This window comes from Schistocerca gregaria, unplaced genomic scaffold (genome assembly GCF_023897955.1).
Source record: "Schistocerca gregaria isolate iqSchGreg1 unplaced genomic scaffold, iqSchGreg1.2 ptg000387l, whole genome shotgun sequence".
Lineage (NCBI taxonomy): Eukaryota > Metazoa > Arthropoda > Insecta > Orthoptera > Acrididae > Schistocerca > Schistocerca gregaria.
In genome coordinates this window covers 5,551,871-5,623,959 of record NW_026061829.1, presented here as the reverse complement: position 1 = coordinate 5,623,959, position 72,089 = coordinate 5,551,871, and positions in this window count along the sequence as shown.

Sequence of the window (72,089 nt, the reverse complement as noted above, 5' to 3'; positions counted from 1 at the left end):
CCATGGTGCGGTTAATTTCTCCGCATACCGCAGCACGCGACACAGCTTTGCAGACGATAAATGTAACCGTCTCAGAGAGAAGAGCGGCCAATGTAACGTTCTGGCTTTAAGTCGATTCGATAATAAATGAAGAAAACGGACGGATTTCTCAGTTTTTTACTACATATGAACACTTTTCTCATTCTCCCGTTCAATGCAGCGGCTAGTCCTCCTCTGGTGCAAAATCTTAAGGTCCTAGCTCATGTCCAAGGCACTAAAGAAGGGTAAAAAGTCAATAATCAATAACTAAATCTTGGATTGTACTGCTTCTAACTGGCTATTCCATCAAGTTAGAAGCTTCTTCTGTGTTCTACCATGGTGCGGTTAGTATCTCCGCATACCGCAGCACGCGACATAGCTTTGCAGACGATAAATGTAACCGTCTCAGAGAGAAGAGCGGCCAATGTAACGATATGGCTTTTAGTCGATTCGGTAATAAATGAAGAAAACGGGCGGATTTCTCAGTTTTTTACTACATATGAACACTTTTCTCATTCTCCCGTTCAATGCAGCTGCTAGTCCTCCTCTGGTGCAAAATCTTAAGGTCCTAGCTCATGTCCAAGGCACTAAAGAAGGGTAAAAAGTCAATAATCGATAACTAAATCTTGGATTGTACTGCTTCTAACTGGCTATTACATCAAGTTAGAAGCTTCTTCTGTGTTCTACCATGGTTCGGTTAATTTCTCCGCATACCGCAGCACGCGACACAGCTTTGCAGACGATAAATGTAACCGTCTCAGAGAGAAGAGCGGCCAATGTAACGATATGGCTTTAAGTCGATTCGATAATAAATGAAGAAAACGGACGGATTTCTCAGTTTTTTACTACATATGAACACTTTTCACATTCTCCCGTTCAACGCAGCTGCTAGTCCTCCTCTGGTGCAAAATCTTAAGGTCCTAGCTCATGTCCAAGGCACTAAAGAAGGGTAGAAAGTCAATAATCGATAACTAAATCTTGGATTGTACTGCTTCTAACTGGCTATTCCATCAAGTTAGAAGCTTCTTCTGTGTTCTACCATGGTGCGGTTAGTTTCTCCGCATACCGCAGCACGCGACATAGCTTTGCAGACGATAAATGTAACCGTCTCAGAGAAAAGAGCGGCCAATGTAACGATATGGCTTTAAGTCGATTCGATAATAAATGAAGAAAACGGACGGATTTCTCAGTTTTTTACTACATATGAACACTTTTCTCATTCTCCCGTTCAATGCAGCTGCTAGTCCTCCTCTGGTGCAAAATCTTAAGGTCCTAGCTCATGTCCAAGGCACTAAAGAAGGGTAAAAAGTCAATAATCGATAACTAAATCTTGGATTGTACTGCTTCTAACTGGCTATTACATCAAGTTAGAGCTTCTTCTGTGTTCTACCATTGTGCGGTTAATTTCTCCGCATACCGCAGCACGCGACACAGCTTTGCAGACGATAAATGTAACCGTCTCAGAGAGAAGAGCGGCCAATGTAACGTTCTGGCTTTAAGTCGATTCGATAATAAATGAAGAAAACGGACGGATTTCTCAGTTTTTTACTACATATGAACACTTTTCACATTCTCCCGTTCAACGCAGCTGCTAGGCCTCCTCTGGTGCAAAATCTTAAGGTCCTAGCTCATGTCCAAGGCACTAAAGAAGGGTAAAAAGTCAATAATCGATAACTAAATCTTGGATTGTACTGCTTCTAACTGGCTATTACATCAAGTTAGAAGCTTCTTCTGTGTTCTACCATGGTGCGGTTAATTTCTCCGCATACCGCAGCACGCGACACAGCTTTGCAGACGATAAATGTAACCGTCTCAGAGAGAAGAGCGGCCAATGTAACGTTCTGGCTTTAAGTCGATTCGATAATAAATGAAGAAAACGGACGGATTTCTCAGTTTTTTACTACATATGAACACTTTTCTCATTCTCCCGTTCAATGCAGCTGCTAGTCCTCCTCTGGTGCAAAATCTTAAGGTCCTAGCTCATGTCCAAGGCACTAAAGAAGGGTAAAAAGTCAATAATCGATAACTAAATCTTGGATTGTACTGCTTCTAACTGGCTATTACATCAAGTTAGAAGCTTCTTCTGTGTTCTACCATGGTGCGGTTAATTTCTCCGCATACCGCAGCACGCGACACAGCTTTGCAGACGATAAATGTAACCGTCCCAGAGAGAAGAGCGGCCAATGTAACGTTCTGGCTTTAAGTCGCTTCGATAATAAATGAAGAAAACGGACGGATTTCTCAGTTTTTTACTACATATGAACACTTTTCACATTCTCCCGTTCAACGCAGCTGCTAGGCCTCCTCTGGTGCAAAATCTTAAGGTCCTAGCTCATGTCCAAGGCACTAAAGAAGGGTAAAAAGTCAATAATCGATAACTAAATCTTGGATTGTACTGCTTCTAACTGGCTATTCCATCAAGTTAGAAGCTTCTTCTGTGTTCTACCATGGTGCGGTTAGTTTCTCCGCATACCGCAGCACGCGACATAGCTTTGCAGACGATAAATGTAACCGTCTCAGAGAGAAGAGCGGCCAATGTAACGATATGGCTTTAAGTCGATTCGATAATAAATGAAGAAAACGGACGGATTTCTCAGTTTTTTTTACTACATATGATCACTTTTCTCATTCTCCCGTTCAATGCAGCTGCTAGTCCTCCTCTGGTGCAAAATCTTAAGGTCCTAGCTCATGTCCAAGGCACTAAAGAAGGGTAAAAAGTCAATAATCGATAACTAAATCTTGGATTGTACTGCTTCTAACTGGCTATTACAGCAAGTTAGAAGCTTCTTCTGTGTTCTACCATGGTGCGGTTAGTTTCTCCGCATACCGCAGCACGCGACACAGCTTTGCAGACGATAAATGTAACCGTCTCAGAGAGAAGAGCGGCCAATGTAACGATATGGCTTTAAGTCGATTCGATAATAAATGAAGAAAACGGACGGATTTCTTAGTTTTTTACTACATATGAACACTTTTCACATTCTCCCGTTCAACGCAGCTGCTAGGCCTCCTCTGGTGCAAAATCTTAAGGTCCTAGCTCATGTCCAAGGCACTAAAGAAGGGTAAAAAGTCAATAATCGATAACTAAATCTTGGATTGTACTGCTTCTAACTGGATATTACATCAAGTTAGAAGCTTCTTCTGTGTTCTACCATGGTGCGGTTAATTTCTCCGCATACCGCAGCACGCGACACAGCTGTGCAGACGATAAATGTAACCGTCTCAGAGAGAAGAGCGGCCAATGTAACGTTCTGGCTTTAAGTCGATTCGATAATAAATGAAGAAAACGGACGGATTTCTCAGGTTTTTACTACATATGAACACTTTTCTCATTCTCCCGTTCAACGCAGCTGCTAGTCCTCCTCTGGTGCAAAATCTTAAGGTCCTAGCTCATGTCCAAGGCACTAAAGAAGGGTAAAAAGTCAATAATCGATAACTAAATCTTGGATTGTACTGCTTCTAACTGGCTATTACATCAAGTTAGAAGCTTCTTCTGTGTTCTACCATGGTGCGGTTAATTTCTCCGCATACCGCAGCACGCGACACAGCTTTGCAGACGATAAATGTAACCGTCTCAGAGAGAAGAGCGGCCAATGCAACGATATGGCTTTAAGTCGATTCGGTAATAAATGAAGAAAACGGACGGATTTCTCAGTTTTTTACTACATATGAACACTTTTCACATTCTCCCGTTCAACGCAGCTGCTAGGTCTCCTCTGATGCAAAATCTTAAGGTCCTAGCTCATGTCCAAGGCACTAAAGAAGGGTAAAAAGTCAATAATCGATAACTAAATCTAGGATTGTACTACTTCTAACTGGCTATTACATCAAGTTAGAAGCTTCTTCTGTGTTCTACCATGGTGCGGTTAATTTCTCCGCATACCGCAGCACGCGACACAGCTTTGCAGACGATAAATGTAACCGTCTCAGAGAGAAGAGCGGCCAATGTAACGTTCTGGCTTTAAGTCGATTCGATAATAAATGAAGAAAACGGACGGATTTCTCAGTTTTTTACTACATATGAACCCTTTTCTCATTCTCCCGTTCAATGCAGCTGCTAGTCCTCCTCTGGTGCAAAATCTTAAGGTCCTAGCTCATGTCCAAGGCACTAAAGAAGGGTAAAAAGTCAATAATCGATAACTAAATCTTGGATTGTACTGCTTCTAACTGGCTATTACATCAAGTTAGAAGCTTCTTCTGTGTTCTACCATGGTGCGGTTAATTTCTCCGCATACCGCAGCACGCGACACAGCTTTGCAGACGATAAATGTAACCGTCTCAGAGAGAAGAGCGGCCAATGTAACGATATGGCTTTAAGTCGATTCGATAATAAATGAAGAAAACGGACGGATTTCTCAGTTTTTTACTACATATGAACACTTTTCACATTCTCCCGTTCAACGCAGCTGCTAGGCCTCCTCTGGTGCAAAATCTTAAGGTCCTAGCTCATGTCCAAGGCACTAAAGAAGGGTAAAAAGTCAATAATCGATAACTAAATCTTGGATTGTACTGCTTCTAACTGGCTATTACATCAAGTTAGAAGCTTCTTCTGTGTTCTACCATGGTGCGGTTAATTTCTCCGCATACCGCAGCACGCGACACAGCTTTGCAGACGATAAATGTAACCGTCTCAGAGAGAAGAGCGGCCAATGTAACGTTCTGGCTTTAAGTCGATTCGATAATAAATGAAGAAAACGGACGGATTTCTCAGTTTTTTACTACATATGAACACTTTACTCATTCTCCCGTTCAATGCAGCTGCTAGTCCTCCTCTGGTGCAAAATCTTAAGGTCCTAGCTCATGTCCAAGGCACTAAAGAAGGGTAGAAAGTCAATAATCGATAACTAAATCTTGGATTGTACTGCTTCTAACTGGCTATTCCATCAAGTTAGAAGCTTCTTCTGTGTTCTACCATGGTGCGGTTAGTTTCTCCGCATACCGCAGCACGCAACATAGCTTTGCAGACGATAAATGTAACCGTCTCAGAGAGAAGAGCGGCCAATGTAACGTTCTGGCTTTAAGTCGATTCGATAATAAATGAAGAAAACGGACGGATTTCTCAGTTTTTTACTACATATGAACACTTTTCTCATTCTCCCGTTCAATGCAGCTGCTAGTCCTCCTCTGGTGCAAAATCTTAAGGTCCTAGCTCATGTCCAAGGCACTAAAGAAGGGTAAAAAGTCAATAATCGATAACTAAATCTTGGATTGTACTGCTTCTAACTGGCTATTACATCAAGTTAGAAGCTTCTTCTGTGTTCTACCATGGTGCGGTTAATTTCTCCGCATACCGCAGCACGCGACACAGCTTTGCAGACGATAAATGTAACCGTCTCAGAGAGAAGAGCGGCCAATGTAACGTTCTGGCTTTAAGTCGATTCGATAATAAATGAAGAAAACGGACGGATTTCTCAGGTTTTTACCACATATGAACACTTTTCTCATTCTCCCGTTCAATGCAGCTGCTAGTCCTCCTCTGGTGCAAAATCTTAAGGTCCTAGCTCATGTCCAAGGCACTAAAGAAGGGTAAAAAGTCAATAATCGATAACTAAGTCTTGGATTGTACTGCTTCTAACTGGCTATTACATCAAGTTAGAAGCTTCTTCTGTGTTCTACCATGGTGCGGTTAATTTCTCCGCATACCGCAGCACGCGACACAGCTTTGCAGACGATAAATGTAACCGTCTCAGAGAGAAGAGCGGCCAATGTAACGTTCTGGCTTTAAGTCGATTCGATAATAAATGAAGAAAACGGACGAATTTCTCAGTTTTTTACTACATATGAACACTTTTCTCATTCTCCCGTTCAATGCAGCTGTTAGTCCTCCTCTGGTGCAAAATCTTAAGGTCCTAGCTCATGTCCAAGGCACTAAAGAAGGGTAAAAAGTCAATAATCGATAACTAAATCTTGGATTGTACTGCTTCTAACTGGCTATTACATCAAGTTAGAAGCTTCTTCTGTGTTCTACCATGGTGCGGTTAATTTCTCCGCATACCGCAGCACGCGACACAGCTTTGCAGACGATAAATGTAACCGTCTCAGAGAGAAGAGCGGCCAATGTAACGATATGGCTTTAAGTCGATTCGATAATAAATGAAGAAAACGGACGGATTTCTCAGTTTTTTACTACATATGAACACTTTTCACATTCTCCCGTTCATCGCAGCTGCTAGTCCTCCTCTGGTGCAAAATCTTAAGGTCCTAGCTCATGTCCAAGGCACTAAAGAAGGGTAGAAAGTCAATAATCGATAACTAAATCTTGGATTGTACTGCTTCTAACTGGCTATTCCATCAAGTTAGAAGCTTCCTCTGTGTTCTACCATGGTGCGGTTAGTGTCTCCGCATACCGCAGCACGCGACATAGCTTTGCAGACGATAAATGTAACCGTCTCACAGAGAAGAGCGGCCAATGTAACGATATGGCTTTAAGTCGATTCGATAATAAATGAAGAAAACGGACGGATTTCTCAGTTTTTTACTACATATGAACACTTTTCTCATTCTCCCGTTCAATGCAGCTGCTAGTCCTCCTCTGGTGCAAAATCTTAAGGTCCTAGCTCATGTCCAAGGCACTAAAGAAGGGTAAAAAGTCAATAATCGATAACTAAATCTTGGATTGTACTGCTTCTAACTGGCTATTACATCAAGTTAGAAGCTTCTTCTGTGTTCTACCATGGTTCGGTTAATTTCTCCGCATACCGCAGCACGCGACACAGCTTTGCAGACGATAAATGTAACCGTCTCAGAGAGAAGAGCGGCCAATGTAACGATATGGCTTTAAGTCGATTCGATAATAAATGAAGAAAACGGACGGATTTCTCAGTTTTTTACTACATATGAACACTTTTCACATTCTCCCGTTCAACGCAGCTGCTAGTCCTCCTCTGGTGCAAAATCTTAAGGTCCTAGCTCATGTCCAAGGCACTAAAGAAGGGTAGAAAGTCAATAATCGATAACTAAATCTTGGATTGTACTGCTTCTAACTGGCTATTCCATCAAGTTAGAAGCTTCTTCTGTGTTCTACCATGGTGCGGTTAGTTTCTCCGCATACCGCAGCACGCGACATAGCTTTGCAGACGATAAATGTAACCGTCTCAGAGAAAAGAGCGGCCAATGTAACGATATGGCTTTAAGTCGATTCGATAATAAATGAAGAAAACGGACGGATTTCTCAGTTTTTTACTACATATGAACACTTTTCTCATTCTCCCGTTCAATGCAGCTGCTAGTCCTCCTCTGGTGCAAAATCTTAAGGTCCTAGCTCATGTCCAAGGCACTAAAGAAGGGTAAAAAGTCAATAATCGATAACTAAATCTTGGATTGTACTGCTTCTAACTGGCTATTACATCAAGTTAGAGCTTCTTCTGTGTTCTACCATTGTGCGGTTAATTTCTCCGCATACCGCAGCACGCGACACAGCTTTGCAGACGATAAATGTAACCGTCTCAGAGAGAAGAGCGGCCAATGTAACGTTCTGGCTTTAAGTCGATTCGATAATAAATGAAGAAAACGGACGGATTTCTCAGTTTTTTACTACATATGAACACTTTTCACATTCTCCCGTTCAACGCAGCTGCTAGGCCTCCTCTGGTGCAAAATCTTAAGGTCCTAGCTCATGTCCAAGGCACTAAAGAAGGGTAAAAAGTCAATAATCGATAACTAAATCTTGGATTGTACTGCTTCTAACTGGATATTACATCAAGTTAGAAGCTTCTTCTGTGTTCTACCATGGTGCGGTTAATTTCTCCGCATACCGCAGCACGCGACACAGCTGTGCAGACGATAAATGTAACCGTCTCAGAGAGAAGAGCGGCCAATGTAACGTTCTGGCTTTAAGTCGATTCGATAATAAATGAAGAAAACGGACGGATTTCTCAGGTTTTTACTACATATGAACACTTTTCTCATTCTCCCGTTCAACGCAGCTGCTAGTCCTCCTCTGGTGCAAAATCTTAAGGTCCTAGCTCATGTCCAAGGCACTAAAGAAGGGTAAAAAGTCAATAATCGATAACTAAATCTTGGATTGTACTGCTTCTAACTGGCTATTACATCAAGTTAGAAGCTTCTTCTGTGTTCTACCATGGTGCGGTTAATTTCTCCGCATACCGCAGCACGCGACACAGCTTTGCAGACGATAAATGTAACCGTCTCAGAGAGAAGAGCGGCCAATGCAACGATATGGCTTTAAGTCGATTCGGTAATAAATGAAGAAAACGGACGGATTTCTCAGTTTTTTACTACATATGAACACTTTTCACATTCTCCCGTTCAACGCAGCTGCTAGGTCTCCTCTGATGCAAAATCTTAAGGTCCTAGCTCATGTCCAAGGCACTAAAGAAGGGTAAAAAGTCAATAATCGATAACTAAATCTAGGATTGTACTACTTCTAACTGGCTATTACATCAAGTTAGAAGCTTCTTCTGTGTTCTACCATGGTGCGGTTAATTTCTCCGCATACCGCAGCACGCGACACAGCTTTGCAGACGATAAATGTAACCGTCTCAGAGAGAAGAGCGGCCAATGTAACGTTCTGGCTTTAAGTCGATTCGATAATAAATGAAGAAAACGGACGGATTTCTCAGTTTTTTACTACATATGAACCCTTTTCTCATTCTCCCGTTCAATGCAGCTGCTAGTCCTCCTCTGGTGCAAAATCTTAAGGTCCTAGCTCATGTCCAAGGCACTAAAGAAGGGTAAAAAGTCAATAATCGATAACTAAATCTTGGATTGTACTGCTTCTAACTGGCTATTACATCAAGTTAGAAGCTTCTTCTGTGTTCTACCATGGTGCGGTTAATTTCTCCGCATACCGCAGCACGCGACACAGCTTTGCAGACGATAAATGTAACCGTCTCATAAAGAAGAGCGGCCAATGTAACGATATGGCTTTAAGTCGATTCGATAATAAATGAAGAAAACGGACGGATTTCTCAGTTTTTTACTACATATGAACACTTTTCACATTCTCCCGTTCAACGCAGCTGCTAGGCCTCCTCTGGTGCAAAATCTTAAGGTCCTAGCTCATGTCCAAGGCACTAAAGAAGGGTAAAAAGTCAATAATCGATAACTAAATCTTGAATTGTACTGCTTCTAACTGGCTATTACATCAAGTTAGAAGCTTCTTCTGTGTTCTACCATGGTGCGGTTAATTTCTCCGCATACCGCAGCACGCGACACAGCTTTGCAGACGATAAATGTAACCGTCTCAGAGAGAAGAGCGGCCAATGTAACGTTCTGGCTTTAAGTCGATTCGATAATAAATGAAGAAAACGGACGGATTTCTCAGGTTTTTACTACATATGAACACTTTACTCATTCTCCCGTTCAATGCAGCTGCTAGTCCTCCTCTGGTGCAAAATCTTAAGGTCCTAGCTCATGTCCAAGGCACTAAAGAAGGGTAGAAAGTCAATAATCGATAACTAAATCTTGGATTGTACTGCTTCTAACTGGCTATTCCATCAAGTTAGAAGCTTCTTCTGTGTTCTACCATGGTGCGGTTAGTTTCTCCGCATACCGCAGCACGCAACATAGCTTTGCAGACGATAAATGTAACCGTCTCAGAGAGAAGAGCGGCCAATGTAACGTTCTGGCTTTAAGTCGATTCGATAATAAATGAAGAAAACGGACGGATTTCTCAGTTTTTTACTACATATGAACACTTTTCTCATTCTCCCGTTCAATGCAGCTGCTAGTCCTCTTCTGGTGCAAAATCTTAAGGTCCTAGCTCATGTCCAAGGCACTAAAGAAGGGTAAAAAGTCAATAATCGATAACTAAATCTTGGATTGTACTGCTTCTAACTGGCTATTACATCAAGTTAGAAGCTTCTTCTGTGTTCTACCATGGTGCGGTTAATTTCTCCGCATACCGCAGCACGCGACACAGCTTTGCAGACGATAAATGTAACCGTCTCAGAGAGAAGAGCGGCCAATGTAACGTTCTGGCTTTAAGTCGATTCGATAATAAATGAAGAAAACGGACGGATTTCTCAGGTTTTTACCACATATGAACACTTTTCTCATTCTCCCGTTCAATGCAGCTGCTAGTCCTCCTCTGGTGCAAAATCTTAAGGTCCTAGCTCATGTCCAAGGCACTAAAGAAGGGTAAAAAGTCAATAATCGATAACTAAGTCTTGGATTGTACTGCTTCTAACTGGCTATTACATCAAGTTAGAAGCTTCTTCTGTGTTCTACCATGGTGCGGTTAATTTCTCCGCATACCGCAGCACGCGACACAGCTTTGCAGACGATAAATGTAACCGTCTCAGAGAGAAGAGCGGCCAATGTAACGTTCTGGCTTTAAGTCGATTCGATAATAAATGAAGAAAACGGACGAATTTCTCAGTTTTTTACTACATATGAACACTTTTCTCATTCTCCCGTTCAATGCAGCTGTTAGTCCTCCTCTGGTGCAAAATCTTAAGGTCCTAGCTCATGTCCAAGGCACTAAAGAAGGGTAAAAAGTCAATAATCGATAACTAAATCTTGGATTGTACTGCTTCTAACTGGCTATTACATCAAGTTAGAAGCTTCTTCTGTGTTCTACCATGGTGCGGTTAATTTCTCCGCATACCGCAGCACGCGACACAGCTTTGCAGACGATAAATGTAACCGTCTCAGAGAGAAGAGCGGCCAATGTAACGATATGGCTTTAAGTCGATTCGATAATAAATGAAGAAAACGGACGGATTTCTCAGTTTTTTACTACATATGAACACTTTTCACATTCTCCCGTTCATCGCAGCTGCTAGTCCTCCTCTGGTGCAAAATCTTAAGGTCCTAGCTCATGTCCAAGGCACTAAAGAAGGGTAGAAAGTCAATAATCGATAACTAAATCTTGGATTGTACTGCTTCTAACTGGCTATTCCATCAAGTTAGAAGCTTCTTCTGTGTTCTACCATGGTGCGGTTAGTGTCTCCGCATACCGCAGCACGCGACATAGCTTTGCAGACGATAAATGTAACCGTCTCAGAGAGAAGAGCGGCCAATGTAACGATATGGCTTTAAGTCGATTCGATAATAAATGAAGAAAACGGACGGATTTCTCAGTTTTTTACTACATATGAACACTTTTCTCATTCTCCCGTTCAATGCAGCTGCTAGTCCTCCTCTGGTGCAAAATCTTAAGGTCCTAGCTCATGTCCAAGGCACTAAAGAAGGGTAGAAAGTCAATAATCGATAACTAAATCTTGGATTGTACAGCTTCTAACTGGCTATTCCATCAAGTTAGAAGCTTCTTCTGTGTTCTACCATGGTGCGGTTAATTTCTCCGCATACCGCAGCACGCGACACAGCTTTGCAGACGATAAATGTAACCGTCTCAGAGAGAAGAGCGGCCAATGTAACGTTCTGGCTTTAAGTCGATTCGATAATAAATGAAGAAAACGGACGGATTTCTCAGTTTTTTACTACATATGAACACTTTTCTCATTCTCCCGTTCAATGCAGCTGCTAGTCCTCCTCTGGTGCAAAATCTTAAGGTCCTAGCTCATGTCCAAGGCACTAAAGAAGGGTAAAAAGTCAATAATCGATAACTAAATCTTGGATTGTACTGCTTCTAACTGGCTATTACATCAAGTTAGAAGCTTCTTCTGTGTTCTACCATGGTGCGGTTAGTTTCTCCGCATACCGCAGCACGCGACATAGCTTCGCAGACGATAAATGTAACCGTCTCAGAGAGAAGAGCGGCCAATGTAACGTTCTGGCTTTAAGTCGATTCGATAATAAATGAAGAAAACGGACGGATTTCTCAGTTTTTTACTACATATGAACACTTTTCTCATTCTCCCGTTCAATGCAGCTGCTAGTCCTCCTCTGGTGCAAAATCTTAAGGTCCTAGCTCATGTCCAAGGCACTAAAGAAGGGTAAAAAGTCAATAATCGATAACTAAATCTGGGATTGTACTGCTTCTAACTGGCTATTCCATCAAGTTAGAAGCTTCTTCTGTGTTCTACCATGGTGCGGTTAATTTCTCCGCATACCGCAGCACGCGACACAGCTTTGCAGACGATAAATGTAACCGTCTCAGAGAGAAGAGCGGCCAATGTAACGTTCTGGCTTTAAGTCGATTCGATAATAAATGAAGAAAACGGACGGATTTCTCAGGTTTTTACTACATATGAACACTTTTCACATTCTCCCGTTCAACGCAGCTGCTAGGCCTCCTCTGGTGCAAAATCTTAAGGTCCTAGCTCATGTCCAAGGCACTAAAGAAGGGTAAAAAGTCAATAATCGATAACTAAATCTTGGATTGTACTGCTTCTAACTGGCTATTACATCAAGTTAGAAGCTTCTTCTGTGTTCTACCATGGTGCGGTTAGTTTCTCCGCATACCGCAGCACGCGACATATCTTCGCAGACGATAAATGTAACCGTCTCAGAGAGAAGAGCGGCCAATGTAACGTTCTGGCTTTAAGTCGATTCGATAATAAATGAAGAAAACGGACGGATTTCTCAGTTTTTTACTACATATGAACACTTTTCTCATTCTCCCGTTCAATGCAGCTGCTAGTCCTCCTCTGGTGCAAAATCTTAAGGTCCTAGCTCATGTCCAAGGCACTAAAGAAGGGTAAAAAGTCAATAATCGATAACTAAATCTGGGATTGTACTGCTTCTAACTGGCTATTCCATCAAGTTAGAAGCTTCTTCTGTGTTCTACCATGGTGCGGTTAATTTCTCCGCATACCGCAGCACGCGACACAGCTTTGCAGACGATAAATGTAACCGTCTCAGAGAGAAGAGCGGCCAATGTAACGTTCTGGCTTTAAGTCGATTCGATAATAAATGAAGAAAACGGACGGATTTCTCAGGTTTTTACCACATATGAACACTTTTCTCATTCTCCCGTTCAATGCAGCTGCTAGTCCTCCTCTGGTGCAAAATCTTAAGGTCCTAGCTCATGTCCAAGGCACTAAAGAAGGGTAAAAAGTCAATAATCGATAACTAAGTCTTGGATTGTACTGCTTCTAACTGGCTATTACATCAAGTTAGAAGCTTCTTCTGTGTTCTACCATGGTGCGGTTAATTTCTCCGCATACCGCAGCACGCGACACAGCTTTGCAGACGATAAATGTAACCGTCTCAGAGAGAAGAGCGGCCAATGTAACGTTCTGGCTTTAAGTCGATTCGATAATAAATGAAGAAAACGGACGAATTTCTCAGTTTTTTACTACATATGAACACTTTTCTCATTCTCCCGTTCAATGCAGCTGTTAGTCCTCCTCTGGTGCAAAATCTTAAGGTCCTAGCTCATGTCCAAGGCACTAAAGAAGGGTAAAAAGTCAATAATCGATAACTAAATCTTGGATTGTACTGCTTCTAACTGGCTATTACATCAAGTTAGAAGCTTCTTCTGTGTTCTACCATGGTGCGGTTAATTTCTCCGCATACCGCAGCACGCGACACAGCTTTGCAGACGATAAATGTAACCGTCTCAGAGAGAAGAGCGGCCAATGTAACGATATGGCTTTAAGTCGATTCGATAATAAATGAAGAAAACGGACGGATTTCTCAGTTTTTTACTACATATGAACACTTTTCACATTCTCCCGTTCATCGCAGCTGCTAGTCCTCCTCTGGTGCAAAATCTTAAGGTCCTAGCTCATGTCCAAGGCACTAAAGAAGGGTAGAAAGTCAATAATCGATAACTAAATCTTGGATTGTACTGCTTCTAACTGGCTATTCCATCAAGTTAGAAGCTTCTTCTGTGTTCTACCATGGTGCGGTTAATTTCTCCGCATACCGCAGCACGCGACACAGCTTTGCAGACGATAAATGTAACCGTCTCAGAGAGAAGAGCGGCCAATGTAACGTTCTGGCTTTAAGTCGATTCGATAATAAATGAAGAAAACGGACGAATTTCTCAGTTTTTTACTACATATGAACACTTTTCTCATTCTCCCGTTCAATGCAGCTGTTAGTCCTCCTCTGGTGCAAAATCTTAAGGTCCTAGCTCATGTCCAAGGCACTAAAGAAGGGTAAAAAGTCAATAATCGATAACTAAATCTTGGATTGTACTGCTTCTAACTGGCTATTACATCAAGTTAGAAGCTTCTTCTGTGTTCTACCATGGTGCGGTTAATTTCTCCGCATACCGCAGCACGCGACACAGCTTTGCAGACGATAAATGTAACCGTCTCAGAGAGAAGAGCGGCCAATGTAACGATATGGCTTTAAGTCGATTCGATAATAAATGAAGAAAACGGACGGATTTCTCAGTTTTTTACTACATATGAACACTTTTCACATTCTCCCGTTCATCGCAGCTGCTAGTCCTCCTCTGGTGCAAAATCTTAAGGTCCTAGCTCATGTCCAAGGCACTAAAGAAGGGTAGAAAGTCAATAATCGATAACTAAATCTTGGATTGTACTGCTTCTAACTGGCTATTCCATCAAGTTAGAAGCTTCTTCTGTGTTCTACCATGGTGCGGTTAGTGTCTCCGCATACCGCAGCACGCGACATAGCTTTGCAGACGATAAATGTAACCGTCTCAGAGAGAAGAGCGGCCAATGTAACGATATGGCTTTAAGTCGATTCGATAATAAATGAAGAAAACGGACGGATTTCTCAGTTTTTTACTACATATGAACACTTTTCTCATTCTCCCGTTCAATGCAGCTGCTAGTCCTCCTCTGGTGCAAAATCTTAAGGTCCTAGCTCATGTCCAAGGCACTAAAGAAGGGTAGAAAGTCAATAATCGATAACTAAATCTTGGATTGTACAGCTTCTAACTGGCTATTCCATCAAGTTAGAAGCTTCTTCTGTGTTCTACCATGGTGCGGTTAATTTCTCCGCATACCGCAGCACGCGACACAGCTTTGCAGACGATAAATGTAACCGTCTCAGAGAGAAGAGCGGCCAATGTAACGTTCTGGCTTTAAGTCGATTCGATAATAAATGAAGAAAACGGACGGATTTCTCAGTTTTTTACTACATATGAACACTTTTCTCATTCTCCCGTTCAATGCAGCTGCTAGTCCTCCTCTGGTGCAAAATCTTAAGGTCCTAGCTCATGTCCAAGGCACTAAAGAAGGGTAAAAAGTCAATAATCGATAACTAAATCTTGGATTGTACTGCTTCTAACTGGCTATTACATCAAGTTAGAAGCTTCTTCTGTGTTCTACCATGGTGCGGTTAGTTTCTCCGCATACCGCAGCACGCGACATAGCTTCGCAGACGATAAATGTAACCGTCTCAGAGAGAAGAGCGGCCAATGTAACGTTCTGGCTTTAAGTCGATTCGATAATAAATGAAGAAAACGGACGGATTTCTCAGTTTTTTACTACATATGAACACTTTTCTCATTCTCCCGTTCAATGCAGCTGCTAGTCCTCCTCTGGTGCAAAATCTTAAGGTCCTAGCTCATGTCCAAGGCACTAAAGAAGGGAAAAAATCAATAATCGATAACTAAATCTGGGATTGTACTGCTTCTAACTGGCTATTCCATCAAGTTAGAAGCTTCTTCTGTGTTCTACCATGGTGCGGTTAATTTCTCCGCATACCGCAGCACGCGACACAGCTTTGCAGACGATAAATGTAACCGTCTCAGAGAGAAGAGCGGCCAATGTAACGTTCTGGCTTTAAGTCGATTCGATAATAAATGAAGAAAACGGACGGATTTCTCAGGTTTTTACTACATATGAACACTTTTCACATTCTCCCGTTCAACGCAGCTGCTAGGCCTCCTCTGGTGCAAAATCTTAAGGTCCTAGCTCATGTCCAAGGCACTAAAGAAGGGTAAAAAGTCAATAATCGATAACTAAATCTTGGATTGTACTGCTTCTAACTGGCTATTCCATCAAGTTAGAAACTTCTTCTGTGTTCTACCATGGTGCGGTTAGTTTCTCCGCATACCGCAGCACGCGACTTAGCTTTGCAGACGATAAATGTAACCGTTTCAGAGAGAAGAGCGGCCAATGTAACGATATGGCTTTAAGTCGATTCGATAATAAATGAAGAAAACGGACGGATTTCTCAGTTTTTTACTACATATGAACACTTTTCTCATTCTCCCGTTCAATGCAGCTGCTAGTCCTCCTCTGGTGCAAAATCTTAAGGTCCTAGCTCATGTCCAAGGCACTAAAGAAGGGTAAAAAGTCAATAATCGATAACTAAATCTTGGATTGTACTGCTTCTAACTGGCTATTACATCAAGTTAGAAGCTTCTTCTGTGTTCTACCATGGTTCGGTTAATTTCTCCGCATACCGCAGCACGCGACACAGCTTTGCAGACGATAAATGTAACCGTCTCAGAGAGAAGAGCGGCCAATGTAACGATATGAATTTAAGTCGATTCGATAATAAATGAAGAAAACGGACGGATTTCTCAGTTTTTTACTACATATGAACACTTTTCACATTCTCCCGTTCAACGCAGCTGCTAGGCCTCCTCTGGTGCAAAATCTTAAGGTCCTAGCTCATGTCCAAGGCACTAAAGAAGGGTAGAAAGTCAATAATCGATAACTAAATCTTGGATTGTACTGCTTCTATCTGGCTATTCCATCAAGTTAGAAGCTTCTTCTGTGTTCTACCATGGTGCGGTTAGTTTCTCCGCATACCGCAGCACGCGACATAGCTTTGCAGACGATAAATGTAACCATTTCAGAGAGAAGAGCGGCCAATGTAACGATATGGCTTTAAGTCGATTCGATAATAAATAAAGAAAACGGACGGATTTGTCAGTTTTTTACTACATATGAACACTTTTCACATTCTCCCGTTCAACGCAGCTGCTAGGCCTCCTCTGGTGCAAAATCTTAAGGTCCTAGCTCATGTCCAAGGCACTAAAGAAGGGTAAAAAGTCAATAATCGATAACTAAATCTTGGATTGTACTGCTTCTAACTGGCTATTACATCAAGTTAGAAGCTTCTTCTGTGTTCTACCATGGTGCGGTTAATTTCTCCGCATACCGCAGCACGCGACACAGCTTTGCAGACGATAAATGTAACCGTCTCGGAGAGAAGAGCGGCCAATGTAACGTTCTGGCTTTAAGTCGATTCGATAATAAATGAAGAAAACGGACCGATATCTCAGTTTTTTACTACATATGAACACTTTTCTCATTATCCCGTTCAATGCAGCTGCTAGTCCTCCTCTGGTGCAAAATCTTAAGGTCCTAGCTCATGTCCAAGGCACTAAAGAAGGGTAAAAAGTCAATAATCGATAACTAAATCTTGGATTGTACTGCTTCTAACTGGCTATTACATCAAGTTAGAAGCTTCTTCTGTGTTCTACCATGGTGCGGTTAATTTCTCCGCATACCGCAGCACGCGACACAGCTTTGCAGACGATAAATGTAACCGTCTCAGAGAGAAGAGCGGCCAATGTAACGTTCTGGCTTTAAGTCGATTCGATAATAAATGAAGAAAACGGACGGATTTCTCAGTTTTTTACTACATATGAACACTTTTCTCATTCTCCCGTTCAATGCAGCTGCTAGTCCTCCTCTGGTGCAAAATCTTAAGGTCCTAGCTCATGTCCAAGGCACTAAAGAAGGGTAAAAAGTCAATAATCGATAACTAAATCTGGGATTGTACTGCTTCTAACTGGCTATTACATCAAGTTAGAAGCTTCTTCTGTGTTCTACCATGGTGCGGTTAATTTCTCCGCATACCGCAGCACGCGACACAGCTTTGCAGACGATAAATGTAACCGTCTCAGAGAGAAGAGCGGCCAATGTAACGTTCTGGCTTTAAGTCGATTGGATAATAAATGAAGAAAACGGACGGATTTCTCAGGTTTTTACTACATATGAACACTTTTCACATTCTCCCGTTCAACGCAGCTGCTAGGCCTCCTCTGGTGCAAAATCTTAAGGTCCTAGCTCATGTCCAAGGCACTAAAGAAGGGTAAAAAGTCAATAATCGATAACTAAATCTTGGATTGTACTGCTTCTAACTGGCTATTCCATCAAGTTAGAAACTTCTTCTGTGTTCTACCATGGTGCGGTTAGTTTCTCCGCATACCGCAGCACGCGACTTAGCTTTGCAGACGATAAATGTAACCGTTTCAGAGAGAAGAGCGGCCAATGTAACGATATGGCTTTAAGTCGATTCGATAATAAATGAAGAAAACGGACGGATTTCTCAGTTTTTTACTACATATGAACACTTTTCTCATTCTCCCGTTCAATGCAGCTGCTAGTCCTCCTCTGGTGCAAAAACTTAAGGTCCTAGCTCATGTCCAAGGCACTAAAGAAGGGTAAAAAGTCAATAATCGATAACTAAATCTTGGATTGTACTGCTTCTAACTGGCTATTACATCAAGTTAGAAGCTTCTTCTGTGTTCTACCATGGTGCGGTTAATTTCTCCGCATACCGCAGCACGCGACACAGCTTTGCAGACGATAAATGTAACCGTCTCAGAGAGAAGAGCGGCCAATGTAACGATATGGCTTTAAGTCGATTCGATAATAAATGAAGAAAACGGACGGATTTCTCAGTTTTTTACTACATATGAACACTTTTCACATTCTCCCGTTCAACGCAGCTGCTAGGCGTCCTCTGGTGCAAAATCTTAAGGTCCTAGCTCATGTCCAAGGCACTAAGGAAGGGTAGAAAGTCAATAATCGATAACTAAATCTTGGATTGTACTGCTTCTATCTGGCTATTCCATCAAGTTAGAAGCTTCTTCTGTGTTCTACCATGGTGCGGTTAGTTTCTCCGCATACCGCAGCACGCGACATAGCTTTGCAGACGATAAATGTAACCATTTCAGAGAGAAGAGCGGCCAATGTAACGATATGGCTTTAAGTCGATTCGATAATAAATGAAGAAAACGGACGGATTTCTCAGTTTTTTACTACATATGAACACTTTTCTCATTCTCCCGTTCAATGCAGCTGCCAGTCCTCCTCTGGTGCAAAATCTTAAGGTCCTAGCTCATGTCCAAGGCACTAAAGAAGGGTAAAAAGTCAATAATCGATAACTAAATCTGGGATTGTACTGCTTCTAATTGGCTATTACATCAAGTTAGAAGCTTCTTCTGTGTTCTACCATGGTGCGGTTAATTTCTCCGCATACCGCAGCACGCGACACAGCTTTGCAGACGATAAATGTAACCGTCACAGAGAGAAGAGCGGCCAATGTAACGATCTGGCTTTAAGTCGATTCGATAATAAATGAAGAAAACGGACGGATTTCTCGGGTTTTTACTACATATAAAAACTTTTCACATTCTCCCGTTCAACGCAGCTGCTAGTCCTCCTCTGGTGCAAAATCTTATGGTCCTAGCTCATGTCCAAGGCACTAAAGAAGGGTAAAAAGTCAATAATCGATAATTTGATCTTGGATTGTACTGCTTCTAACTGGCTATTACATCAAGTTAGAAGCTTCTTCTGTGTTCTACCATGGTGCGGTTAATTTCTCCGCATACCGCAGCACGCGACATAGCTTTTCAGACGATAAATGTAACCGTTTCAGAGAGAATATCGGCCAATGTGACGATCTGGCTCTAAGTCGACATGATAACAAATGACGAAAACAGACGGATTTCTCAGGCTTTTACTACATATGAACACTTTTCACATTCTCCCGGCAACGCGGCTGCTAATTCTCCTTTCATGCAAAATCTTAAGGTCCTAGGTCATGTCCAAGCCACCAAAGCCGGCTAAAAAGTGAGTAATCGACAAAAAAACTTGAATTGTACTACTTCTTACTGGCTATTGCTTCAACTTAGAAGCTTCTCCTGTGTTCTACTATGGTGCTTTTAGTGTCTCCGCATACCGCAGCACGTTACATAGCTTTGCAGACGATAAATGAAACCGTTTCAGACAGAAGAGCGGCCCATGTGACGATCTGGCTTTAAGTCGATTCAACAACAAATGACGAAAACGGACGGATTTCTCAGGTTTTTACTACATATGAGCCCTTTTCACATTCTCCCGTGCAACGCGGCTGCAAGTCCTCTTCTCATGCAAAATCTTAAGGTCCTAGGTCATATCCAAGCCACCAAAGCCGGCTAAAAAGTGAATAATGGACAACTAAAACTTGAATTGTACTACTTCTTAATGGCTATTACTTCAACTTAGAAGCTTCTTCTGTGTTCTACTATGGTGCTTTTAGTGTTTCCGCATACCGCAGCACGCGACGTAGCTTTGCAGACGATAAATGTAACCGTCTCAGAGAGAAAAGCGGCCAATGTGACGATCTGGCTTGAAGTCGATTCGATAACAAATGACGAAAACGGACGGATTTCTCAGGTTTTTACTACATATGAACACTTTTCACATTCTCCCGTGCAACGAGGCTGCTAGTCCTCCTTTCATGCAAAATCGTAAGGTTCCACCTCATAACCAGGGCACCAAAGCCGGCTAAAAATCAATAATCGATAACCAAAACTTGAATTGGACTGCTTCTTACTGGCTATTGCTTCAACTTAGAAGCTTCTTCTGTGTTCTACTATGGTGCTTTTAGTGTCTCCGCATACCGTAGCACGCGACATAGCTTTGCACACGATAAATGTAACCGTCTCAGAGAGAAAAGTGGCCAATGTGACGATCTGGATTTAAGTCGATTCGATAACAAATGACGAAAACGGACGGATTTCTCAGGTTTTAACTACATATGAACACTTTTCACATTCTCCCGTGCAACGCGGCTGCTAGTCCTCCTTTCATGCAAAATCTTAAGGTCCTAGGTCATATCCAAACCACCAAAGCCGGCTAAAAAGTGAATAATCGACAACTAAAACTTGAATTGTACTACTTCTTACTGGCTATTACTTCAACTTAGAAGCTTCTTCTGTGTTCTACTACGGTGCTTTTAGTGTATCCGCATACCGCAGCACGCAACATAGCTTTGCAGACGATAAATGTAACCGTCTCAGAGAGAAAAGCGGCCAATGTGACGATCTGGCTTTAAGTCGATTCGATAATAAATGACGAAAAGGGACGGATTTCTCAGGTTTTTACTACATATGAACACATTTCACATTCTCCCGTGCACTTCGGCTGCTAGGCCTCCTTTCATGCAAAATCTTAAGGTTCCACCTCATGTCCAGGTTACCAAAGCCGGCTAAAATCAGCAATCGATAATCAAAACTTGAATTGTACTGCTTCTTACTGGCTATTGCTTCAACTTATAAGTTTCATCTGTGTTCTACTATGATGCTTTTAGTGTCTCCGCACACCGCAGCACGCGACATAGCTTTGCAGACGATAAATGTAACCGTTTCAGACAGAAGAGCGGCCAATGTGACGATGTGGCTTTAAGCCGGTTCGATAACAAATGACGAAAACGGACGGATTTCTCAGGTTTTTACAACATATGAACACTTTTCACATTCTCCCGTGCAACGCGGCTGCAGGTCCTCCTTTCACGAAAAATCTTAAGGTCCTAGGTAATGTCCAAGCCACCAAAGCCGGCTAAAAGTGAATAATCGACAACGAAAACTTGAATTGTACTACTTCTTACTGGCTATTGCTTCAACTTAGAAGCTTCTTCTGTGTTCTACTATGGTGCTTTTAGTGTCTCCGCATACCGCAGCACGCGACATTGCTTTGCAGACGATAAATGTAACCGTTTCAGACAGAAGAGCGGCCAATGAGACGATCTGGCTTTAAGTCGATTCAATAACAAATGACGAAAACGGACGTATTTCTCAGGAATTTGCTACATATGAACAGTTTTCACATTCTCCCGTGCAACGCGGCTGCAAGTCCTCCTTTCATGCAAAATCTTAAGGTCCTAGGTCATGTCCAAGCCACCAAAGCCGGGTAAAAAGTGAATAATCGACAACTAAAACTGGAATTGTACTACTTCTTACTGGCTATAGATTCAACTTAGAAGCTTCTTCTGTGTTCTACTATGGTGCTTTTAGTGTCTCCGCATACCGCAGCACGCGACATAGCTTTGCAGACGATAAATGTAACCGTTTCAGACAGAAGAGCGGCCAATGAGACGATCTGGCTTTAAGTCGATTCAATAACAAATGACGAAAACGGACGTATTTCTCAGGTTTTTACTACATATGAACACTTTTCACATTCTCCCGGCAACGAGGCTGCTAGTCCTCCTTTCTTGCAAAATCTTAAGGTCCTAGGTCATGTCCAAGCCACCAAAGCCGGCTAAAAAGTGAGTAATCGTCAAAAAAACTTGAATTGTACTACTTCTTACTGGCTATTGCTTCAACTTAGAAGCTTCTCATGTGTTTTACTATGGTGCTTTTAGGGTCTCCGCATACCGCAGCACGCGACATTGCTTTGCAGACGATAAATGTAACCGTTTCAGACAGAAGAGCGGTCAATGAGACGATCTGGCTTTAAGTCGATTCAATAACAAATGACGAAAACGGACGGATTTCTCAGGAATTTACTACATATGAACAGTTTTCACATTGTCCCGTGCAACGCGGCTGCAGGTCCTCCTTTCATGCAAAATCTTAAGGTCCTAGGTAATGTCCAAGCCACCAAAGCCGGCTAAATGTGAATAATCGACAACGAAATCTTGAATTGTACTACTTCTTACTGGCTATTGCTTCAACTTAGAAGCTTCTTCTGTGTTCTACTGTGGTGCTTTTAGTGTCTTCGCATACCGCAGCACGCGACATTGCTTTGCAGACGATAAATGTAACCGTTTCAGACAGAAGAGCGGCCAATGAGACGATCTGGCTTTAAGTCGATTCAATAACAAATGACGAAAACGGACGGATTTCTCAGGAATTTACTACATATGAACAGTTTTCACATTCTCCCGTGCAACGCGGCTGCAAGTCCTCCTTTCATGCAAAATCTTAAGGTCCTAGGTCATGTCCAAGCCACCAAAGCCGGCTAAAAAGTAAATAATCGACAACTAAATTTTGAATTGTACTACTTCTTACTGGCTATTACTTCAACTTGGAAGCTTTTTCTGTGTACTACTACGGTGCTTTTAGTGTCTCCGCATACCCCAGCACGCGACTTAGCTTTGCAGACGATAAATGTAACCGTCTCAGAGAGAAAAGCGGCCAATGTGACGATCTGGCTTTATGTCGATTCGATAACAAATGACGAAAACAGACGGATTTCTGAGGTTTTTACTACATATGAACAGTTTTCACATTCTCCAGTGCAACGCGGCTGCAAGTCCTCCTTTCATGCAAAATCTTAAGGTCCTAGCTAATGTCCAAGCCACCAAAGCCGGCTAAAAAGTGAATACTCGACAACGAAAACTTGAATTGTACTACTTCTTACTGGCTATTGCTTCAACTTAGATGCTTCGTCTGTGTACTACTATAGTGCTTTTAGTGTCTCCGTATACCGCAGCACGCGACATTGCTTTGCAGACGATAAATGTAACCGTTTCAGTCAGAAGAGCGGCCAATGTGACGATCTGGCTTTAAGTCGATTCAATAACAAATGACGAAAACGGACGGATTTCTCAGGTTTTTACTACATATGAACAGTTTTCACATTCTCACGTGCAACGCGGCTGCAAGTCCTCCTTTCATGCAAAATCTTAAGGTCCTAGGTCATGTCCAAGCCACCAAAGACGGGTAAAAAGTGAATAATCGACAACTAAAACTGGAATTGTACTACTTCTTACTGGCTATTGCTTCAACTTAGAAGCTTCTTCTGTGTTCTACTATGGTGCTTTTAGTGTCTCCGCATACCGCAGCACGCGACATAGCTTTGCAGACGATAAATGTAACCGTCTCAGAGAGAAAAGCGGCCAATGTGACGATTTGGCTTTAAGTCGATTCGATAACAAATGATGTAAACAGACGGATTTCTCAGGTTTTTATTACATATGAACACTTTTCACATTCTCCCGTGCAACGCGGCTGCTAGTACTCCTTTCATGCAAAATCTTAAGGTCCTAGGTCATGTCCAAGCCACCAAAGCCGGCTAAAAAGTGAATAATGGACAACTAAAACTTTAATTGTAATACTTCTTACTGGCTATTGCTTCAACTTAGAAGCTTCTTCTGTGGTCTACTATGGTACTTTTAGTGTCTCCGCATACCGCAGCACGCGACATAGCTTTGCAGACGATAAATGTAACCGTCTCAGAGAGAAAAGCGGCCAATGTGACGATCTGGCTTTAAGTCGATTCGATAACAAATTATGTAAACAGACGGATTTCTCAGGTTTTTACTATATATGAACACTTTTCACATTCTCCCGTGCAACGCGGCTGCTAGTCCTCCTTTCATGCAAAACCTTAAGGTCCTAGGTCATGTCCAAGCCACCAAAGCCGGCTAAAAAGTTAATAATGGACATTTAAAACTTGAATTGTACTACTTCTTACTGACTATTGGTTCTACTTAGAAGCTTCTTCTGTGTACTACTATGGTGCTTATAGTGTCTCCACATACCGCAGCACGCGACATAGCTTTTCAGACGATAAATGTAACCGTTTCAGAGAGAAGAGAGGCCAATGTGACGATCTGGCTCTAAGTCGACATGATAACAAATGACGAAAACAGACGGATTTCTCAGGCTTTTACTACATATGAACACTTTTCACATTCTCCCGGCAACGCGGCTGCTAGTTCTCCTTTCATGCAAAATCTTAAGGTCCTAGGTCATGTCCAAGCCACCAAAGCCGGCTAAAAAGTGAGTAATCGACAAAAAAACTTGAATTGTACTACTTCTTACTGGCTATTACTTCAACTTAGAAGTTTCTTCTGTGTTCTACTATGGTGCTTTTAGTGTCCCCGCATACCGCAGCACGCGACATAGCTTTGCAGACGATAAATGTAACCGTCTCAGAGAGAAAAGCGGCCAATGGGACGATCTGGCTTTAAGTCGATTCGATAACAAATGACGAAAACGGACGCATTTCTCAGGTTTTTACTACATATGAACACTTTTCACATTCTCCCGTGCAACGCGGCTGCAAGTCCTCCTTTCATGCAAAACCTTAAGGTCCTAGGTCATGTCCAAGCCACCAAAGCCGGCTACAAAGTGAATAATCGACAACTAAATTTTGAATTGTACTACTTCTTACTGCCTATTACTTCAACTTAGAAGCTTCCTCTGTGTTCTACTATGGTGCTTTTCGTGTCTCCGCATACCGCAGCGCGCGACATAATTTTGCAGACGATAAATTTAACCGTTTCAGACAGAAGAGCGGCCAATGTGACGATCTGGCTTTAAGTCGATTCGATAACAAATGACGAAAACGGACGAATTTCTCAGGTTTTTACTACATATGAACACTTTTCACATTCTCCCGTGGAACGTGGCTGCTAGTCCTCCTTTCATGCAAAATCTTAAGGTCCTTGGTCATGTCCAAGCCACCAAAGCCGGCTAAAAAGTGAATAATGGACAACTAAAACTTGAATTGTACTACTTCTTACTGGCTATTACTTCAACTTATAAGCTTCTTCTGTGTTCTACTATGGTGCTGTTAGTGTCTCCGCATACCGCAGCACGCGACATAGCTTTGCAGACGATAAATGTAACCGTCTCAGAGAGAAAAGCGGCCAATGTGACGATCGGGCTTTAAGTCGATTCGATAACAAATGACGAAAACGGACGGATTTCTCAGGTTTTTACTATATATGAACACTTTTCACATTCTCCCGTGCAACGCGGCTGTTAGTCCTCCTTTCATGCAAAATCTTAAGGTCCTAGGTACTGTCCAAGCCACCAAAGCCGGCTAAAAAGTGAATAATCGACAACTAAAACTTGAATTGTACTTCTTCTTACTGGCTACTACTTCAACTTAGAAGCTTCTTCTGTGTTCTACTACGGTGCTTTTAGTGTCTCCGCATACCCCAGCACGCGACATAGCTTTGCAGACGATAAATGTAACCGTTTCAGACAGAAGAGCGGCCAATGAGACGATCTGGCTTTAAGTCGATTCAATAACAAATGACGAAAACGGACGGATTTCTCAGGATTTTACTACATATGAACAGTTTTCACATTCTCCCGTGCAACGCGGCTGCAAGTCCTCCTTTCATGCAAAATCTTAAGGTCCTAGGTCATGTCAAAGCCACCAAAGCCGGCTCAAAAGTGAATAATCGACAACTAAAACTTGAATTGTACTACTTCTTACTGGCTATTACTTCAACTTAGAAGCTTCTTCTGTGTTCTACTACGGTGCTTTTAGTGTATCCGCATACCGCAGCACGCAACATAGCTTTGCAGACGATAAATGTAACCGTCTCAGAGAGAAAAGCGGCCAATGTGACGATCTGGCTTTAAGTCGATTCGATAACAAATGACGAAAAGGGACGGATTTCTCAGGTTTTTACTACATATGAACACATTTCACATTCTCCCGTGCACTTCGGCTGCTAGGCCTCCTTTCATGCAAAATGTTAAGGTCCTAGCTCATGTCCAAGGCACCAAAGCCAGCTAAAAAGTCAATAATCGATAACTAAAACTTGAATTGTACTACTTCGTACTGGCTATTACATCAATTTATAAGTTTCATCTGAGTTCTACTATGATGCTTTTAGTGTCTCCGCATACCGCAGCACGCGACATAGCTTTGCAGACGATAAATGTAACCGTTTCAGACAGAAGAGCGGCCAATGTGACGATGTGGCTTTAAGCCGATTCGATAACAAATGACGAAAACGGACGGATTTCTCAGGTTTTTACTACATATGAACACTTTTCACATTCTCCCGTGCAACGCGGCTGCAGGTCCTCTTTTCATATAAAATCTTAAGGTCCTAGGTAATGTCCAAGCCACCAAAGCCGGCTAAAAAGTGAATAATGGACATTTAAAACTTGAATTGTACTACTTCTTACTGGCTATTGCTTCAACTTAGAAGCTTCTCCTGTGTACTACTATGGTGCTTATAGTGTCTCCGCATACCGCAGCACGCGACATAGCTTTTCTGACGATAAATGTAACCGTCTCAAAGAGAAGAGAGACCAATGTGACGATCTGGCTCTAAGTCGACATGATAACAAATGACGAAAACAGACGGATTTCTCAGGTTATTACTACATATGAACACTTTTCACATTCTCCCGGCAACGCGGCTGCTAGTCCTCCTTTCATGCAAAATCTTAAGGTCCTATGTCATGTCCAAGCCACCAAAGCCGGCTAAAAAGTGAGTAATCGACAAAAAAACTTGAATTGTACTACTTCTTAGTGGCTATTGCTTCAACTTAGAAGCTTCTCCTGTGTTCTACTATGGTGCTTTTTGTGTCTCCGCATACCGAAGCACGCGACATAGCTTTGCAGACGATAAATGTAACCGTTTCAGACAGAAGAGCGGCCAATGTGACGATCTGGCTTTAAGTCGATTCAATAACAAATGACGAAAACGGACGGATTTCTCAGGTTTTTACTACATATGAACACTTTTCACATTCTCCCGTGCAACGCGGCTGCAAGTCCTCCTTTCATGCAAAATCTTAAGGTCCCAGGTCATGTCCAAGCCACCAAAGCCGGCTAAAAAGTGAATAATGGACAACTAAAACTTGAATTGTAATACTTCTTACTGGCTACTGCTTCAACTTAGAAGCTTCTTCTGTGTTCTACTATGGTGCTTTTAGTGTCTCCGCATACCGCAGCACGCGACATAGCTTTGCAGACGATAAATTTAACCGTTTCAGACAGAAGAGCGGCCAAAGTGACGATCTGGCTTTAAGTCGATTCGATAACAAATGACGAAAACGGACGGATTTCTCGGGTTTTTACTACATATGAACTCTTTTCACATTCTCCCGTGCAACGCGGCTGCAAGTGCTCCTTTCATGCAAAATCTTAAGGTCCTAGGTCATGTCCAAGCCACCAAAGCCGGCTGAAAAGTGAATAATCGACAACTAAATTTTAAATTGTACTACTTGTTACTGGCTATTACTTCAACTTAGAAGCTTCCTCTGTGTTCTACTATGGTGCTTTTAGTGTCTCCGCATACCGCAGCGCGCGACATAGTTTTACAGACGATAAATTTAACCGTTTCAGACAGAAGAGCGGCCAATGTGACGATCTGGCTTTAAGTCGATTCGATAACAAATGACGAAAACGGACGAATTTCTCAGGTTTTTACTACATATGAACACTTTTCACATTCTCCCGTGGAACGTGGCTGCTAGTCCTCCTTTCATGCAAAATCTTAAGGCCCTAGGTCATGTCCAAGCCACCAAAGATGGCTAAAAAGTGAATAATGGACAACTAAAACTTGAATTGTACTACTTCTTACTGGCTATTACTTCAACTTAGAAGCTTCTTCTGTGTTCTACTATGGTGCTTTTAGTGTCTCCGCATACCGCAGCACGCGACATAGCTTTGCAGACGATAAATGTAACCGTCTCAGAGAGAAAAGCGGCCAATGTGACGATCTGGCTTTAAGTCGATTCGATAACAAATGACGAAAACAGACGGATTTCTCAGGTTTTTACTACATATGAACACTTTTCACATTCTCCCGTGCAACGCGGCTGCAAGTCCTCCTTTCATGCAAAATCTTAAGGTCCTAGGTCATGTCAAAGCCACCAAAGCCGGTTAAAAAGTGAATAATGGACAACTAAAACTTGAATTGTACTACTTCTTACTGGCTATTGCTTCAACTTAGAAGCTTCTTCTGTGTTCTACTATGGTGCTTTTAGTGTCTCCGCATACCGCAGCACGCGACATAGCTTTGCAGACGATAAATGTAACCATCTCAGAGAGAAAAGCGGCCAATGTGACGATCTGGCTTTAAGTCGATTCGATAACAAATGACCAAAACTGACGGATTTCTCAGGTTTGTACTACATATGAACACTTTTCACATTCTCCCGTGCAACGCGGCTGCAGGTCCTCCTTTCATGCAAAATCTTAAGGTCCTAGGTAATGTCCAAGCCACCAAAGCCGGCTAAAAGTGAATAATTGACAACGAAATCTTGAATTGTACTACTTCTTACTGGCTATTGCTTCAACTTAGAAGCTTCTTCTGTGTTCTACTATGGTGCTTTTAGTGTCTTCGCATACCGCAGCACGCGACATTGCTTTGCAGACGATAAATGTAACCGTTTCAGACAGAAGAGCGGCCAATGAGACGATCTGGCTTTAAGTCGATCAAATAACAAATGACGAAAAAAGACGGATTTCTCAGGAATTTACTACATATGAACAGTTTTCACATTCTCCCGTGCAACGCGGCTGCAAGTCCTCCTTTCATGCAAAATCTTAAGGTCCTAGGTCATGTCCAAGCCACCAAAGACGGGTAAAAAGTGAATAATCGACAACTAAAACTGGAATTGTACTACTTCTTACTGGCCATTGCTTCAACTTAGAAGCTTCTTCTGTGTTCTACTATGGTGCTTTGAGTGTCTCCGCATACCGCAGCACGCGACATAGCTTTGCAGACGATAAATGTAACCGTCTCAGAGAGAAAAGCGGCCAATGTGACGATCTGGCTTTAAGTCGATTCGATAACAAATGATGTAAACCGACGGATTTCTCAGGTTTTTATTACATATGAACACTTTTCACATTCTCCCGTGCAACGAGGCTGCTAGTACTCCTTTCATGCAAAATCTTAAGGTCCTAGGTCATGTCCAAGCCACCAAAGCCGCCTAAAAAGTGAATAATGGACAACTAAAACATGAATTGTAATACTTCTTACTGGCTATTGCTTCAACTTAGAAGCTTCTTCTGTGGTCTACTATGGTACTTTTAGTGTCTCCGCATACCGCAGCACGCGACATAGCTTTGCAGACGATAAATGTAACCGTCTCAGAGAGAAAAGCGGCCAATGTGACGATCTGGCTTTAAGTCGATTCGATAACAAATTATGTAAACAGACGGATTTCTCAGGTTTTTACTATATATGAACACTTTTCACATTCTCCCGTGCAACGCGGCTGCTAGTCCTCCTTTCATGCAAAACCTTAAGGTCCTAGGTCATGTCCAAGCCACCAAAGCCGGCTAAAATGTTAATAATGGACATTTAAAACTTGAATTGTACTACTTCTTACTGACTATTGGTTCTACTTAGAAGCTTCTTCTGTGTACTACTATGGTGCTTATAGTGTCTCCGCATACCGCAGCACGCGACATAGCTTTTCAGACGATAAATGTAACCGTTTCAGAGAGAAGAGAGGCCAATGTGACGATCTGGCTCTAAGTCGTCATGATAACAAATGACGAAAACAGACGGATTTCTCAGGCTTTTACTACATATGAACACTTTTCACATTCTCCCGGCAACGCGGCTGCTAGTTCTCCTTTCATGCAAAATCTTAAGGTCCTTGGTCATGTCCAAGCCACCAAAGCCGGCTAAAAAGTGAGTAATCGACAAAAAAACTTGAATTGTACTACTTCTTACTGGCTATTGCTTCAACTTAGAAGCTTCTCCTGTGTTCTACTATGGTGCTTTTAGTATCTCCGCATACCGCAGCACGCGACATAGCTTTGCAGACCATAAATGTAACCGTTTCAGACAGAAGAGCGGCCCTTGTGACGATCTGGCTTTAAGTCGATTCAATAACAAATGACGAAAACGGACGGATTTCTCAGGTTTTTACTACATATGAGCCCTTTTCACATTCTCCCGTGCAACGCAGCTGCAAGTCCTCCTTTCATGCAAAATCTTAAGGTCCTAGGTCATATCCAAGCCACCAAAGCCGGCTAAAAAGTGAATAATGGACAACTAAAACTTGAATTGTACTACTTCTTAATGGCTATTACTTCAACTTAGAAACTTCCTCTGTGTTCTACTATGGTGCTTTTAGTGTCTCCGCATACCGCAGCGCGCGACATAGTTTTGCAGACGATAAATTTAACCGTTTCAGACAGAAGAGCGGCCAATGTGACGATCTGGCTTTAAGTCGATTCGATAACAAATGACGAAAACGGACGAATTTCTCAGGTTTTTACTACATATGAACACTTTTCACATTCTCCCGTGGAACGTGGCTGCTAGTCCTCCTTTCATGCAAAATCTTAAGGTCCTAGGTCATGTCCAAGCCACCAAAGCCGGCTACAAAGTGAATAATGGACAACTAAAACTTGAATTGTACTACTTCTTACTGGCTATTACTTCAACTTAGAAGCTTCTTCTGTGTTCTACTATGGTGCTGTTAGTGTCTCCGCATACCGCAGCACGCGACATAGCTTTGCAGACGATAAATGTAACCGTCTCAGAGAGAAAAGCGGCCAATGTGACGATCGGGCTTTAAGTCGATTCGATAACAAATGACGAAAACTGACGGATTTCTCAGGTTTGCACTACATATGAACACTTTTCACATTCTCCCGTGCAACGCGGCTGCAAGTCCTCCTTTCATGCAAAATCTTAAGGTCCTAGGTCATGACAAGGCCACCAAAGCCGGCTAAAAAGTGAATAATGTACAACTAAAACTTGAATTGTACTACTTCTTACTGGCTATTACTTCAACATAGAAGCTTCTTCTGTGTTCTACTACGGTGCTTTTAGTGTCTCCACATACCCCAGCACGCGACATAGCTTTGCAGACGATAAATGTAACCATCTCAGAGAGAAAAGCGGCCAATGTGACGATCTGGCTTTAAGTCGATTCGATAACAAATGACGAAAACTGACGGATTTCTCAGGTTTGTACTACATATGAACACTTTTCACATTCTCCCGTGCAACGCGGCTGCAAGTCCTCTTTTCATGCAAAATCTTAAGGTCCTAGGTCATGACAAGGCCACCAAAGCCGGCTAAAAAGTGAATAATCGACAACTAAAACTTGAATTGTACTACTTCTTACTGGCTATTACTTCAACATAGAAGCTTCTTCTGTGTTCTACTACGGTGCTTTTAGTGTCTCCACATACCCCAGCACGCGACATAGCTTTGCAGACGATAAATGTAACCGTCTCAGAGAGAAAAGCGGCCAATGTGACGATCTGGCTTTAAGTCGATTCGATAACAAATGACGAAAACAGACGGATTTCTCAGGTTTTTACTACATATGAACACTTTTCACATTCTCCAGTGCAACGCGGCTGCAAGTCCTCCTTTCATGCAAAATCTTAAGGTCCTAGGTCATGTCCAAGCCACCAAAGCCGGCTAAAAGTAAATAATCGACAACTAAATTTTGAATTGTACTACTTCTTACTGGCTATTACTTCAACTTAGAAGCTTCCTCTGTGTTCTACTATGGTGCTTTTAGTATCTCCGCATACCGCAGCGCGCGACATAGTTTTGCAGACGATAAATTTAACCGTTTCAGACAGAAGAGTGGCCAATGTGACGATCTGGCTTTAAGTCGATTCGATAACAAATGACGAAAACGGACGAATTTCTCAGGTTTTTACTACAAATGAACACTTTTCACATTCTCCCGTGGAACGTGGCTGTTAGTCCTCCTTTCATGCAAAATTTTAAGGTCCTAGGTCATGTCCAAGCCACCAAAGCCGGCTAAAAAGTGAATAATCGACAACTAAAACTTGAATTGTACTACTTCTTACTGGCTATTACTTCAACATAGAAGCTTCTTCTGTGTTCTACTACGGTGCTTTTAGTGTCTCCGCATACCCCAGCACGCGACATTGCTTTGCAGACGATAAATGTAACCGTTTCAGACAGAAGAGCGGCCAATGAGACGATCTGGCTTTAAGTCGATTCAATAACAAATGACGAAAACGGACGGATTTCTCAGGAATTTACTACATATGAACAGTTTTCACATTCTCCCGTGCAACGCGGCTGCAAGTCCTCCTTTCATGCAAAATCTTAAGGTCCTAGGTCATGTCCAAGCCACCAAAGCCGGCTAAAAAGTGAATAATGGACAACTAAAACTTGAATTGTACTACTTCTTACTGGCTATTACTTCAACTTAGAAGCTTCTTCTGTGTTCTACTATGGTGCTTTTACTGTCTCCGCATACCGCAGCACGCGACATAGCTTTGCAGACGATAAATGTAACCGACTCAGAGAGAAAAGCGGCCAATGTGACTATCTGGCTTTAAGTCGATTCGATAACAAATGACGAAAACGGACGGATTTCTCAGGTTTTTACTACATATGAACACTTTTCACATTCTCCCGTGCAACGCGGCTGTTAGTCCGCCTTTCATGCAAAATTTTAAGGTCCTAAGTCATGTCCAAGCCACCAAAGCCGTCTAAAAAGTGAATAATCGACAACTAAAACTTGAATTGTACTACTTCTTACTGGCTATTACTTCAACATAGAAGCTTCTTCTGTGTTCTACTACGGTGCTTTTAGTGTCTCCACATACCCCAGCACGCGACATAGCTTTGCAGACGATAAATGTAACCGTCTCAGAGAGAAAAGCGGCCAATGTGACGATCTGGCTTTAAGTCGATTCGATAACAAATGACGAAAACAGACGGATTTCTCAGGCTTTTAGTACATATGAACACTTTTCACATTCTCCAGTGCATCGCGGCTCCAAGTCCTCCTTTCATGCAAAATCTTAAGGTCCTAGGTAATGTCCAAGCCACCAAAGCCGGCTAAAAAGTGAATACTCGACAACGAAAACTTGAATTGTACTACTTCTTACTGGCTATTACTTCAACATAGAAGCTTCTTCTGTGTTCTACTACGGTGCTTTTAGTGTCTCCGCATACCCCAGCAAGCGACATTGCTTTGCAGACGATAAATGTAACCGTTTCAAACAGAAGAGCGGCCAATGAGAGGATCTGGCTTTAAGTCGATTCAATAACAAATGACGAAAACGGACGGATTTCTCAGGAATTTACTACATATGAACAGTTTTCACATTCTCCCGTGCAACGCGGCTGCAAGTCCTCCTTTCATGCAAAATCTTAAGGTCCTAGGTCATGTCCAAGCCACCAAAGCCTGCTAAAAAGTGAATAATGGACAACTAAAACTTGAATTGTACTACTTCTTACTGGCTATTACTTCAACTTAGAAGCTTCTTCTGTGTTCTACTATGGTGCTTTTACTGTCTCCGCATACCGCAGCACGCGACATAGCTTTGCAGACGATAAATGTAACCGTCTCAGAGAGAAAAGCGGCCAATGTGACGATCTGGCTTTAGGTCGATTCGATAACAAATGACGAAAACTGACGGATTTCTCAGGTTTGTACTACATATGAACACTTTTCACATTCTCCCGTGCAACGCGGCTGCAAGTCCTCCTTTCATGCAAAATCTTAAGGTCCTAGGTCATGACAAAGCCACCAAAGCCGGATAAAAGTGAATAATGGACAACTAAAACTTGAATTGTACTACTTCTTACTGGCTATTACTTCAACATAAAAGCTTCTTCTGTGTTCTACTACGGTGCTTTTAGTGTCTCCACATACCCCAGCACGCGACATAGCTTTGCAGAAGATAAATGTAACCGTCTCAGAGAGAAAAGCGGCCAATGTGACGATCTGGCTTTAAGTCGATTCGATAACAAATGACGAAAACAGACGGATTTCTCAGGTTTTTACTACATATGAACACTTTTCACATTCTCCAGTGCAACGCGGCTGCAAGTCCTCCTTTCATGCAAAATCTTAAGGTCCTACGTCATGTCCAAGCCACCAAAGCCGGCTAAAAAGTAAATAATCGACAACTAAATTTTGAATTGTACTACTTCTTACTGGCTATTACTTCAACTTAGAAGCTTCCTCAGTGTTCTACTATGGTGCTTTTAGTATCTCCGCATACCCCAGCACGCGACATTGCTTTGCAGACGATAAATGTAACCGTTTCAGACAGAAGAGCGGCCAATGAGACGATCTGGCTTTAAGTCGATTCAATAACAAATGAGGAAAACGGACGGATTTCTCAGGAATTTACTACATATGAACAGTTTTCACATTCTCCCGTGCAACGCGGCTGCAAGTCCTCCTTTCATGCAAAATCTTAAGGTCCTAGGTAATGTCCAAGCCACCAAAGCCGGTTAAAAAGTGAATACTCGACAACGAAAACTTGAATTGTACTACTTCTTACTGGCTATTGCTTCAACTTAGATGCTTCGTCTGTGTTCTACCATGGTGCTTTTAGTGTCTCCGTATACCGCAGCACGCGACATAGTTTTGCAGACGATAAATTTAACAGTTTCAGACAGAAGAGCGGCCAATGTGACGATCTGGCTTTAAGTCGATTCGATAACATATGACGAAAACGGACGAATTTCTCAGGTTTTTACTACCAATGAACACTTTTCACATTCTCCGTGGAACGTGGCTGTTAGTCCTCCTTTCATGCAAAATTTTAAGGTCCTAGGTCATGTCCAAGCCACCAAAGCCAGCTAAAAAGTGAATAATCGACAACTAAAACTTGAATTGTACTACTTCTTACTGGCTATTACTTCAACATAGAAGCTTCTTCTGTGTTCTACTACGGTGCTTTTAGTGTCTCCGCATACCCCAGCACGCGACATTGCTTTGCAGACGATAAATGTAACCGTTTCAGACAGAAGAGCGGCCAATGAGACGATCTGGCTTTAAGTCGATTCAATAACAAATGACGAAAACGGACGGATTTCTCAGGAATTTACTACATATGAACAGTTTTCACATTCTCCCGTGCAACGCGGCTGCAAGTCCTCCTTTCATGCAAAATCTTAAGGTCCTAGGTCATGTCCAAGCCACCAAAGCCGGCTAAAAAGTGAATAATGGACAACTAAAACTTGAATTGTACTACTTCTTACTGGCTATTACTTCAACTTAGAAGCTTCTTCTGTGTTCTACTATGGTGCTTTTACTGTCTCCGCATACCGCAGCACGCGACATAGCTTTGCAGACGATAAATGTAACCGACTCAGAGAGAAAAGCGGCCAATGTGACTATCTGGCTTTAAGTCAATTCGATAACAAATGACGAAAACGGACGGATTTCTCAGGTTTTTACTACATATGAACACTTTTCACATTCTCCCGTGCAACGCGGCTGTTAGTCCTCCTCTCATGCAAAATTTTAAGGTCCTAGGTCATGTCCAAGCCACCAAAGCCGGCTAAAAAGTGAATAATCGACAACTAAAACTTGAATTGTACTACTTCTTACTGGCTATTACTTCAACATAGAAGCCTCTTCTGTGTTCTACTAGGGTGCTTTTAGTGTCTCCACATACCCCAGCACGCGACATAGCTTTGCAGACTATAAATGTAACCGTCTCAGAGAGAAAAGCGGCCAATGTGACGATCTGGCTTTAAGTCGATTCGATAACAAGTGACGAAAACGGACGGATTTCTCAGGTTTTTACTACATATGAACAGTTTTCACATTCTCCCGTGCAACGCGGCTGCAAGTCCTCCTTTCATGCAAAATCTTAAGGTCCTAGGTCATGTCCAAGCCACCAAAGACGGGTAAAAAGTGAATAATCGACAACTAAAACTGGAATTGTACTACTTCTTACTGGCTATTGCTTCAACTTAGAAGCTTCTTCTGTGTTCTACTATGGTGCTTTTAGTGTCTCCGCATACCGCAGCACGCGACATAGCTTTGCAGACGATAAATGTAACCGTCTCAGAGAGAAAAGCGGCCAATGTGACGATCTGGCTTTAAGTCGATTCGATAACAAATGATGTTAACAGACGGATTGTTCAGGTTTTTATTACATATGAACACTTATCACATTCTCCCGTGCAACGCGGCTGCTAGTACTCCTTTCATGCAAAATCTTAAGGTCCTAGGTCATGTCCAAGCCACCAAAGCCGGCTAAAAAGTGAATAATGGACAACTAAAACTTGAATTGTAATACTTCTTACTGGCTATTGCTTCAACTTAGAAGCTTCTTCTGTGGTTTACTATGGTACTTTTAGTGTCTCCGCATACCGCAGCACGCGACATAGCTTTGCAGACGATAAATGTAACCGTCTCAGAGAGAAAAGCGGCCAATGTGACGATCTGGCTTTAAGTCGATTCGATAACAAATTATGTAAACTGACGGATTTCTCAGGTTTTTACTATATATGAACACTTTTCACATTCTCCCGGCAACGCGGCTGCTAGTTCTCCTTTCATGCAAAATCTTAAGGTCCTAGGTCATGTCCAAGCCACCAATGCCGGCTAAAACGTGAGTAATCGACAAAAAAACTTGAATTGTACTACTTCTTACTGGCTATTGCTTCAACTTAGAAGCTTCTCCTGTGTTCTACTATGGTGCTTTTATTGTCTCCGCATACCGCAGCACGCGACATAGCTTTGCAGACCATAAATGTAAACGTTTCAGACAGAAGAGCGGCCCATGTGACGATCTGGCTTTAAGTCGATTCAATAACAAATGACGAAAACGGACGGATTTCTCAGGTTTTTACTACATATGAGCCCTTTTCACATTCTCCCGTGCAACGCAGCTGCAAGTCCTCCTTTCATGCAAAATCTTAAGGTCCTAGGTCATATCCAAGCCACCAAAGCCGGCTAAAAAGTGAATAATGGACAACTAAAACTTGAATTGTACTACTTCTTAATGGCTATTACTTCAACTTAGAAGCTTCCTCTGTGTTCTACTATGGTGCTTTTAGTGTCTCCGCATACCGCAGCGCGCGACATAGTTTTGCAGACGATAAATTTAACCGTTTCAGACAGAAGAGCGGCCAATGTGACGATCTGGCTTTAAGTCGATTCGATAACAAATTATGTAAACAGACGGATTTCTCAGGTTTTTACTATATATGAACACTTTTCACATTCTCCCGGCGACGCGGCTGCTAGTTCTCCTTTCATGCAAAATCTTAAGGTCCTAGGTCATGTCCAAGCCACCAAAGCCGGCTAAAAAGTGAGTAATCGACAAAAAAACTTGAATTGTACTACTTCTTACTGGCTATTGCTTCAACTTAGAAGCTTCTCCTGTGTTCTACTATGGTGCTTTTATTGTCTCCGCATACCGCAGCACGCGACATAGCTTTGCAGACCATAAATGTAACCGTTTCAGACAGAAGAGCGGCCCATGTGACGATCTGGCTTTAAGTCGATTCAATAACAAATGACGAAAACGGACGGATTTCTCAGGTTTTTACTACATATGAGCCCTTTTCACATTCTCCCGTGCAACGCGGCTGCAAGTCCTCCTTTCATGCAAAATCTTAAGGTCCTAGGTCATATCCAAGCCACCAAAGCCGGCTAAAAAGTGAATAATGGACAACTAAAACTTGAATTGTACTACTTCTTAATGGCTATTACTTCAACTTAGAAGCTTCCTCTGTGTTCTACTATGGTGCTTTTAATGTGTCTCCGCATACCGCAGCGCGCGACATAGTTTTGCAGACGATAAATTTAACCGTTTTAGACAGAAGAGCGGCCAATGTGACGATCGGGCTTTAAGTCGATTCGATAACAAATGACGAAAACGGACGGATTTCTCAGGTTTTTACTACATATGAACACTTTTCACATTCTCTCGTGCAACGCGGCTGTTAGTCCTCCTTTCATGCAAAATCTTAAGGTCCTAGGTACTGTCAAAGCCACCAAAGCCGGTTAAAAAGTGAATAATGGACAACTAAAATTTGAATTGTACTACTTCTTACTGGCTATTGCTTCAACTTAGAAGCTTCTTCAGTGTTCTACTATGGTGCTTTTAGTGTCTCCGCATACCGCAGCACGCGACATTGCTTTGCACACGATAAATGTAACCATCTCAGAGAGAAAAGCGGCCAATGTGACGATCTGGCTTTAAGTCGATTCGATAACAAATGACGAAAACAGACGGATTTCTCAGGTTTTTACTACATATGAACACTTCTCACATTCTACCGTGCAACGCGGCTGCAAGTCCTCCTTTCATGCAAAATCTTAAGGTCCTAGGTCATGTCAAAGCCACCAAAGCCGGTTAAAAAGTGAATAATGGACAACTAAAACTTGAATTGTACTACTTCTTACTGGCTATTGCTTCAACTTAGAAGCTTCTTCAGTGTTCTACTATGGTGCTTTTAGTGTCTCCGCATACCGCAGCACGCGACATAGCTTTGCAGACGATAAATGTAACCATCTCAGAGAGAAAAGCGGCCAATGTGACAATCTGGCTTTAAGTCGATTCGATAACAAATGACGAAAACGGACGGATTTCTCAGGTTTGTACTACATATGAACACTTTTCACATTCTCCCGTGCAACGCGGCTGCAAGTCCTCCTTTCATGCAAAATCTTAAGGTCCTAGGTCATGACAAAGCCACCAAAGCCGGCTAAAAAGTGAATAATGGACAACTAAAACTTGAATTGTACTACTTCTTACTGGCTATTACTTCAACATAGAAGCTTCTTCTGTGTTCTACTACGGTGCTTTTAGTGTCTCCACATACCCCAGCACGCGACATAGCTTCGCAGACGATAAATGTAACCGTCTCAGAGAGAAAAGCGGCCAATGTGACGATCTGGCTTTAAGTCGATTCGATAACAAATGACGAAAACAGACGGATTTCTCAGGTTTTTACTACATATGAACACTTTTCACGTTCTCCCGTGCAACGCGGCTGCAAGTGCTCCTTTCATGCAAAATCTTAAGGTCCTAGGTCATGTCCAAGTCACCAAAGCCGGCTAAAAAGTGAATACTCGACAACGAAAACTTGAATTGTACTACTTCTTACTGGCTATTGCTTCAACTTAGATGCTTCGTCTGTGTTCTACTATGGTGCTTTTAGTGTCTCCGTATACCGCAGCACGCGACATTCCTTTGCAGACGATAAATGTAACCGTTTCAGTCAGAAGAGCGGCCAATGTGACGATCTGGCTTTAAGTCGATTCAATAACAAATGACGAAAACGAACGGATTTCTCTGGTTTTTACTACATATGAACAGTTTTCACATTCTCCCGTGCAACGCGGCTGCTAGTACTCCTTTCATGCAAAATCTTAAGGTCCTAGGTCATGTCCAAGCCACGAAAGCCGGCTAAAAAGTGAGTAATCGACAAAAAAACTTGAATTGTACTACTTCTTACTGGCTATTGCTTCAACTTAGAAGCTTCTCCTGTGTTCTACTAAGGTGCTTTTAGTGTCTCCGCATACCGCAGCACGCGACATAGCTTTGCAGACCATAAATGTAACCGTTTCAGACAGAAGAGCGGCCCATGTGACGATCTCGCTTTAAGTCGATTCAATAACAAATGACGAAAACGGACGGATTTCTCAGGTTTTTACTACATATGAGCCCTTTTCACATTCTCCCGTGCAACGCAGCAGCAAGTCCTCCTTTCATGCAAAATCTTAAGGTCCTAGGTCATATCCAAGCCACCAAAGCCGGCTAAAAAGTGAATAATGGACAACTAAAACTTGAATTGTACTACTTCTTAATGGCTATTACTTCAACTTAGAAGCTTCCTCTGTGTTCTACTATGGTGCTTTTAGTGTCTCCGCATACCGCAGCGCGCGACATAGTTTTGCAGACGATAAATTTAACCGTTTCAGACAGAAGAGCGGCCAATGTGACGATCTGGCTTTAAGTCGATTCGATAACAAATGACGAAAACGGACGAATTTCTCAGGTTTTTACTACATATGAACACTTTTCACATTCTCCCGTGGAACGTGGCTGCTAGTCCTCCTTTCATGCAAAATCTTAAGGTCCTAGGTCATGTCCAAGCCACCAAAGCCGGCTAAAAAGTGAATAATGGACAACTAAAACTTGAATTGTACTACTTCTTACTGGCTATTACTTCAACTTAGAAGCTTCTTCTGTGTTCTACTATGGTGCTGTTAGTGTCTCCGCATACCGCAGCACGCGACATAGCTTTGCAGACGATAAATGTAACCGTCTCAGAGAGAAAAGCGGCCAATGTGACGATCGGGCTTTAAGTCGATTCGATAACAAATGACGAAAACGGACGGATTTCTCAGGTTTTTACTACATATGAACACTTTTCACATTCTCCCGTGCAACGCGGCTGTTAGTCCTCCTTTCATTCAAAATCTTAAGGTCCTAGGTACTGTCCAAGCCACCAAAGCCGGCTAAAAAGTGAATAATGGACAACTAAAACTTGAATTGTACTACTTCTTACTGGCTATTACTTCAACTTAGAAGCTTCTTCTGTGTTCTACTACGGTGCTTTTAGTGTCTCCGCATACCCCAGCACGCGACATAGCTTTGCAGACGATAAATGTAACCGTCTCAGAGAGAAAAGCGGCCAATGTGACGATCTGGCTTTAAGTCGATTCGATAACAAATGACGAAAACAGACGGATTTCTCAGGTTTTTACTACATATGAACACTTTTCACATTCTACCGTGCAACGCGGCTGCAAGTCCTCCTTTCATGCAAAATCTTAAGGTCCTAGGTCATGTCAAAGCCACCAAAGCCGGTTAAAAAGTGAATAATGGACAACTAAAACTTGAAATGTACTACTTATTACTGGCTATTGCTTCAACATAGAAGCTTCTTCAGTGTTCTACTATGGTGCTTTTAGTGTCTCCGCATACCGCAGCACGCGACATAGCTTTGCAGACGATAAATGTAACCATATCAGAGAGAATAGCGGCCAATGTGACGATCTGGCTTTAAGTCGATTCGATAACAAATGACGAAAACTGACGGATTTCTCAGGTTTGTACTACATATGAACACTTTTACATTCTCCCGTGCAACGCGGCTGCAAGTCCTCCTTTCATGCAAAATCTTAAGGTCCTAGGTAATGTCCAAGCCACCAAAGCCGGCTAAAAAGTGATTAATCGACAACGAAAACTTGAATTGTACTACTTCTTACTGGCTATTGCTTCAACTTAGAAGCTTCTTCTGTGTTCTACTATGGTGCATTTAGTGTCTCCGCATACCGCAGCACGCGACATTGCTTTGCAGACGATAAATGTAACCGTTTCAGACAGAAGAGCGGCCAATGAGACGATCTGGCTTTAAGTCGATTCAATAACAAATGACGAAAACGGACGGATTTCTCAGGATTTTACTACATATGGACAGTTTTCACATTCTCCCGTGCAACGCGGCTGCAAGTCCTCCTTTCATGCAAAATCTTAAGGTCCTAGGTCATGTCAAAGCCACCAAAGCCGGCTCAAAAGTGAATAATCGACAACTAAAACTTGAATTGTACTACTTCTTACTGGCTATTACTTCAACTTAGAAGCTTCTTCTGTGTTCTACTACGGTGCTTTTAGTGTATCCGCATACCGCAGCACGCAACATAGCTTTGCAGACGATAAATGTAACCGTCTCAGAGAGAAAAGCGGCCAATGTGACGATCTGGCTTTAAGTCGATTCGACAACAAATGACGAAAAGGGACGGATTTCTCAGGTTTTTACTACATATGAACACACTTCACATTCTCCCGTGTACTTCGGCTGCTAGGCCTCCTTTTATGCAAAATGTTAAGGTCCTAGCTCATGTCCAAGGCACCAAAGCCAGCTAAAAAGTCAATAATCGATAACTAAAACTTGAATTGTACTACTTCTTACTGGCTATTACATCAACTTATAAGTTTCATCTGTGTTCTACTATGATGCTTTTAGTGTCTCCGCATACCGCAGCACGCGACATAGCTTTGCAGACGATAAATGTAACCGTTTCAGACAGAAGAGCGGCCAATGTGACGATGTGGCTTTAAGCCGATTCAATAACAAATGACGAAAACGGACGGATTTCTCAGGTTTTTACAACATATGAAAACTTTTCACATTCTCCCGTGCAACGCGGCTGCAGGTCCTCCTTTCATATAAAATCTTAAGGTCCTAGGTAATGTCCAAGCCACCAAAGCCGGCTAAAAAGTGAATAATCGACAACTAAATTTTGAATTGTACTACTTCTTACTGGCTATTACTTCAACTTAGAAGTTTCCTCTGTTTTCTACTATGGTGCTTTTAGTGTCTCCGCATACCGCAGCGCGCGACATAGTTTTGCAGACGATAAATTTAACCGTTTCAGACAGAATAGCGGCCAATGTGACGATCTGGCTTTAAGTCGATTCGATAACAAATGACGAAAACGGACGAATTTCTCAGGTTTTTACTACATATGAACACTTTTCACATTCTCCCGTGGAACGTGGCTGCTAGTCCTCCTTTCATGCAAAATCTTAAGGTCCAAGGTCATGTCCAAGCCACCAAAGCCGGCTAAAAAGTGAATAATGGACAACTAAAACTTGAATTGTACTACTTCTTACTGGCTATTACTTCAACTTAGAAGCTTCTTCTGTGTTCTACTATGGTGCTGTTAGTGTCTCCGCATACCGCAGCACGCGACATAGCTTTGCAGACGATAAATGTAACCGTCTCAGAGAGAAAAGCGGCCAATGTGACGATCGGGCTTTAAGTCGATTCGATAACAAATGACGAAAACGGACGGATTTCTCAGGTTTTTACTACATATGAACACTTTTCACATTCTCCCGTGCAACGCGGCTGTTAGTCCTCCTTTCATGCAAAATCTTAAGGTCCTAGGTACTGTCCAAGCCACCAAAGCCGTCTAAAAAGTGAATAATCGACAACTAAAACTTGAATTGTACTACTTCTTACTGGCTATTACTTCAACTTAGAAGCTTCTACAGTGTTCTACTATGGTGCTTTTAGTGTCTCCGCATACCGCAGCACGCGACATAGCTTTGCAGACGATAAATGTAACCATCTCAGAGAGAAAAGCGGCCAATGTGACGATCTGGCTTTAAGTCGATTCGATAACAAATGACGAAAACTGACGGATTTCTCAGGTTTGTACTACATATGAACACTTTTCACATTCTCCCGTGCAACGCGGCTGCAGGTCCTCCTTTCATGCAAAATCTTAAGGTCCTAGGTCATGTCCAAGCCACCAAAGCCGGCTAAAAAGTGAATAATCGACAACGAAAACTTGAATTGTACTACTTCTTACTGGCTATTGCTTCAACTTAGAAGCTTCTTCTGTGTTCTACTATGGTGCTTTTAGTGTCTCCGCATACCGCAGCACGCGACATTGCTTTGCTGACGATAAATGTAACCGTTTCAGACAGAAGAGCGGCCAATGAGACGATCTGGCTTTAAGTCGATTCAATAACAAATGAAGAAAACGGACGGATTTCTCAGGATTTTATTACATATGAACAGTTTTCACATTCTCCCGTGCAACGCGGCTGCAAGTCCTCCTTTCATGCAAAATCTTAAGGTCCTAGGTCATGTCAAAGCCACCAAAGCCGGCTCAAAAGTGAATAATCGACAACTAAAACTTGAATTGTACTACTTCTTACTGGCTATTACTTCAACTTAGAAGCTTCTTCTGTGTTCTACTACGGTGCTTTTAGTGTCTCCGCATACCGCAGCACGCAACATAGCTTTGCAGACGATAAATGTAACCGTCTCAGAGAGAAAAGCGGCCAATGTGACGATCTGGCTTTAAGTCGATTCGATAACAAATGACGAAAAGGGACGGATTTCTCAGGTTTTTACTACATATGAACACATTTCACATTCTCCCGTGCACTTCGGCTGCTAGGCCTCCTTTCATGCAAAATGTTAAGGTCCTAGCTCATGTCCAAGGCACCAAAGCCAGCTAAAAAGTCAATAATCGATAACTAAAACTTGAATTGTACTACTTCTTACTGGCTATTACATCAACTTATAAGTTTCATCTGTGTTCTACTATGATGCTTTTAGTGTCTCCGCATACCGCAGCACGCGACATAGCTTTGCAGACGATAAATGTAACCGTTTCAGACAGAAGAGCGGCCAATGTGACGATGTGGCTTTAAGCCGATTCGATAACAAATGACGAAAACGGACGGATTTCTCAGGTTTTTACAACATATGTAAACTTTTCACATTCTCCCGTGCAACGCGGCTGCAGGTCCTCCTTTCATATAAAATCTTAAGGTCCTAGGTAATGTCCAAGCCACCAAAGCCGGCTAAAAAGTGAATAATCGACAACGAAAACTTGAATTGTACTACTTCTTACTGGCTATTGCTTCAACTTAGAAGCTTCTTCTGTGTTCTACTATGGTGCTGTTAGTGTCTCCGCATACCGCAGCACGCGACATTGCTTTGCAGACGATAAATGTAACCGTTTCAGACAGAAGAGCGGCCAATGAGACGATCTGGCTTTAAGTCGATTCAATAACAAATGACGAAAACGGACGGATTTCTCAGGATTTTACAACATACGAACAGTTTTCACATTCTCCCGTGCAACGCGGCTGCAAGTCCTCCTTTCATGCAAACTCTTAAGGTCCTAGGTCATGTCCAAGCCACCAAAGCCGGGTAAAAAGTGAATAATCGACAACTAAAACTGGAATTGTACTACTTCTTAGTGGCTATAGATTCAACTTAGAAGCTTCTTCTGTGTTCTACTATGGTGCTTTTAGTGTCTCCGCATACCGCAGCACGCGACATAGCTTTGCAGACGATAAATGTAACCGTCTCAGAGAGAAAAGCGGCCAATGGGACGATATGGCTTTAAGTCGATTCGATAACAAATGACGAAAACGGACGGATTTCTCAGGGTTTTACTACATATGAACACTTTTCACATTCTCCCGTGCAACGCGGCTGCTAGTCCTCCTTTCATGCAAAACCTTAAGGTCCTAGGTCATGTCCAAGCCACCAAAGCCGGCTAAAAAGTGAATAATTGACATTTAAAACTTGAATTGTACTACTTCTTACTGGCTATTGGTTCAACTTAGAAGCTTCTTCTGTGTACTACTATGGTGCTTATAGTGTCTCCGCATACCGCAGCACGCGACATAGCTTTTCAGTCGATAAATGTAACCGTTTCAGAGAGAAGAGAGACCAATGTGACGATCTGGCTCTAAGTCGACATGATAACAAATGACGAAAACAGACGGATTTCTCAGGTTATTACTACATATGAACACTTTTCACATTCTCAAGGCAACGCGGCTGCTAGTCTTCCTTTCATGCAAAATCTTAAGGTCTTATGTCATGTCCAAGCCACCAAAGCCGGCTAAAAAGTGAGTAATCGACAAAAAAACTTGAATTTTACTACTTCTTACTGGCTATTGCTTCAACTTAGAAGCTTCTCCTGTGTTCTACTATGGTGCTTTTAGTGTCTCCGCATACCGCAGCACGCGACATAGCTTTGCAGACGATAAATGTAACCGTTTCAGACAGAAGAGCGGCCAATGTGACGATCTGGCTTTAAGTCGATTGAATAACAAATGACGGAAACGGACGGATTTCTCAGGTTTTTACTACATATGAACACTTTTCACATTCTCCCGTGCAACGCGGCTGCAAGTGCTCCTTTCATGCAAAATCTTAAGGTCCTAGGTCATGTCCAAGCCACCAAAGCCGGCTAAAAAGTGAATAATCGACAACTAAATTTTGAATTGAACTACTTGTTACTGGCTATTACTTCAACTTAGAAGCTTCCTCTGTGTTCTACTATGGTGCTTTTAGTGTCTCCGCATACCGCAGCGCGCGACATAGTTTTGCAGACGATAAATTTAACCGTTTCAGACAGAAGAGCGGCCAATGTGACGATCTGGCTTTAAGTCGATTCGATAACAAATGACGAAAACGGACGAATTTCTCAGGATTTTACTACATATGGACACTTTTCACATTCTACCGTGCAACGCGGCTGCAAGTCCTCCTTTCATGCAAAATCTTAAGGTCCTAGGTCATGTCAAAGCCACCAAAGCCGGTTAAAAAGTGAATAATGGACAACTAAAACTTGAAATGTACTACTTATTACTGGCTATTGCTTCAACATAGAAGCTTCTTCAGTGTTCTACTATGGTGCTTTTAGTGTCTCCGCATACCGCAGCACGCGACATAGCTTTGCAGACGATAAATGTAACCATATCAGAGAGAATAGCGGCCAATGTGACGATCTGGCTTTAAGTCGATTCGATAACAAATGACGAAAACTGACGGATTTCTCAGGTTTGTACTACATATGAACACTTTTACATTCTCCCGTGCAACGCGGCTGCAAGTCTTCCTTTCATGCAAAATCTTAAGGTCCTAGGTAATGTCCAAGCCACCAAAGCCGGCTAAAAAGTGATTAATCGACAACGAAAACTTGAATTGTACTACTTCTTACTGGCTATTGCTTCAACTTAGAAGCTTCTTCTGTGTTCTACTATGGTGCATTTAGTGTCTCCGCATACCGCAGCACGCGACATTGCTTTGCAGACGATAAATGTAACCGTTTCAGACAGAAGAGCGGCCAATGAGACGATCTGGCTTTAAGTCGATTCAATAACAAATGACGAAAACGGACGGATTTCTCAGGATTTTACTACATATGGACAGTTTTCACATTCTCCCGTGCAACGCGGCTGCAAGTCCTCCTTTCATGCAAAATCTTAAGGTCCTAGGTCATGTCAAAGCCACCAAAGCCGGCTCAAAAGTGAATAATCGACAACTAAAACTTGAATTGTACTACTTCTTACTGGCTATTACTTCAACTTAGAAGCTTCTTCTGTGTTCTACTACGGTGCTTTTAGTGTATCCGCATACCGCAGCACGCAACATAGCTTTGCAGACGATAAATGTAACCGTCTCAGAGAGAAAAGCGGCCAATGTGACGATCTGGCTTTAAGTCGATTCGACAACAAATGACGAAAAGGGACGGATTTCTCAGGTTTTTACTACATATGAACACACTTCACATTCTCCCGTGTACTTCGGCTGCTAGGCCTCCTTTTATGCAAAATGTTAAGGTCCTAGCTCATGTCCAAGGCACCAAAGCCAGCTAAAAAGTCAATAATCGATAACTAAAACTTGAATTGTACTACTTCTTACTGGCTATTACATCAACTTATAAGTTTCATCTGTGTTCTACTATGATGCTTTTAGTGTCTCCGCATACCGCAGCACGCGACATAGCTTTGCAGACGATAAATGTAACCGTTTCAGACAGAAGAGCGGCCAATGTGACGATGTGGCTTTAAGCCGATTCAATAACAAATGACGAAAACGGACGGATTTCTCAGGTTTTTACAACATATGAAAACTTTTCACATTCTCCCGTGCAACGCGGCTGCAGGTCCTCCTTTCATATAAAATCTTAAGGTCCTAGGTAATGTCCAAGCCACCAAAGCCGGCTAAAAAGTGAATAATCGACAACTAAATTTTGAATTGTACTACTTCTTACTGGCTATTACTTCAACTTAGAAGTTTCCTCTGTTTTCTACTATGGTGCTTTTAGTGTCTCCGCATACCGCAGCGCGCGACATAGTTTTGCAGACGATAAATTTAACCGTTTCAGACAGAATAGCGGCCAATGTGACGATCTGGCTTTAAGTCGATTCGATAACAAATGACGAAAACGGACGAATTTCTCAGGTTTTTACTACATATGAACACTTTTCACATTCTCCCGTGGAACGTGGCTGCTAGTCCTCCTTTCATGCAAAATCTTAAGGTCCAAGGTCATGTCCAAGCCACCAAAGCCGGCTAAAAAGTGAATAATGGACAACTAAAACTTGAATTGTACTACTTCTTACTGGCTATTACTTCAACTTAGAAGCTTCTTCTGTGTTCTACTATGGTGCTGTTAGTGTCTCCGCATACCGCAGCACGCGCCATAGCTTTGCAGACGATAAATGTAACCGTCTCAGAGAGAAAAGCGGCCAATGTGACGATCGGGCTTTAAGTCGATTCGATAACAAATGACGAAAACGGACGGATTTCTCAGGTTTTTACTACATATGAACACTTTTCACATTCTCCCGTGCAACGCGGCTGTTAGTCCTCCTTTCATGCAAAATCTTAAGGTCCTAGGTACTGTCCAAGCCACCAAAGCCGGCTAAAAAGTGAATAATCGACAACTAAAACTTGAATTGTACTACTTCTTACTGGCTATTACTTCAACTTAGAAGCTTCTACAGTGTTCTACTATGGTGCTTTTAGTGTCTCCGCATACCGCAGCACGCGACATAGCTTTGCAGACGATAAATGTAACCATCTCAGAGAGAAAAGCGGCCAATGTGACGATCTGGCTTTAAGTCGATTCGATAACAAATGACGAAAACTGACGGATTTCTCAGGTTTGTACTACATATGAACACTTTTCACATTCTCCCGTGCAACGCGGCTGCAGGTCCTCCTTTCATGCAAAATCTTAAGGTCCTAGGTCATGTCCAAGCCACCAAAGCCGGCTAAAAAGTGAATAATCGACAACGAAAACTTGAATTGTACTACTTCTTACTGGCTATTGCTTCAACTTAGAAGCTTCTTCTGTGTTCTACTATGGTGCTTTTAGTGTCTCCGCATACCGCAGCACGCGACATTGCTTTGCTGACGATAAATGTAACCGTTTCAGACAGAAGAGCGGCCAATGAGACGATCTGGCTTTAAGTCGATTCAATAACAAATGAAGAAAACGGACGGATTTCTCAGGATTTTATTACATATGAACAGTTTTCACATTCTCCCGTGCAACGCGGCTGCAAGTCCTCCTTTCATGCAAAATCTTAAGGTCCTAGGTCATGTCAAAGCCACCAAAGCCGGCTCAAAAGTGAATAATCGACAACTAAAACTTGAATTGTACTACTTCTTACTGGCTATTACTTCAACTTAGAAGCTTCTTCTGTGTTCTACTACGGTGCTTTTAGTGTCTCCGCATACCGCAGCACGCAACATAGCTTTGCAGACGATAAATGTAACCGTCTCAGAGAGAAAAGCGGCCAATGTGACGATCTGGCTTTAAGTCGATTCGATAACAAATGACGAAAAGGGACGGATTTCTCAGGTTTTTACTACATATGAACACATTTCACATTCTCCCGTGCACTTCGGCTGCTAGGCCTCCTTTCATGCAAAATGTTAAGGTCCTAGCTCATGTCCAAGGCACCAAAGCCAGCTAAAAAGTCAATAATCGATAACTAAAACTTGAATTGTACTACTTCTTACTGGCTATTACATCAACTTATAAGTTTCATCTGTGTTCTACTATGATGCTTTTAGTGTCTCCGCATACCGCAGCACGCGACATAGCTTTGCAGACGATAAATGTAACCGTTTCAGACAGAAGAGCGGCCAATGTGACGATGTGGCTTTAAGCCGATTCGATAACAAATGACGAAAACGGACGGATTTCTCAGGTTTTTACAACATATGAAAACTTTTCACATTCTCCCGTGCAACGCGGCTGCAGGTCCTCCTTTCATATAAAATCTTAAGGTCCTAGGTAATGTCCAAGCCACCAAAGCCGGCTAAAAAGTGAATAATCGACAACGAAAACTTGAATTGTACTACTTCTTACTGGCTATTGCTTCAACTTAGAAGCTTCTTCTGTGTTCTACTATGGTGCTTTTAGTGTCTCCGCATACCGCAGCACGCGACATTGCTTTGCAGACGATAAATGTAACCGTTTCAGACAGAAGAGCGGCCAATGAGACGATCTGGCTTTAAGTCGATTCAATAACAAATGACGAAAACGGACGGATTTCTCAGGATTTTACAACATACGAACAGTTTTCACATTCTCCCGTGCAACGCGGCTGCAAGTCCTCCTTTCATGCAAACTCTTAAGGTCCTAGGTCATGTCCAAGCCACCAAAGCCGGGTAAAAAGTGAATAATCGACAACTAAAACTGGAATTGTACTACTTCTTAGTGGCTATAGATTCAACTTAGAAGCTTCTTCTGTGTTCTACTATGGTGCTTTTAGTGTCTCCGCATACCGCAGCACGCGACATAGCTTTGCAGACGATAAATGTAACCGTCTCAGAGAGAAAAGCGGCCAATGGGACGATATGGCTTTAAGTCGATTCGATAACAAATGACGAAAACGGACGGATTTCTCAGGGTTTTACTACATATGAACACTTTTCACATTCTCCCGTGCAACGCGGCTGCTAGTCCTCCTTTCATGCAAAACCTTAAGGTCCTAGGTCATGTCCAAGCCACCAAAGCCGGCTAAAAAGTGAATAATTGACATTTAAAACTTGAATTGTACTACTTCTTACTGGCTATTGGTTCAACTTAGAAGCTTCTTCTGTGTACTACTATGGTGCTTATAGTGTCTCCGCATACCGCAGCACGCGACATAGCTTTTCAGTCGATAAATGTAACCGTTTCAGAGAGAAGAGAGACCAATGTGACGATCTGGCTCTAAGTCGACATGATAACAAATGACGAAAACAGACGGATTTCTCAGGTTATTACTACATATGAACACTTTTCACATTCTCAAGGCAACGCGGCTGCTAGTCTTCCTTTCATGCAAAATCTTAAGGTCTTATGTCATGTCCAAGCCACCAAAGCCGGCTAAAAAGTGAGTAATCGACAAAAAAACTTGAATTTTACTACTTCTTACTGGCTATTGCTTCAACTTAGAAGCTTCTCCTGTGTTCTACTATGGTGCTTTTAGTGTCTCCGCATACCGCAGCACGCGACATAGCTTTGCAGACGATAAATGTAACCGTTTCAGACAGAAGAGCGGCCAATGTGACGATCTGGCTTTAAGTCGATTGAATAACAAATGACGGAAACGGACGGATTTCTCAGGTTTTTACTACATATGAACACTTTTCACATTCTCCCGTGCAACGCGGCTGCAAGTGCTCCTTTCATGCAAAATCTTAAGGTCCTAGGTCATGTCCAAGCCACCAAAGCCGGCTAAAAAGTGAATAATCGACAACTAAATTTTGAATTGAACTACTTGTTACTGGCTATTACTTCAACTTAGAAGCTTCCTCTGTGTTCTACTATGGTGCTTTTAGTGTCTCCGCATACCGCAGCGCGCGACATAGTTTTGCAGACGATAAATTTAACCGTTTCAGACAGAAGAGCGGCCAATGTGACGATCTGGCTTTAAGTCGATTCGATAACAAATGACGAAAACGGACGAATTTCTCAGGTTTTTACTACATATGAACACTTTTCACATTCTCCCGTGCAACGCGGCTGTTAGTCCTCCTTTCATGCAAAATTTTAAGGTCCTAGGTCATGTCCAAGCCACCAAAGCCGGCTAAAAAGTGAATAATCGACAACTAAAACTTGAATTGTACTACTTCTTACTGGCTATTACTTCAACTTAGAAGCTTCTTCTGTGTTCTACTACGGTGCTTTTAGTGTCTGCGCATACCCCAGCACGCGACATAGCTTTGCAGACGATAAATGTAACCGTCTCAGAGAGAAAAGCGGCCAATGTGACGATCTGGCTTTAAGTCGATTCGATAACAAATGACGAAAACAGACGGATTTCTGAGGTTTTTACTACATATGAACACTTTTCACATTCTCCCGTGCAACGCGGCTGCAAGTCCTCCTTTCATGCAAAATCTTAAGGTCCTAGGTCATGTCAAAGCCACCAAAGCCGGTTAAAAAGTGAATAATGGACAACTAAAACTTGAATTGTACTACTTCTTACTGGCTATTGCTTCAACTTAGAAGCTTCTTCTGTGTTCTACTATGGTGCTTTTAGTGTCTCCGCATACCGCAGCACGCGACATAGCTTTGCAGACGATAAATGTAACCATCTCAGAGAGAAAAGCGGCCAATGTGACGATCTGGCTTTAAGTCGATTCGATAACAAATGACGAAAACTGACGGATTTCTCAGGTTTGTACTACATATGAGCACTTTTCACATTCTCCCGTGCAACGTGACTGCAGGTTCTCCTTTCATGCAAAATCTTAAGGTCTTAGGTAATGTCCAAGCCACCAAAGCCGGCTAAAAAGTGAATAATGGACATTTAAAACTTGAATTGTACTACTTCTTACTGGCTATTACTTCAACTTAGAAGCTTCCTCTGTGTTCTACTATGGTGCTTTTAGTGTCTCTGCATACCGCAATCCGCGACATAGTTTTGCAGACGATAAATTTAACCGTTTCAGACAGAAGAGCGGCCAATGTGACGATCTGGCTTTAAGTCGATTCAATAACAAATGACGAAAACGGACGAATTTCTCAGGTTTTTACTACATATGAAAACTTTTCACATTCTCCCGTGGAACGTGGCTGCTAGTCCTCCTTTCATGCAAAATCTTAAGGTCCTAGGTCATGTCCAAGCCACCAAAGCCGGCTAAAAAGTGAATAATGGACAACTAAAACTTGAATTGTACTACTTCTTACTGGCTATTACTTCAACTTAGAAGCTTCTTCTGTGTTCTACTATGGTGCTTTTAGTGTCTCCGCATACCGCAGCACGTGACATAGCTTTGCAGACGATAAATGTAACCGTCTCAGAGAGAAAAGCGGCCAATGTGAGGATCTGGCTTTAAGTCGATTCGATAACAAATGACGAAAACAGACGGATTTCTCAGGTTTTTACTACATATGAACACTTTTCACATTCTCCCGTGCAACGCGGCTGCAAGTCCTCCTTTCATGCAAAATCTTAAGGTCCTAGGTCATGTCAAAGCCACGAAAGCCGGCTAAAAAGTGAATAATGGACAACTAAAACTTGAATTGTACTACATCTTACTGGCTATTGCTTCAACTTAGAAGGTTATTCTGTGTTCTACTACGGTGCTTTTAGTGTCTCCGCATACCGCAGCACGCGACATAGCTTTGCAGACGATAAATGTAACTATCTCAGAGAGAAAAGCGGCCAATGTGACGATCTGGCTTTAAATCGATTCGATAACAAATGACTAAAACTGACGGATTTCTCAGGTTTGTACTACATATGAACACTTTTCACATTCTCCCGTGCAATGCGGCTGCAGGTCCTCCTTTCATGCAAAATCTTAAGGTCCTAGGTAATGTCCAAGCCACCAAAGCCGGCTAAAAAGTGAATAATCGACAACGAAAACTTGAATTGTACTACTTCTTACTGGCTATTGCTTCAACTTAGATGCTTCGTCTGTGTTCTACTATGGTGCTTTTAGTGTCTCCGCATACCGCAGCACGCGACATTGCATTGCAGACGATAAATGTAACCGTCTCAGAGAGAAAAGCGGCCAATGTGACGATCTGGCTCTAAGTCGATTCGATAACAAATGACGAAAACAGACGGATTTCTCAGGTTTTTACTACATATGAACACTTTTCACATTCTCCCGTGCAACGCGGCTGCAAGTCCTCCTTTCATGCAAAATCTTAAGGTCCTAGGTCATGTCAAAGCCACCAAAGCCGGCTCAAAAGTGAATAATCGACAACTAAAACTTGAATTGTACTACTTCTTACTGGCTATTACTTCAACTTAGAAGCTTCTTCTGTGTTCTACTACGGTGCTTTTAGTGTCTCCGCATACCGCAGCACGCAACATAGCTTTGCAGACGATAAATGTAACCGTCTCAGAGAGAAAAGCGGCCAATGTGACGATCTGGCTTTAAGTCGATTCGATAACAAATGACGAAAAGGGACGGATTTCTCAGGTTTTTACTACATATGAACACATTTCACATTCTCCCGTGCACTTCGGCTGCTAGGCCTCCTTTCATGCAAAATGTTAAGGTCCTAGCTCATGTCCAAGGCACCAAAGCCAGCTAAAAAGTCAATAATCGATAACTAAAACTTGAATTGTACTACTTCTTACTGGCTATAACTTCAACTTAGAAGCTTCCTCTGTGTTCTACTATGGTGCTTTTAGTGTCTCCGCATACCGCAGCGCGCGACATAGTTTTGCAGACGATAAATTTAACCGTTTCAGAGAGAAAAGCGGCCAATGTGACGATCTGGCATTAAGTCGAGTCGATAACAAATGACGAAAACGGACGAATTTCTCAGGTTTTTACTACATATGAACACTTTTCACATTCTCCCGTGGAACGTGGCTGCAAGTCCTCCTTTCATGCAAAATCTTAAGGTCCTAGGTCATGTCCAAGCCACCAAAGCCGGCTAAAAAGTGAATAATCGACAACTAAAACTTGAATTGTACTACTTCTTATTGGCTATTGCTTCAACTTAGATGCTTCGTCTGTGTTCTACTATGGTACTTTTAGTGTCTCCGCATACCGCAGCACGCGACATAGCTTTGCAGACGATAAATGTAACCATCTCAGAGAGAAAAGCGGCCAATGTGACGATCTGGCTTTAAGTCGATTCGATAACAAATGACGAAAACTGACGGATTTCTCAGGTTTGTACTACATATGAACACTTTTCAGATTCTCCCGTGCAACGCGGCTGCAGGTCCTCCTTTCATGCAAAATCTTAAGGTCCTAGGTAATGTCCAAGCCACCAAAGCCGGCTAAAAAGTGAATAATCGACAACTAAATTTTGAATTGTACTACTTCTTACTGGCTATTACTTCAACTTAGAAGCTTCCTCTGTGTTCTACTATGGTGCTTTTAGTGTCTCCGCATACCGCAGCGCGCGACATAGTTTTGCAGACGATAAATTTAACCGTTTCAGAGAGAAAAGCGGCCAATGTGACGATCTGGCATTAAGTCGATTCGATAACAAATGACGAAAACGGACGAATTTCTCAGGTTTTTACTACATATGAACACTTTTCACATTCTCCCGTGGAACGTGGCTGCAAGTCCTCCTTTCATGCAAAATCTTAAGGTCCTAGGTCATGTCCAAGCCACCAAAGCCGGCTAAAAAGTGAATAATCGACAACTAAAACTTGAATTGTACTACTTCTTACTGGCTATTACTTCAACTTAGAAGCTTTTTCTGTGTTCTACTACGGTGCTTTTAGTGTCTCCGCATACCCCAGCACGCGACATAGCTTTGCAGACGATAAATGTAACCGTCTCAGAGAGAAAAGCGGCCAATGTGACGATCTGGCTTTAAGTCGATTCGATAACAAATGACGAAAACTGACGGATTTCTCAGGTTTGTACTACATATGAGCACATTTCACATTCTCCCGTGCAACGTGGCTGCAGGTCCTCCTTTCATGCAAAATCTTAAGGTCTTAGGTAATGTCCAAGCCACCAAAGCCGGCTAAAAAGTGAATAATGGACATTTAAAACTTGAATTGTACTACTTCTTACTGGCTATTACTTCAACTTAGAAGCTTCCTCTGTGTTCTACTATGATGCTTTTAGTGTCTCTGCATACCGCAGCCCGCGACATAGTTTTGCAGACGATAAATTTAACCGTTTCAGACAGAAGAGCGGCCAATGTGACGATCTGGCTTTAAGTCGATTCAATAACAAATGACGAAAACGGACGAATTTCTCAGGTTTTTACTACATATGAACACTTTTCACATTCTCCCGTGGAACGTGGCTGCTAGTCCTCCTTTCATGCAAAATCTTAAGGTCCTAGGTCATGTCCAAGCCACCAAAGCCGGCTAAAAAGTGAATAATGGACAACTAAAACTTGAATTGTACTACTTCTTACTGGCTTTTACTTCAACTTAGAAGCTTCTTCTGTGTTCTACTATGGTGCTTTTAGTGTCTCCGCATACCGCAGCACGCGACATAGCTTTGCAGACGATAAATGTAACCGTCTCAGAGAGAAAAGCGGCCAATGTGACGATCTGGCTTTAAGTCGATTCGATAACAAATGACGAAAACAGACGGATTTCTCAGGTTTTTACTACATATGAACACTTTTCACATTCTCCCGTGCAACGCGGCTGCAAGTCCTCCTTTCATGCAAAATCTTAAGGTCCTAGGTCATGTCAAAGCCACGAAAGCCGGCTAAAAAGTGAATAATGGACAACTAAAACTTGAATTGTACTACTTCTTACTGGCTATTGCTTCAACTTAGAAGCTTCTTCTGTGTACTACTATGGTGCTTATAGTGTCTCCGCATGCCGCAGCACGCGACATAGCTTTTCAGACGATAAATGTAAACGTTTCAGAGAAAAGAGCGGCCAATGTGACGATCTGGCTCTAAGTCGACATGATAACAAATGACGAAAACAGACGGATTTCTCAGGTTTTTACTACATATGAACACTTTTCACATTCTCCCGGCAACGCGGCTGCTAGTCCTCCTTTCATGCAAAATCTTAATGTCCTAGGTCATGTCCAAGCCACCAAAGCCGGCTAAAAAGTGAATAATCGACCACAAAAACTTGAATTGTACTACTTCTTACTGGCTATTGCTTCAACTTAGATGCTTCGTCTGTGTTCTACTATGGTGCTTTTAGTGTCTCCGCATACCGCAGCACGCGACATTGCTTTGCAGACGATAAATGTAAGCGTCTCAGAGAGAAAAGCGGCCAATGTGACGATCTGGCTTTAAGTCGATTCGATAACAAATGACGAAAACAGACGGATTTCTCAGGTTTTTACTACATATGAACACTTTTCACATTCTACCGTGCAACGCGGCTGCAAGTCCTCCTTTCATGCAAAATCTTAAGGTCCTAGGTCATGTCCAAGCCACCAAAGCCGGCTAAAAAGTGAATAATCGACAACTAAAACTTGAATTGTACTACTTCTTACTGGCTATTACTTCAACTTAGAAGCTTTTTCTGTGTTCTACTACGGTGCTTTTAGTGTCTCCGCATACCCCAGCACGCGACATAGCTTTGCAGACGATAAATGTAACCGTCTCAGAGAGAAAAGCGGCCAATGTGACGATCTGGCTTTAAGTCGATTCGATAACAAATGACGAAAACTGACGGATTTCTCAGGTTTGTACTACATATGAGCACATTTCACATTCTCCCGTGCAACGTGGCTGCAGGTCCTCCTTTCATGCAAAATCTTAAGGTCTTAGGTAATGTCCAAGCCACCAAAGCCGGCTAAAAAGTGAATAATGGACATTTAAAACTTGAATTGTACTACTTCTTACTGGCTATTACTTCAACTTAGAAGCTTCCTCTGTGTTCTACTATGATGCTTTTAGTGTCTCTGCATACCGCAGCCCGCGACATAGTTTTGCAGACGATAAATTTAACCGTTTCAGACAGAAGAGCGGCCAATGTGACGATCTGGCTTTAAGTCGATTCAATAACAAATGACGAAAACGGACGAATTTCTCAGGTTTTTACTACATATGAACACTTTTCACATTCTCCCGTGGAACGTGGCTGCTAGTCCTCCTTTCATGCAAAATCTTAAGGTCCTAGGTCATGTCCAAGCCACCAAAGCCGGCTAAAAAGTGAATAATGGACAACTAAAACTTGAATTGTACTACTTCTTACTGGCTTTTACTTCAACTTAGAAGCTTCTTCTGTGTTCTACTATGGTGCTTTTAGTGTCTCCGCATACCGCAGCACGCGACATAGCTTTGCAGACGATAAATGTAACCGTCTCAGAGAGAAAAGCGGCCAATGTGACGATCTGGCTTTAAGTCGATTCGATAACAAATGACGAAAACAGACGGATTTCTCAGGTTTTTACTACATATGAACACTTTTCACATTCTCCCGTGCAACGCGGCTGCAAGTCCTCCTTTCATGCAAAATCTTAAGGTCCTAGGTCATGTCAAAGCCACGAAAGCCGGCTAAAAAGTGAATAATGGACAACTAAAACTTGAATTGTACTACTTCTTACTGGCTATTGCTTCAACTTAGAAGCTTCTTCTGTGTACTACTATGGTGCTTATAGTGTCTCCGCATGCCGCAGCACGCGACATAGCTTTTCAGACGATAAATGTAACCGTTTCAGAGAAAAGAGCGGCCAATGTGACGATCTGGCTCTAAGTCGACATGATAACAAATGACGAAAACAGACGGATTTCTCAGGTTTTTACTACATATGAACACTTTTCACATTCTCCCGGCAACGCGGCTGCTAGTCCTCCTTTCATGCAAAATCTTAATGTCCTAGGTCATGTCCAAGCCACCAAAGCCGGCTAAAAAGTGAATAATCGACCACAAAAACTTGAATTGTACTACTTCTTACTGGCTATTGCTTCAACTTAGATGCTTCGTCTGTGTTCTACTATGGTGCTTTTAGTGTCTCCGCATACCGCAGCACGCGACATTGCTTTGCAGACGATAAATGTAAGCGTCTCAGAGAGAAAAGCGGCCAATGTGACGATCTGGCTTTAAGTCGATTCGATAACAAATGACGAAAACAGACGGATTTCTCAGGTTTTTACTACATATGAACACTTTGCACATTCTACCGTGCAACGCGGCTGCAAGTCCTCCTTTCATGCAAAATCTTAAGGTCCTAGGTCATGTCAAAGCCACCAAAGCCGGCTCAATAGTGAATAATCGACAACTAAAACTTGAATTGTACTACTTCTTACTGGCTATTACTTCAACTTAGAAGCTTCTTCTGTGTTCTACTACGGTGCTTTTAGTGTCTCCGCATACCGCAGCACGCAACATAGCTTTGCAGACGATAAATTTAACCGTTTCAGTCAGAAGAGCGGCCAATGTGACGATCTGGCTTTAAGTCGATTCAATAACAAATGACGATAACGGACGAATTTCTCAGGTTTTTACTACATATGAACACTTTTCACATTCTCCCGTGCAACTTGGCTGCAAGTCCTCCTTTCATGCAAAATCTTAAGGTCCTAGGTCATGTCCAAGGCACCAAAGCCAGCTAAAAAGTCAATAATCGATAACTAAAACTTGAATTGTACTACTTCTTACTGGCTATTGGTTCAACTTAGAAGCTTCTTCTGTGTACTACTATGGTGCTTATAGTGTCTCCGCATACTGCAGCACGCGACATAGCTTTTCGGACGATAAATGTAACCGTTTCAGGGAGAAGAGAGGCCAATGTGACGATCTGGCTCTAAGTCGACATGATAACAAATAACGAAAACAGACGGATTTCTCAGGTTTTTACTACATATGAACACTTTTCACATTCTCCCGGCAACGCGGCTGCTAGTCCTCCTTTCATGCAAAATCTTAAGGTCCTATGTCATTTCCAAGCCACCAAAGCCGGCTAAAAAGTGAGTAATCGACAACGAAAACTTGAATTGTACTACTTCTTACTGGCTATTGCTTCAACTTAGAAGCTTCTTCTGTGTTCTACTACGGTGCTTTTAGTGTCTCCGCATACCCCAGCACGCGACATAGCTTTGCAGACGATAAATGTAACCGTCTCAGAGAGAAAAGCGGCCAAAGTGACGATCTGGCTTTAAGTCGATTCGATAACAAATGACGAAAACAGACGGATTTCTCAGGTTTTTACTACATATGAACACTTTACACATTCTCCCGTGCAACTTGGCTGCAAGTCCTCCTTTCATGCAAAATCTTAAGGTCCTAGGTCATGTCAAAGCCACCAAAGCCGGTTAAAAAGTGAATAATGGACAACTAAAACTTGAATTGTACTACTTCTTACTGGCTATTGCTTCAACTTAGAAGCTTCTTCTGTGTTCTACTATGGTGCTTTTAGTGTCTCCGCATACCGCAGCACGCGACATTGCTTTGCAGACGATAAATGTAACCATCTCAGAGAGAAAAGCGGCCAATGTGACGATCTGGCTTTAAGTCGATTCGATAACAAATGACGAAAACTGACGGATTTCTCAGGTTTGTACTACATATGAACACTTTTCACATTCTCCCGTGCAACGCGGCTGGAGGTCCTCCTTTCATGCAAAATCTTAAGGTCCTAGGTAATGTACAAGCCACCAAAGCCGGCTAAAAAGTGAATAATCGACAACTAAATTTTGAATTGTACTATTTCTTACTGGCTATTACTTCATCTTAGAAGCTTCCTCTGTGTTCTACTATGGTGCTTTTAGTGTCTCCGCATACCGCAGCGCACGACATAGTTTTGCAGACGATAAATTTAACCGTTTCAGACAGAAGAGCGGCCAATGTGACGATCTGGCTTTAAGTCGATTCGATAACAAATGACGAAAACGGACGAATTTCTCAGGTTTTTACTACATATGAACACTTTTCACATTCTCCCGTGGAACGTGGCTGCTAGTCCTCCTTTCATGCAAAATCTTAAGGTCCTAGGTCATGTCCAAGCCACCAAAGCCGGCTAAAAAGTGAATAATCGACAACTAAAACTTGAATTGTACTACTTCTTACTGGCTATTACTTCAACTTAGAAGCTTCTTCTGTGTTCTACTACGGTGCTTTTAGTGTCTCCGCATACCGCAGCACGCGACATAGCTTTGCAGACGATAAATGTAACCATCTCAGAGAGAAAAGCGGTCAATGTGACGATCTGGCTTTAAGTCGATTCGATAACAAATTACGAAAACTGACGGATTTCTCAGGTTTGTACTACATATGAGCACTTTTCACATTCACCCGTGCAACGTGGCTGCAGGTCCTCCTTTCATGCAAAATCTTAAGATCTTAGGTAATGTCCAAGCCACCAAAGCCGGCTAAAATGTGAATAATCGACAACTAAATTTTGAATTGTACTACTTCTTACTGGCTATTACTTCAACTTAGAAGCTTCCTCTGTGTTCTACTATGGTGCTTTTAGTGTCTCCGCATATCGCAGCGCGCGACATAGTTTTGCAGACGATAAATTTAACCGTTTCAGTCAGAAGAGCGGCCAATGTGACGATCTGGCTTTAAGTCGATTCAATAACAAATGCCGATAACGGACGAATTTCTCAGGTTTTTACTACATATGAACACTTTTCACATTCTCCCGTGGAACGTGGCTGCTAGTCCTCCTTTCATGCAAAATCTTAAGGTCCTAGGTCATGTCCAAGCCACCAAAGCCGGCTAAAAAGTGAATAATCGACAACGAAAACTTGAATTGTACTACTTCTTACTGGCTATTGCTTCAACTTAGATGCTTCGTCTGTGTTCTGCTATGGTGCATTTAGTGTCTCCGCATACCGCAGCACGCGACATTGCTTTGCAGACGATAAATGTAACCGTCTCAGAGAGAAAAGCGGCCAATGTGACGATCTGGCTTTAAGTCGATTCGATAACAAATGACGAAAACAGACGGATTTCTCAGGTTTTTACTACATATGAACACTTTTCACATTCTACCGTGCAACGCGGCTTCAAGTCCTCCTATCATGCAAAATCTTAAGGTCCTAGGTCATGTCAAAGCCACCAAAGCCGGTTAAAAAGTGAATAATGGACAACTAAAACTTGAATTGTACTACTTCTTACTGGCTATTGCTTCAACTTAGAAGCTTTTTCTGTGTTCTACTATGGTGCTTTTAGTGTCTCCGCATACCGCAGCACGCGACATAGCTTTGCAGACGATAAATGTAACCATCTCAGAGAGAAAAGCGGCCAATGTGACGATCTGGCTTTAAGTCGATTCGATAACAAATGACGAAAACTGACGGATTTCTCAGGTTTGTACTACATATGAACACTTTTCACATTCTCCCGTGCAACGCGGCTGCAAGTCCTCCTTTCATGCAAAATCTTAAGGTCCTAGGTCATGTCAAAGCCACCAAAGCCGGTTAAAAAGTGAATAATGGACAACTAAAACTTGAATTGTACTACTTCTTACTGGCTATTGCTTCAACTTAGAAGCTTCTTCTGTGTTCTACTATGGTGCTTTTAGTGTCTCCGCATACCGCAGCACGCGACATAGCTTTGCAGACGATAAATGTAACCATCTCAGAGAGAAAAGCGGGCAATGTGACGATCTGGCTTTAAGTCGATTCGATAACAAATGACGAAAACTGACGGATTTCTCAGGTTTGTACTACATATGAACACTTTTCACATTCTCCCGTGCAACGCGGCTGCAGGTCCTCCTTTCATGCAAAATCTTAAGGTCCTAGGTAATGTCCAAGCCACCAAAGCCGGCTAAAAAGTGAATAATTGACAACTAAATTTTGAATTGTACTACTTCTTACTGGCTATTACTTCAATTTAGAAGCTTCCTCTGTGTTCTACTATGGTGCTTTTAGTGTCTCCGCATACCGCAACGCGCGACATAGTTTTGCAGACGATAAATTTAACCGTTTCAGACAGAAGAGCGGCCAATGTGACGATCTGGCTTTAAGTCGATTCGATAACAAATGACGAAAACGGACGAATTTCTCAGGTTTTTACTACATATGAACACTTTTCACATTCTCTCGTGGAACGTGGCTGCTAGTCCTCCTTTCATGCAAAATCTTAAGGTCCTAGGTCATGTCCAAGCCACCAAAGCCGGCTAAAAAGTGAATAATGGACAACTAAAACTTGAATTGTACTACTTCTTACTGGCTATTACTTCAACTTAGAAGCTTCTTCTGTGTTCTACTACGGTGCTTTTAGTGTCTCCGCATACCGCAGCACGCGACATAGCTTTGCAGACGATAAATGTAACCATCTCAGAGAGAAAAGCGGCCAATGTGACGATCTGGCTTTAAGTCGATTCGATAACAAATTACGAAAACTGACGGATTTCTCAGGTTTTTACTACATATGAGCACTTTTCACATTCACCCGTGCAACGTGGCTGCAGGTCCTCATTTCATGCAAAATCTTAAGATCTTAGGTAATGTCCAAGCCACCAACGCCGGCTAAAATGTGAATAATCGACAACTAAATTTTGAATTGTACTACTTCTTACTGGCTATTACTTCAACTTAGAAGCTTCCTCTGTGTTCTACTATGGTGCTTTTAGTGTCTCCGCATACCGCAGCGCGCGACATAGTTTTGCAGACGATAAATTTAACCGTTTCAGACAGAAGAGCGGCCAATGTGACGATCTGGCTTTAAGTCGATTCAATAACAAATGACGAAAACGGACGAATTTCTCAGGTTTTTACTACATATGAACACTTTTCACATTCTCCCGTGGAACGTGGCTGCTAGTCCTCCTTTCATGCAAAATCTTAAGGTCCTAGGTCATGTCCAAGCCACCAAAGCCGGCTAAAAAGTGAATAATGGACAACTAAAACTTGAATTGTACTACTTCTTACTGGCTATTACTTCAACTTAGAAGCTTCTTCTGTGTTCTACTACGGTGCTTTTAGTGTCTCCGCATACCGCAGCACGCGACATAGCTTTGCAGACGATAAATGTAACCATCTCAGAGAGAAAAGCGGCCAATGTGACGATCTGGCTTTAAGTCGATTCGATAACAAATTACGAAAACAGACGGATTTCTCAGGTTTTTACTACATATGAGCACTTTTCACATTCACCCGTGCAACGTGGCTGCAGGTCCTCATTTCATGCAAAATCTTAAGATCTTAGGTAATGTCCAAGCCACCAAAGCCGGCTAAAATGTGAATAATCGACAACTAAATTTTGAATTGTACTACTTCTTACTGGCTATTACTTCAACTTAGAAGCTTCCTCTGTGTTCTACTATGGTGCTTTTAGTGTCTCCGCATACCGCAGCGCGCGACATAGTTTTGCAGACGATAAATTTAACCGTTTCAGACAGAAGAGCGGCCAATGTGACGATCTGGCTTTAAGTCGATTCAATAACAAATGACGAAAACGGACGAATTTCTCAGGTTTTTACTACATATGAACACTTTTCACATTCTCCCGTGGAACGTGGCTGCTAGTCCTTCTTTCATGCAAAATCTTAAGGTCCTAGGTCATGTCCAAGCCACCAAAGCCGGCTAAAAAGTGAATAATGGACAACTAAAACTTGAATTGTACTACTTCTTACTGGCTATTACTTCAACTTAGAAGCTTCTTCTGTGTTCTACTACGGTGCTTTTAGTGTCTCCGCATACCGCAGCACGCGACATAGCCTTGCAGACGATAAATGTAACCATCTCAGAGAGAAAAGCGGCCAATGTGTCGATCTGGCTTTAAGTCGATTCGATAACAAATTACGAAAACTGACGGATTTCTCAGGTTTTTACTACATATGAGCACTTTTCACATTCACCCGTGCAACGTGGCTGCAGGTCCTCATTTCATGCAAAATCTTAAGATCTTAGGTCATGTCCAAGCCACCAAAGCCGGCTAAAAAGTGAATAATGGACAACTAAAACTTGAATTGTACTACTTCTTACTGGCTATTACTTCAACTTAGAAGCTTCTTCTGTGTTCTACTACGGTGCTTTTAGTGTCTCCGCATACCGCAGCACGCGACATAGCTTTGCAGACGATAAATGTAACCATCTCAGAGAGAAAAGCGGCCAATGTGTCGATCTGGCTTTAAGTCGATTCGATAACAAATGACGAAAACTGACGGATTTCTCAGGTTTGTACTACATATGAACACTTTTCACATTCTCCCGTGCAACGCGGCTGCAGGTCCTCCTTTCATGCAAAATCTTAAGGTCCTAGGTAATGTCCAAGCCACCAAAGCCGGCTAAAAAGTGAATAATTGACAACTAAATTTTGAATTGTACTACTTCTTACTGGCTATTACTTCAATTTAAAAGCTTCCTCTGTGTTCTACTATGGTGCTTTTAGTGTCTCCGCATACCGCAACGCGCGACATAGTTTTGCAGACGATAAATTTAACCGTTTCAGACAGAAGAGCGGCCAATGTGACGATCTGGCTTTAAGTCGATTCGATAACAAATGACGAAAACGGACGAATTTCTCAGGTTTTTACTACATATGAACACTTTTCACATTCTCCCGTGGAACGTGGCTGCTAGTCCTCCTTTCATGCAAAATCTTAAGGTCCTAGGTCATGTCCAAGCCACCAAAGCCGGCTAAAAAGTGAATAATGGACAACTAAAACTTGAATTGTACTACTTCTTACTGGCTATTACTTCAACTTAGAGGCTTCTTCTGTGTTCTACTACGGTGCTTTTAGTGTCTCCGCATACCGCAGCACGCGACATAGCTTTGCAGACGATAAATGTAACCATCTCAGAGAGAAAAGCGGCCAATGTGACGATCTGGCTTTAAGTCGATTCGATAACAAATTACGAAAACTGACGGATTTCTCAGGTTTTTACTACATATGAGCACTTTTCACATTCACCCGTGCAACGTGGCTGCAGGTCCTCATTTCATGCAAAATCTTAAGATCTTAGGTAATGTCCAAGCCACCAAAGCCGGCTAAAATGTGAATAATCGACAACTAAATTTTGAATTGTACTACTTCTTACTGGCTATTACTTCAACTTAGAAGCTTCCTCTGTGTTCTACTATGGTGCTTTTAGTGTCTCCGCATACCGCAGCGCGCGACATAGTTTTGCAGACGATAAATTTAACCGTTTCAGACAGAAGAGCGGCCAATGTGACGATCTGGCTTTAAGTCGATTCAATAACAAATGACGAAAACGGACGAATTTCTCAGGTTTTTACTACATATGAACACTTTTCACATTCTCCCGTGGAACGTGGCTGCTAGTCCTCCTTTCATGCAAAATCTTAAGGTCCTAGGTCATGTCCAAGCCACCAAAGCCGGCTAAAAAGTGAATAATCGACAACTAAAACTTGAATTGTACTACTTCTTACTGGCTATTACTTCAACTTAGAAGCTTCTTCTGTGTTCTACTACGGTGCTTTTAGTGTCTCCGCATACCGCAGCACGCGACATAGCTTTGCAGACGATAAATGTAACCATCTCAGAGAGAAAAGCGGCCAATGTGACGATCTGGCTTTAAGTCGATTCGATAACAAATTACGAAAACTGACGGATTTCTCAGGTTTTTACTACATATGAGCACTTTTCACATTCACCCGTGCAACGTGGCTGCAGGTCCTCATTTCATGCAAAATCTTAAGATCTTAGGTAATGTACAAGCCACCAAAGCCGGCTAAAATGTGAATAATCGACAACTAAATTTTGAATTGTACTACTTCTTACTGGCTATTACTTCAATTTAGAAGCTTCCTCTGTGTTCTACTATGGTGCTTTTAGTGTCTCCGCATACCGCAGCGCGCGACATAGTTTTGCAGACGATAAATTTAACCGTTTCAGACAGAAGAGCGGCCAATGTGACGATCTGGCTTTAAGTCGATCAAATAACAAATGACGAAAACGGACGAATTTCTCAGGTTTTTACTACATATGAACACTTTTCACATTCTCCCGTGGAACGTGGCTGCTAGTCCTCCTTTCATGCAAAATCTTAAGGTCCTAGGTCATGTCCAAGCCACCAAAGCCGGCTAAAAAGTGAATAATGGACAACTAAAACTTGAATTGTACTACTTCTTACTGGCTATTACTTCAACTTAGAAGCTTCTTCTGTGTTCTACTACGGTGCTTTTAGTGTCTCCGCATACCGCAGCACGCGACATAGCTTTGCAGACGATAAATGTAACCATCTCAGAGAGAAAAGCGGCCAATGTGTCGATCTGGCTTTAAGTCGATTCGATAACAAATTACGAAAACTGACGGATTTCTCAGGTTTTTACTACATATGAGCACTTTTCACATTCACCCGTGCAACGTGGCTGCAGGTCCTCATTTCATGCAAAATCTTAAGATCTTAGGTAATGTCCAAGCCACCAAAGCCGGCTAAAATGTGAATAATCGACAACTAAATTTTGAATTGTACTACTTCTTACTGGCTATTACTTCAACTTAGAAGCTTCCTCTGTGTTCTACTATGGTGCTTTTAGTGTCTCCGCATACCGCAGCGCGCGACATAGTTTTGCAGACGATAAATTTAACCGTTTCAGACAGAAGAGCGGCCAATGTGACGATCTGGCTTTAAGTCGATTCAATAACAAATGACGAAAACGGACGAATTTCTCAGGTTTTTACTACATATGAACACTTTTCACATTCTCCCGTGGAACGTGGCTGCTAGTCCTCCTTTCATGCAAAATCTTAAGGTCCTAGGTCATGTCCAAGCCACCAAAGCCGGCTAAAAAGTGAATAATGGACAACTAAAACTTGAATTGTACTACTTCTTACTGGCTATTACTTCAACTTAGAAGCTTCTTCTGTGTTCTACTATGGTGCTTTTAGTGTCTCCGCATACCGCAGCACGCGACATAGCTTTGCAGACGATAAATGTAACCGTCTCAGAGAGAAAAGCGGCCAATGTGACGATCTGGCTTTAAGTCGATTCGATAACAAATGACGAAAACAGACGGATTTCTCAGGTTTTTACTACATATGAACACTTTTCACATTCTCCCGTGCAACGCGGCTGCAAGTCCTCCTTTCATGCAAAATCTTAAGGTCCTAGGTCATGTCAAAGCCACCAAAGCCGGCTAAAAAGTGAATAATGGACAACTAAAACTTGAATTGTGTTACTTCTTACTGGCTATTGCTTCAACTTAGAAGCTTCTTCTGTGTTCTACTATGGTGCTTTTAGTGTCTCCGCATACCGCAGCACGCGACATAGCTTTGCAGACGATAAATGTAACCATCTCAGAGAGAAAAGCGGCCAATGTGACGATCTGGCTTTAAGTCGATTCGATAACAAATGACGAAAACTGACGGATTTCTCAGGTTTGTACTACATATGAACACTTTTCACATTCTCCCGTGCAATGCGGCTGCAGGTCCTCCTTTCATGCAAAATCTTAAGGTCCTAGGTAATGTCCAAGCCACCAAAGCCGGCTAAAAAGTGAATAATCGACAACTAAAACTTGAATTGTACTACTTCTTACTGGCTATTGCTTCAACTTAGATGCTTCGTCTGTGTTCTACTATGGTGCTTTTAGTGTCTCCGCATACCGCAGCACGCGACATTGCTTTGCAGACGATAATTGTAACCGTCTCAGAGAGAAAAGTGGCCAATGTGACGATCTGGCTTTAAGTCGATTCGATAACAAATGACGAAAACAGACGGATTTCTCAGGTTTTTACTACATATGAACACTTTTCACATTCTCCCGTGCAACGCGGCTGCAAGTCCTACTTTCATGCAAAATCTTAAGGTCCTAGGTCATGTCAAAGCCACCAAAGCCGGTTAAAAAGTGAATAATGGACAACTAAAACTTGAATTGTACTACTTCTTACTGGCTATTGCTTCAACTTAGAAGCTTTTTCTGTGTTCTACTATGGTGCTTTTAGTGTCTCCGCATACCGCAGCACGCGACATAGCTTTGCAGACGATAAATGTAACCATCTCAGAGAGAAAAGCGGCCAATGTGACGATCTGGCTTTAAGTCGATTCGATAACAAATGACGAAAACTGACGGATTTCTCAGGTTTGTACTACATATGACCACTTTTCACATTCTCCCGTGGAACGTGGCTGCTAGTCCTTCTTTCATGCAAAATCTTAAGGTCCTAGGTCATGTCCAAGCCACCAAAGCCGGCTAAAAAGTGAATAATGGACAACTAAAACTTGAATTGTACTACTTCTTACTGGCTATTACTTCAACTTAGAAGCTTCTTCTGTGTTCTACTACGGTGCTTTTAGTGTCTCCGCATACCGCAGCACGCGACATAGCTTTGCAGACGATAAATGTAACCATCTCAGAGAGAAAAGCGGCCAATGTGACGATCTGGCTTTAAGTCGATTCGATAACAAATTACGAAAACTGACGGATTTCTCAGGTTTTTACTACATATGAGCACTTTTCACATTCACCCGTGCAACGTGGCTGCAGGTCCTCATTTCATGCAAAATCTTAAGATCTTAGGTAATGTCCAAGCCACCAACGCCGGCTAAAATGTGAATAATCGACAACTAAATTTTGAATTGTACTACTTCTTACTGGCTATTACTTCAACTTAGAAGCTTCCTCTGTGTTCTACTATGGTGCTTTTAGTGTCTCCGCATACCGCAGCGCGCGACATAGTTTTGCAGACGATAAATTTAACCGTTTCAGACAGAAGAGCGGCCAATGTGACGATCTGGCTTTAAGTCGATTCAATAACAAATGACGAAAACGGACGAATTTCTCAGGTTTTTACTACATATGAACACTTTTCACATTCTCCCGTGGAACGTGGCTGCTAGTCCTCCTTTCATGCAAAATCTTAAGGTCCTAGGTCATGTCCAAGCCACCAAAGCCGGCTAAAAAGTGAATAATGGACAACTACAACTTGAATTGTACTACTTCTTACTGGCTATTACTTCAACTTAGAAGCTTCTTCTGTGTTCTACTACGGTGCTTTTAGTGTCTCCGCATACCGCAGCACGCGACATAGCTTTGCAGACGATAAATGTAACCATCTCAGAGAGAAAAGCGGCCAATGTGACGATCTGGCTTTAAGTCGATTCGATAACAAATTACGAAAACTGACGGATTTCTCAGGTTTTTACTACATATGAGCACTTTTCACATTCACCCGTGCAACGTGGCTGCAGGTCCTCATTTCATGCAAAATCTTAAGATCTTAGGTAATGTCCAAGCCACCAAAGCCGGCTAAAATGTGAATAATCGACAACTAAATTTTGAATTGTACTACTTCTTACTGGCTATTACTTCAACTTAGAAGCTTCCTCTGTGTTCTACTATGGTGCTTTTAGTGTCTCCGCATACCGCAGCGCGCGACATAGTTTTGCAGACGATAAATTTAACCGTTTCAGACAGAAGAGCGGCCAATGTGACGATCTGGCTTTAAGTCGATTCAATAACAAATGACGAAAACGGACGAATTTCTCAGGTTTTTACTACATATGAACACTTTTCACATTCTCCCGTGGAACGTGGCTGCTAGTCCTTCTTTCATGCAAAATCTTAAGGTCCTAGGTCATGTCCAAGCCACCAAAGCCGGCTAAAAAGTGAATAATGGACAACTAAAACTTGAATTGTACTACTTCTTACTGGCTATTACTTCAACTTAGAAGCTTCTTCTGTGTTCTACTACGGTGCTTTTAGTGTCTCCGCATACCGCAGCACGCGACATAGCCTTGCAGACGATAAATGTAACCATCTCAGAGAGAAAAGCGGCCAATGTGTCGATCTGGCTTTAAGTCGATTCGATAACAAATTACGAAAACTGACGGATTTCTCAGGTTTTTACTACATATGAGCACTTTTCACATTCACCCGTGCAACGTGGCTGCAGGTCCTCATTTCATGCAAAATCTTAAGATCTTAGGTAATGTCCAAGCCACCAAAGCCGGCTAAAAAGTGAATAATGGACAACTAAAACTTGAATTGTACTACTTCTTACTGGCTATTACTTCAACTTAGAAGCTTCTTCTGTGTTCTACTACGGTGCTTTTAGTGTCTCCGCATACCGCAGCACGCGACATAGCTTTGCAGACGATAAATGTAACCATCTCAGAGAGAAAAGCGGCCAATGTGTCGATCTGGCTTTAAGTCGATTCGATAACAAATGACGAAAACTGACGGATTTCTCAGGTTTGTACTACATATGAACACTTTTCACATTCTCCCGTGCAACGCGGCTGCAGGTCCTCCTTTCATGCAAAATCTTAAGGTCCTAGGTAATGTCCAAGCCACCAAAGCCGGCTAAAAAGTGAATAATTGACAACTAAATTTTGAATTGTACTACTTCTTACTGGCTATTACTTCAATTTAAAAGCTTCCTCTGTGTTCTACTATGGTGCTTTTAGTGTCTCCGCATACCGCAACGCGCGACATAGTTTTGCAGACGATAAATTTAACCGTTTCAGACAGAAGAGCGGCCAATGTGACGATCTGGCTTTAAGTCGATTCGATAACAAATGACGAAAACGGACGAATTTCTCAGGTTTTTACTACATATGAACACTTTTCACATTCTCCCGTGGAACGTGGCTGCTAGTCCTCCTTTCATGCAAAATCTTAAGGTCCTAGGTCATGTCCAAGCCACCAAAGCCGGCTAAAAAGTGAATAATGGACAACTAAAACTTGAATTGTACTACTTCTTACTGGCTATTACTTCAACTTAGAGGCTTCTTCTGTGTTCTACTACGGTGCTTTTAGTGTCTCCGCATACCGCAGCACGCGACATAGCTTTGCAGACGATAAATGTAACCATCTCAGAGAGAAAAGCGGCCAATGTGACGATCTGGCTTTAAGTCGATTCGATAACAAATTACGAAAACTGACGGATTTCTCAGGTTTTTACTACATATGAGCACTTTTCACATTCACCCGTGCAACGTGGCTGCAGGTCCTCATTTCATGCAAAATCTTAAGATCTTAGGTAATGTCCAAGCCACCAAAGCCGGCTAAAATGTGAATAATCGACAACTAAATTTTGAATTGTACTACTTCTTACTGGCTATTACTTCAACTTAGAAGCTTCCTCTGTGTTCTACTATGGTGCTTTTAGTGTCTCCGCATACCGCAGCGCGCGACATAGTTTTGCAGACGATAAATTTAACCGTTTCAGACAGAAGAGCGGCCAATGTGACGATCTGGCTTTAAGTCGATTCAATAACAAATGACGAAAACGGACGAATTTCTCAGGTTTTTACTACATATGAACACTTTTCACATTCTCCCGTGGAACGTGGCTGCTAGTCCTCCTTTCATGCAAAATCTTAAGGTCCTAGGTCATGTCCAAGCCACCAAAGCCGGCTAAAAAGTGAATAATCGACAACTAAAACTTGAATTGTACTACTTCTTACTGGCTATTACTTCAACTTAGAAGCTTCTTCTGTGTTCTACTACGGTGCTTTTAGTGTCTCCGCATACCGCAGCACGCGACATAGCTTTGCAGACGATAAATGTAACCATCTCAGAGAGAAAAGCGGCCAATGTGACGATCTGGCTTTAAGTCGATTCGATAACAAATTACGAAAACTGACGGATTTCTCAGGTTTTTACTACATATGAGCACTTTTCACATTCACCCGTGCAACGTGGCTGCAGGTCCTCATTTCATGCAAAATCTTAAGATCTTAGGTAATGTACAAGCCACCAAAGCCGGCTAAAATGTGAATAATCGACAACTAAATTTTGAATTGTACTACTTCTTAC